Source organism: Sander lucioperca, chromosome 10 (genome assembly GCF_008315115.2).
Source record: "Sander lucioperca isolate FBNREF2018 chromosome 10, SLUC_FBN_1.2, whole genome shotgun sequence".
Lineage (NCBI taxonomy): Eukaryota > Metazoa > Chordata > Actinopteri > Perciformes > Percidae > Sander > Sander lucioperca.
In genome coordinates, this window is record NC_050182.1 from 26,799,232 (window position 1) to 26,867,430 (window position 68,199).

Sequence of the window (68,199 nt, forward strand, 5' to 3'; positions counted from 1 at the left end):
CTTATGTAGTCTGTTGAGGCACTGTGGATTCCACTGCAGGCCTCCAGAGGCTCATCAGTTACAGCTTACAGCCATGTTAGCAGCTCCAATAGTTGTTGAGGTATTATAGTGTGGACCAAAGTGATGGGTCGACCAACAGACAGACATTTCCATCGAGCCATGCCACTAGCATGTCTTAAAATGGACTGTAAACAAAATCCAGACAAGGAAACAGATTTGTGCGAGTCTTAGACAGAAACCAGTGGTGGCATAGCAACTGTTACCCGAGCAACTGCCCTTGCCTGGCTTGGGCATTGTTAGATACTGTTTGTTGTTTCTGAGCTTTCGCATTCAGCATTTTGGTGTTGGACACGTGTCAGGTGAGTGACGAGTGTCACTCGTCCAAGTGTAATATTGATCCAAATCACTCCTCCAACAGTCTCAGAGGCCAAGTGCTGGTGTGTGCAAGAGGTGGAATTTGTCTGTCTATCTGTGTAAAGCTCTTACTAGCCGTTGCTGGCCACATTGCCAATCCCTCTATTAAGCTGTGTGTTCTAGCCAAACAGCCCAAAGACCTGGCGTATGGATTGAATGAACGACTTCCCACTGCTGAAAGAGGAGAAAGAGATACAGTTGTTTTGATGGAGAGACTGAATCACAGATTGGAAGTGTATTCCCTGGGATCCCAGGACCTCTGTGGAAGATCTGAATGTATTGCAGAGACCAAATGGCCAACCAAAGCTTTTATCTGATTCTGGTATTTACCCACACTGAGGTCACAATTCTCATATGCCATTTAACATCAGCCCTAGAATCATTGATGCTTAAGCTGCACGTGTTTCTGCAGGAGATATTTAGATACTGGTCCTCGACTGGCAGTCTGTACTTCACAGGCCTTGAGCAGCCATGCTGTTTTTGTACATTAGGGCTTCAAGATGTAGTCTCCAAGGTTGAAGGCACCAGACCGCATACACGTGACATGTACGTATTAGTGACAAATAGTTCAGTTATCCTCAGCAGCATAGTGGTTTTCATGTCAACATGGTAAGCCGGCTCACTGTCCTTTAAAATACAAGTTCAGGCTCAGTTTGCTGGACTGTTCTCCCTTCAGATGAGATGAGTGATATTAATCACTGTACTTATGATATTCTGCGTCACTCACTTAGTTATTAATTTTCTCTTCTGTGCTGCTTTCTTTATAGAGGTTTAGAGATAGAGGGCATATATGCCAGAAAATGTTATAAGTTAAAGTAGTAAGTGCTTATCCAAAATAAGATGAGACATTTCAAATTGGTTTGAAGTATAATGTTTGAGGTACACATGATCATTTCACGTCTTTGTGTTGACAAAGACCACACACCGTCTAAGATTGTTTCCCCTTTATTTAGTTTCTCTTTATCTCACTACTTCGACATATATTTAATGGTTCCAGCTTCTCAAATGTTGGAACGTGTTTGTTTTTTAATGGTCACAGTACACTAAATATCTTCAGGTTTTGTTCTGTTGGTCGAATAAAAGAACAATTTGGAGACATCACCTTGGGCTCTTCTTTGCATGTTTTATAGACCAAATGAGTAATCAATTATTCTAGATATAATCCTAATGAAATTATTCCTAATCAATTATGAAAGATTAGTTGTTAGTTGCAGCACTAGGTTGAGCAAGGAAAAGCAGTGTACTTTTCACTTTCCTTTTAATATTTTTTGATGTAGATGAGGCAGAGTAAGGCTTGGTGTTGGTATGCTGGTGAGAATTGCATAATTGCACAGAGAAAAGACATGTGGCCTGGTCTGTTTTAGTTGGTCTGTTATCACCAGTTGATAAATTGGTCATCAATATGTGCAATCTATTGCCTGAAATGTGCATCAACTACAGAATGCTGAATAAAGTAAATAAACAATGTTACACATAAAACCAGCAGACACATTTATAAAAAATGTTGTATATCAAAAATACAAATCCGAAACTATAGCACGTATGCATTAAACCAGAAGTAATGTAATAATAATAACAATACCTTAATTTGTAAAACACTTTTCAAAACAAGTTACAATGTGCTTTACAGTTAAGTAAACAGTTATTAAAATATGATGACAAATATGACAAGAAAAGATAAAGTCTTGTAAAGTGAGTTTTTAAAAGTGACTCAAAAGAAGACAATGTGTTAGCATCCCTGATCTCCACCGGCAGTTAATTCCTCAAGTGAGGCCCGGAGGAATGATCTGCCAGATGATCTCAGGTTGCATTCTGGCTCATATGTGGTCAGGAGGTCAGCTATGTATCTTGGAGCTAACCCCCTACGAGCCTTAAAAGTAATAATTTTTCAAAATATACTCTGATGAAATGAATGCAGAATGTAGGTTGTGTATAGTATAGTCTTGTCAATGCTTTGAATGTGTAATTACCTCTTGAGAGGAAAGAAAGAAGAAGTGAAAGAAATCTGAAATGAGGTCACTGCAGCTAAAACCTCCAGGCCAAAACATGCTTCTTCTCAACCTACAACAGCCTTGTCTTCTGTCAGAATTTGCCCCTCAAACTAAAACTCCTCCGGTACACTGACTTCTGGCTGCTCATGAATTGAATGAATGATTGTGAGGCAAAAATATAAACCCTTCTTTTTACAGACTGCAGCATCTTGCTTTGCAGTGCATTTTAATTAACCAGGCCAGATGGATTGTGTCCTGTATAGCTGGACTTTGAGTGCAGTGTATTGACTAAATTCTTTTCTCTGGCCTAATGGCAACGATTTGTGCCATAGAACCGACCCAACATTGTTTCAGCAGTGGGGTCTCTTTTGAAGTGACTTGTTTTCAAACTCACTGGAAGCTCTGCCTATATCTCAACTGTCTGACTGACCTTATGAGACCAAGTATGTTTTATATTAAGTGGAAGAAAGAGGTCACTTCACGCTCAGCTCCCATCTATAGCCGCCCATCGCCATGACCCCGCTAGTCTGCAGTCAGCCTGAGCACAACCCCCCCTCCTTCTGATCCTGCTCCAGCACTTAACAAGGATTTAATGTCGCCCAATCATCTGTCAGGCAAATCAGATCAGCTCTGTAATACACAGCAGCAGGACCCACGGATGAGGCCACAACCCGATACAGAAGTCCTGAAAAACAACAGCCGAAAAAAGCAGCATAATCCCACAATTACTGTAATAACTCTCCCTGCTCTCGGCCGCTCTTTCTCTCACAGACAAAGTGCTTTGGCAGATGAAAATCTGTTTACGAGTTGAGAGAGTATGTGATGTGATGTAGGGTCTCTCTGGACATTTGTGTCAGTTGCTAGATGGATCATTCACAAAATACCAACTGGTGGTTTCCAACCCATTAACAATATGCTGGTGCTGCTGGCAATGGATCTCAGGCTTACATGCTAAGCCTCTTCTCAAAGCTTTTATTCAGGAAATCCTGTTATCAGTTTTGAGCCACATCTTGTAACTTTCACTTTACGTTTGTCTGGCACTCCTTCATTCACTTTAGTGTTGTTGCTAATGAGAGAAAAACATGTCTGCGATTATGTGTTGGAAATGCTCCTGGAAGTTGTGGCTTGAATCACTTTTATTCTTTTAACCTTTCTTTTAAAAAGCGCATGTTAAAAGTGTTGAAATGATTCATCCAAGCGACGGATAGTGTTTAAGCAATTGAGAAAAACTGTAATGTGTTTTAGCTGTATGTCAAGATAGAGTTCAAGATTAAAGCAAATAGGATTTGGGAATAATTTATGCTTTCTTTATTGGCCAAAGTTGTAATCTAGCATGTCCTTAATCATCCGTGAGGTTAGACAGGTAGCAGCAGAGATTTGGATCAGTTACTCACGTTGGCACCTGCACACAACTCCATTTATAAAATTGAATTCTTAAGAGACATTCATTATTGAATAATTAAAATATAAACTAAATCAGCCTCTAATTTGGCCTCTAATTTGAGGAGATGGGAGATGCAGATTCTCGCTATCTTGTATTGACATTGAAATTAGGCTACAACTAAAGACTATTATTAATATCAAATAAACTGCAGGTTATTTTATGAATTCATTGTTTGGTCTATAAAATAATATGTCTCTAAAAATAACAAAAAATGCTCAAAGCCCAAGGCGATAGCATCAAATTGCTTGCAAGTTCGACCAAACCTAAAGATATTTCTGTTTACTGTCATATTAGACGAAGAAACGCAGCAGTGTTTTTTTTAATTAAGAAGCTCTAAGTGGGGAATGCGTGGCATTTTTCATTTTCTGTTGTTTGATGAATCAGTTAATTGTTCCACCTGAAAAACCTTTAAACACGGTATCTGCAGCCTCTTAATGTCCGATGCATCCCATGTGTATCCACTCAAACTGTTGTCTTTTTCTAGTTCAGTGATTCCGCACTTTCAAAAAAAAAACTTTTGACAGCCTCATGTTGTATTCTGTTTGAAATGTAAGGATGGAAAGATCAATGCTGGTGGCAAAACAAGCGTTTACAACATAAATTTTGAGTGCAGAAAAAAAAACCTTGCTGAGTTCACTGAGAGTTTATTTTGTCTGCACAGAAAGAAATGACATTAATATTGAATTTGAACGGAGCCTCTTTAAAAAGACCATAAGTCTAAAGTTAAAATGCCTTTGTATGCATATTTTTATATACAAATGCAGAGAAAATAAAATATTAAGAATCTTATACAAAGATTACTGTAGATGTTTTTTCCCTTTTCATTCCAGAGAACCACAGATACATGATGTCAAGGACTCTACTCTCGCTCCCTCAGCTTTAATACACTGTATTGACGATGGTCATGGAGTTTTTATTATCCATACAACTACACACAGCCTGCATGGACTTACAAGACATATTAATATAAACCACATCCAGAATGCAGTACATACATTTTTCGTTTTTAAATAATAATACATTTCTGGGGGGATTTGGCAACTTGAAGTAGAGGTATAAAATAGCATAAATTGGAAGTACTTATGTCAAGAACAAGTACCCCTTAATTGACTAACATTTGCTAACTGCGGCTAAATGACAAATATGGCATATTGCTAAACTAAACAGTAGTACAAGTGGAGAAGAGTCAGAGAACAATTAAGTTAGTTATACAGCTATATTTTTGCAGACATTAGCTAACATAAGCCACCAAAGTGGTCATACCAGACCAACTAAGGCTGAGGCAACAAAACCCCCGAGTGTATTGATTTGTTGGTTACACTTTACTTGAAGGTATCTACATAAGAGTGACATGACACTGTCATGAACGTGTCATAAACATTATAAACAAGTCATAAACGTTTATGACGTAACGCTTCTTTTACTAATGTCATTCGTTTTTGTCATGACAGGTTATGGTTAGAGTTAAGGTTATGGTTCATGTGTCATGTGTTCATGACAGTGTCATGACACTCTTATGTAGATACATTCAAGTAAAGTGTTACCGATTTGTTTCTTCTGAGGTCAACTTTTCATACCTAAGCAGAAAAAACAAAAAAAAAATATTTCTTTTCTCAAAAGTCCCGCTTTAATAAATGTAGGCTATTTAAAGTTACATTCCACCATTGGTCTCCAGTCCATGTCTCTCTGAATTATAAGTATAAGAGCAAGGCAAATGATCTCCCGAAAACCTCGTCTATATATTCTCTAAAGATATTTTGTTATATTATTTTGTATATCCCTGTTGCACAATGTAATACCCTTTTGCTGTAAATTTAAGCCGAGCCATAGCCCATCTCCTGACAAAACAGTAATAAATACCCATCACATCACAGTAAACGCTCATGTTCCACTTGTCTGCTTCCCCCCCCCCACCACCCGCCCCGCCTGCTCTTTATATAAACTGCAGGGAAACCCCATCGGAGCATTACAGACACACTCAGAGCAGAGGAGATTACTGACACAGACTGCAGCAGACACGAAGAAGACACCAACTGTACATGTCGCTCCGGGATTTACCAAGCAAATGCTTTTGCAATGCTCGAGTTAAACTTTAGTTCTAGTGCGGGATGCACTTCTTTTACAGAAATAGTTGAATCTGTTTATCAGCCTCAATGAGGGTGTAATAATTTACTGTTGAGTATAACTGCAGCAGAGCACATTTATTCTTACTTCACTGTCTTTTTCATAATTTTGGGACAGAGTTTATACTCCCTTTTGTCTAAGTGAATCTCTAAGAAACAAAGGGACATTTATGATGATGTGTATCTGAAGCGGATAAGAAGCTGTTGGAAGAAATCGACCCGTTTTACTTTCTTTTGAGGGGGTCTTTTTCTTTTACCTAAATCAAAGCACCACCTCGCAAAACTGTTTAATCCCACCACCATTGTCGGTTTATCCAGTTCATCCTCATTTTGTCGCCGGCACCATGCTGCCCAGTGTGCGCCGGCACAGCCTCCGCCTGCAGACCGAGCTCCACAGGTGGAGCATCTGCGACCCCGGCAGCCACCTGCTCAGAGACAGCCTCCTGTCCCGGGTCCCCGCCTGCATCTCCCGCTCCAAGTCCTGCACCAGCTCCGCCGGGGAGTTGGACGGGAGCCGCGGGAGCTGGTCGTCCTCAGACTCGGTCATCTCTACCGACTCTGCCTGGGAGCCGGCGGAACCCGGGAGCCCGTACCGGGTGGTGCTGTTGGGGGCCAGCGGGGTCGGCAAAACGGCCTTCGCCAACATCTTCGCCGGGGCAGCGGACAGCATGGACAGCGATGACTGCGAGCTGTGTGGAGGTGAGAAAAAGATGACAACTATATAGGCTATTGAAATGTATTCTAGGCTACTGTTATTACTAACAATCAGATGTCTTCTTTTTAATATATTTTAGACAAAAAAAAGCAAACCAAATCCCTAAATACATTACAAACTTTCTTATTATTATAATAACATAACGACAGAAATAATAAAATATGAAAAGGTCACTGTAATATCAGCATTGCACCATGCACTTGTTAATTTCCTATAATATAATACTGCATTTATTTTATTAGTAGGCCTATGATTATGTCCAACACATTGCTGTCAACAAAAGGACTAAAAGTCTATGATTGTACTAATGTAAAGTTTTCCTTGTGTGTATAATTTTAGATGAAATGTGTGAAAAGGAAATTGAAGTTGACGGAGAGCCTGCAACTCTAACTCTGCTTGACACATGGGATGCAGAGGTGAGATGAAAAACAGCTGCATTGACTTGTGTGAGTCAAAGGGGGGCACATTGTACATACCGAACTGTAAATCTGTTATCTAATTGTGTGCGTTTGTCTTTGCAGACTGACAATGAATGGGCTCAGGAGCACTGCATGCAGACAGGTGATGCATACCTGTTGCTGTACTCCGTAACTGACCGGGCCTCCTTCCTGCGAGCCTCAGAGCTCCGGATAACCCTGCGGCGCTTCCGTCCTGCCCAGCACACACCTATCATCCTGGTGGGGAACAAATGTGACCTGGTGCGACGCAGAGAGGTGTCAGTCAGCGGTGAGAAGACACAATCCCTGTCTGTTTATGAATTTTGAGGACTGTTCACTGACTTTTTCTTTTCTATATGTAAGTACTGATCATTGGCCTTTTTGTTTCAGAGGGTCGTGCCTGTGCTGCTGTGTTCGACTGCAAGTTTATCGAAACCTCAGCCGCCATGCAGCACAACATCTGGGAGGCTTTTCACGGCATGGTGCGACAGCTGCGACTACGCCGAGACTCCAAGGAAGCCAACAAGCGACGCAGGCACATAAACACACGCCGCGAGAGCCTAACTACGAAGGCCAAGCGTTTCCTCGACAAGGTGGTGGCAAAGAACAATCCCAGTGTGGCATTCTGGCTAAAATCTAAGTCCTGCCATGATCTCTCTGTGCTGTAGAAGCTTGTTTTAAACTCTAGACCGAACATTTAAGCAGGTGAACAAGTTACAGGCTGGAGAACAGAATATGTGGCCATGGGCTGAAGGGAAGTCTGCTTCTGAAGGGCTCAAAGTTGGTGTGTTCACACTGAGCCAGCATGGTGTACATGAGAGGTGTTTGCAACATTTCTGCACCACCATCCATATGTTACAGTCTAAACCAGACTGAGTGGACTGAGCTCAGCCTCTGTAATGGGCTGGACAATCAGCAAATGTAGTGACGCAACGACTCGTCGTGTCTGTGTAGCATAAACGTTGGAGATTAGAGATCAACTGATAGAACCTGAGAGAAGGATGTGATGTTTCTGTGTTTTGAACAAATACATTAATATTTTTCTGTCCTGTCTTCTCTCTTTCCTCTTCCTTTTGCTCTCATGCCAAATTGCCCAAATTTGTCATCTGTCAATTTGTCATTTTTTATCCAAATGCTAAGATAACCAGTTGTAAGCTATTGATGATTAAGTATGATGATTTGCATGATGATTGTTTAGTTGTTACTTTGAGTTTATTTATAATGTGTTTTTTTCACTCACTGTAAATAAATAACAGATAGATGCTGTACTGTATTTTGCTACTTGTATGTTTCAGTGTTGCTTATTGAAATAAAGTGACATCATCCAATTTTCTGGGAAAAAACTGTTGCTTTTGTCTGTCGTCTCAATGTTACTCATGAGATATTACAATGGGTGACTCAGCTCTGACACAAAAGAGACACTTAAGCAAACCACGACACAACTGAGCTGATAAAAGATGAGTCAGGTGGCATTAAAGCTGAACTTTCGGAAACTAAATTAGTTGTGTGTGTGTGTGTGTGTGTGTGTGTGTATGTGTATGTGTATGTGTGTGTGTGAGAGAGTGTGAGAGAGAGATGTGTGAGCACAGCGATTAGACTGCTCAGGGACTGATCAGAGATTTGAACACTATGCTCAGATCCCAAACTCAGTTTTGTTGCAAAAGCGGTTAAATATGTTGCCACGGTAACATTCAGAGGATCCCAGGAAGTGTGAGAGAGCATCAGGCAGATGGTGTTGGTGCACGTTGGCAAGACAAGGCAGAGCAGCATACATGGACCCATGCTTTACATAACACAGTCACCTCCATCTGAATTAATGGCTTCATCCGCTGAACCATCAACACGGCAGTCACACGTTCTGGATAAATAACGGTGCTGTGAAACAGTGACTCACTCACAGCCTGTTTTTCTACAGTTGCAGAGTCACACAAATCTCGGCCTTGTTTCCAAGCAGCTTTCTGCAGCTTGTAAAGCTCACTGCTTTCAGGATGGTAGCGTGTGCATCAGGATGTTTGGAACATAATCTATGTGCGGTTAGGTCATGAAGATAAAGGATAACACTCAATGAAAACAAAGGTGTTTTTTAAAGCATTCCTGTTGCATTCATTCATACACTTTTTTTTAGATGTGTTAAAAGGTTTAGAGAGAGCCAAAGCTGGAGTCACACCTACTATTTAACAGTTTTATAGTACGTGCCTTGACCTGCTGAATCACGCCAAAATGACCCCATAGGTTTGCAGTCTTATAATGCAATGGATTGTCAGTGTAATCTGTTAGTCCTATTGTCTACACACACACAGAGCTCCTTATCAGGCACTGCTACTAATGGAAAATCTGACAGGAAACAGTGCAGAGGTGCACAGGTCAAAGTCTGACGGGAACTAAGAAACTAACGCTGAATAAAACATTTCTAAAGACATTTCCCTCATATCTGTTTTCTCAAAACTAACCCTAACCCTAACTTTTTGTTCACAACTCACACACCTGCAGCCCATTGCACCAAAGTACTTGACTAATGTGACATTCCTTCAACCCGTTTGTTTTTTGCAACTAAGACCTACCTACAGGATTCAATCTATTAGCATTTGAGGATTTATGTAAATTCAGTGGCTAATATTATGTGATAATGGATTTGTCTTTTACAGTACTGTGCATATCCATGTTCTGTTCTTCCTGTCTCATTTTCTCTTGTCAGCTACTCCCCCATTGGCTAACTCCACATCAGGGCAGGGTGATTAGACAATCATTAGATCCAATAAAACATAGCTGGTTAACAGTTTGTTAACGTTTGACTAGACATATGGGGCTGCTCAGATCCCTCTGAGGTCTAGGGAGTGACTCGCTCGATCTCTCCGGCAAGGTAAGTCTCCTCACTCTCCTGTCTCCCAGATTTGGAAATGTTGAGTATTTGGAGTAGATTTTGGTGTGTAAATTGGAAACAAACTAGGCTGCCTCTCCTTTGGTTTTCACAGGCTGTTTGGTGTGTTGGATTCTTTCAGTTTGTTGCAGAAGTGCTCTGATCTTCACTTGACTTTGGCAGGGCCTTAGCGTCAGGTGTTGGCATATCTGACAACCGACCTCTCCTTCTTCGCGACTTCCTGGGTTGTTGCCAGTGCCTGCTGGCTTTGGGCAGATATTACATGTATGGGACACTAGATTTGGTGTCATAACAGCTGAAATGTAGACTGTCAAAGGTCATTGAGTCGTTGCGCTTAAAGGAGAAAGAAAGGGCCTGCAACACCCGAATCATTGGGTCATACAACTTTGCCACTTTGTCCATCGATCAATTGTTTGACAAATAGGCCTACAGTTAATAATTCAATTTACAGAATATTTTCGCCACTGGAAGTCAAGTTAAATCAAAATGGATATCTGTAAATTGGTAATGCCAGCAATGGCTTGTTAGTTAAAATGTCAGCAGAGGTAGTGGTCAACTTGGAGACAGAAATATTCATTAAAGTGAATTAATTCAAACGAAAGTAAATTAGTTTTGTGTTAATAAGGAATGTTCCAGGGCGCTGACATTAAAAGTGTGTTATGCTACAAAAAGGTCATGAGCCACGACTCAATGTCACCTTCACCTTTCTGTGCTGGCTGACTTCACCCTTCTCTCTCGCCTGCAATTTACAAGTTCACAAATCGCAAACGTGGCCATGTATCAATATATTACTGATATATCTGTTAAGCATGTTATGTTACTCAAGTTTTTTTTCCTGTCATATCCAAAGCAGTGTCAGTTTAATGTTAACTCATCTGAATATAACACTTTATAACGTCTTTGAGACGCGCTGAAGATACTGTTACTGAGCAGAGTCAAAGTGTATGACACATGGAATTATCTTCCGTAAGTAACTTTTGGATGTCAGACAGAGACAGTAAATGTGTTCGTTAGTTATCGTTCTTTTTAAACAAAAAACCAAACCCACAAATACTAACACACAATGAAGGCTGTTATGTTGTGTTTTAAACTCTGAGGCCGCTGTAAAGTCACTAGTGTTAAACACTCCACATTGACCTTTAGGTACCTGCGTCACATTGACACCCAGTGCCAAAAAAAAATCACTCAAGTCTGGCATTGCATGTAAGCCCTGACTTTCAGTTTCTCCTGTGCACTGAGGTAGTTGGTTCACCTGGTTGTGAAGGGGGAGCCACACATGGAGATAGCATGTGACATGTGTAGATACCCAAGGACAGAGGAAGGATTTTCTTTGTATTTATGAATCAAAAACTCATTGTGCTAAATAGAAAAAATAATGTACTGAGCCACAATGGGGTTAATCGTTTCTAGACGGACTCATTAACTATTGTCGACATCATTTTCCATTATTTCTACAAGCATGAGATGTGAATTTAACAGAATCAGAATCAGAAAGGGATGTATTGCCAAGTAACACTTACAAGGAATTTGCCTTGGTTGTAGTTGCATACATAAACATATTAAACATTATTATGAAATAAGAAAACAATATATACAGAAACAAATATGTACATATAACTGTTAAACATTAAGAAAGAAAAAGATGGCTGTATGGATTCATGCAGGATGTGCAAACATGTTGAGGGACAGCACAGCCAGTGGAGCACAGTGAATATAATGCTTTTTAAAATTGAAATGTGTAATTTAAATCCTCCTCTCATGTCACGCCTCCCCAACCTCCTGCTTTCTCCTTCACCTTTTTTTTTCTATCTCCTATCCTCCATATCTCCTCCTCCTCCTCCTTTCCCAGACTGTGATCATGACACCCATAATGCATCTGTTGTTGCTCCCACTCCTGTTCAGCATAGTGAGTACATAACACTGCCAACTGTTTCTTCTGTCCTTCAATACATATTTATAGTAAATGCACTAATACTTGAACTTGTTACAAGGATGCTTAGATTTATTCATGAACAATTTATGGGACAGTTTTGGTGCGTAGACAATGCATGCATGCAGACTTTTATGGTATTTGAAGCATACTGTGGAAAGAAAATATTAATAACAAAGTGAAAAAAATATGTACAAGAAAGATTTTGGTAACTTATTTAAAACACATAAAAGAAGTGCAAATTGTTTCTAAATTGAGCGTAAGTCCTTTGTCTGTAGACTTTGCTCTCCTGTTCTGCAGTGGGATAAAATAGTTCCCCCACTTTACATGTCATTTTGGTTCAATAAATAACTGGGCTGTAAAAACCCGCCCTCAATGCCTCACTACATTCAGCTACAGTATGGAGCTGAAGCGAAAAGGGCAAATGTAGGCGTGTGTGTCCGAAGTTCAGTTTGACCTTAGCATGTACTATATTCAATGACCTTTGACCTCTGTTGCTGTGCTCTGATAGGCTGGTGCGAAGGATCTGGAGGAAAAGAAGGGCCCGTTTGAGAACACGGTGCTGAATGTGCCAGAGGGGACTCCAGTGCCATATCCAATCTATCAGGTATTGTACACATGCCAGCAGTGGTGAAAAGTAACTAAGTCCATTTGGTCAAGTACTGTACTTAAGTACACTTTTGAGGTACTTGTATTATTTCCATTTATGCAGCTTTATACTTTGCTCCACTACATTTCAGAGGGAAATATTGTACCTTTTATTCCACTACATTCATCTGACAGCTACTTACTCTTCAGATTAAGATTTTACATTAAAACATCTGATAAGCTTTCAAAATGCAAAACCAAACCCCTTAACTAAATCCACTTGAGGTCACAGGTTTCAGATTTTTTTGAGTTGTTAGCAGTGATTTTTCCCTCTAAACCACCCCTCAGATTTATTTTATGATCCTTTAGAAGGGGCAGACCCCTAGGTTGACAAACACTGAACAAGTTTCTTTTTTTCCTTTTGTCTGTGATCAAATGAAGAGTCAAAAGGCTACACATTAATCTGTCTTTTCATTTTTCTCCCTTCCTCCCCATCTTTCACTCCATAGTTTCAGGTGACCCATCCAGCTGTTAGTGATTTCAGGCTGAGTGGAGAAGGTAAGGAAGACATTAGGATTTCAAACGACGGGTGGCTATACCTGGAGAAGCCTCTGGACTGGTCTCAAGATGATCATTACATTATCATGGTAACGTGGTCCTTATAAACACACAGAAAATCATACTTTTGTATTGTGGTAGCAATAAAACATGTATTTACATACTTGTGTTTGTGTGTGTGGCTATATCCAGGTGGAGGCGCTGGCAGGTGATGAAGTTGTGGATGGCCCAGTTTATGTGACCATAAATGTGTTGGACATCAACAACAATGCTCCGTACTTCAACCAGAGCACCTACACAGCTGTGGTCAGAGAAAACAATGCCGCAGGTGTGTATTATAAGTACTCAAATAAGAGGAGAGGGAACTGTTACAACTAACAGTGGCATAGATAAAAATGTATACAGTGGCCATAGAACAGTTAGTATGGATGTACAGGTTGTTCACACTTAAAGCTGTAAGTATTGAGAACATACAACCACACATTTGGGGTGGTAGTAGCTCAGTCTGGAGGGAGTTGGGTTGGGAACTGGAGGGTTGCTAGTTGAAGTCCCAATACAGACCAAAGTATGGTGGTGGACTGGTAGCTGGAGAGGTGCCAGTTCACCTCTGGGGCACTGCCAAGGTGCTCTTGAGCAAGGCACTGAACCCCCAATTGCTTGGGGCGCCTATCCATTGACAGCTGCAGCTCCCTCACTCTGACATCTCTCCATTAGTGCATGTATAGGTACTGAGCATGTGTGTGCATTTCAGGCCTGTGTGTAATGTGTATTCTAACAATGCAACAACAATGGAACCTTTTGTACTTTGAAGTGAATGTGATTGCCTTTCTGTAGATCAGTGGAATTGTGTGACACCACTTGCAGGACTGTGTATCGCGTCCTCTGCATGCACGTGCATCCAAAAAGCATTGAGTTTCAAAGCTACACCGTCAGAAAACAACAAGAAAACATGGACAGAGTGAAAAGAAAACATGGTTCTTGGATTAAGCTCTTCAGCCCTGCTGGTGGATCGATCATTACAAACTAAAACTCTGTAGCCAAACTTTGTTCAAACCCACATTTTTTTATTTCAAATTCTAGCAAAGATAATAGAAAATGTTTCCAAAAAGTATGTCAGGGAAATGTGTATGAGCTTATTCATTAGACATCTAAAATATTTCCATTTGAAGTGATAGAAAACGAGTATTGGGCATACTTTTTTTTTTTTTTACTTTTAACTTATTTTACTTTTAACTCTAATATTAGTACTTGTGTTTTGATATTTGTTTCTTTGCACTATTCTTTGTTCAATATGGTTTCGTTTGTGTACTACTGCTGCGACATGTGAATTTTCCTCTGGGGATAAACAAAATATCTACCTAGATTTAAAGGAGGTATAAGGTTGCTATTTTGAAGTGGGCTCTCGTGTATTGGATGTAGGTGATTTCTAGGATGCATCAACAGACAAAATGTTCCTCATTACAGCTGTATTACTATGCAATGATAAGCTAACTTTGACAAAGAGATAAAGGTGACTTAATGTTCAATGTGATGAACAGCTCAACCAAGTCTGCAGTCTTTGCAGAATGATTTTCATACGGTACTAAAATGAAGGGGAAACAATGGCGGTCTCCTAAAAACCCACAAACTGGTGTGCTTTTGAATGTGTTTGGCGGTAAAATAGTACAACCAATGTGTAGTTCATAGGCTGTAGCAACTCTAAAAGCACCATTTTAGTTCTTTAAAGCTACCCTCTAAAGAATTCCTGCCATGCATATTGGTTAAGCAATATTTCTATATGTTTACTGACATCCAGTCATTATAGTTCTGTTTTGTAATACTCGGACTATCATCTCCCTGTGGTAAGACTTTAACATCACTTTTGTCTGTTATTTCAGGTATCCCATTTACCCGTGTGTTTGCGTTGGATCAAGACGACCCACAGACTCCCAACGCTCATCTGAGCTACAGCCTGGTCAGCCAGATCCCCAACAATCACCACATCCTCCTGTTCCAGATCGATCCTAACACGGGAGAGATCTCCACCACAGAAGCAGGTAATAACACAAATTAACTAGGTGCATCGTCCGTGGGAAAGTTTGTAATCTGTATAGGCCTATCTCTGCCCGTAATCTGGCAGTATAGTGTCACTGTAAATCCAGATTACACAGCTCATCTTGTGTGTTCAAGAGTAACACTGATTGGAGGCAGATTACCTAAATGTGTCGCATGATGTTGATCATTGACTACTTTGAGTGTGTGTGAGCATGAAAATGAGTCTGTTTTTGAAGTTGCCTGTTTACATCTGTGAACTGTTTGGCATCGTACTGAACAATATTTGGTGTGTGTTCTGTAACAGGGGAAAGGATGCTCAAAGCCAGACAAGGCATCCAGTATGGCAGAGGAGAGGATCGGAGCATTGATGCTCTGAGGACAAAGTTTAACGACTACTGTCCAGTGCAGAATATCCCCTATGAAGAAAATCCCTTCTTCACCTGTGTGGAGAGAGCAGGTTTGTATCCAGCAGAATAAGACAAATTTCATCATAATAAAATTAGGAAATCTTATAAAAAAGTTGAGAACCACTAAACTGCATACACATACTTTTGTTTATTTTGACTTATCTTAAAAGTGATGAGTGATCCCGACCGAGGGATTTGTGGTGTGTAAAAGCTAGAGGGTTTGAGAGTGACGGGTGGTGTCAATGTAGATGAACACAGACTGTAATGAAGAAACGCCTCTCAGCGATTAGTGCTGGTGGTGTGATTTATTGGGTGTTGAGTTGATGAGTTCAGCCAGGGAGAGTGGTTAAGCCATCACCGATGTGACTTAGCTTTCCAAAATTAGAGATCTACTGAAATGTTTTTGTGATGTTCAACCCTTCAAAATGTTCTTTTCGTTCCCTATACAATGGCTCTAATTGCAACTTTTGTCTTCCTCTGTGGTGTCAGAAATAAGGAGGAGGAATGTGGACCCCCTGGAGGACCCAGACTACACCCTGTCTGTGCGCGTGCAGGACCTGGGAGGAGCGTTGGAGACCTCGCTGAGTGGAAACGCCATAGTGCACATTGTTGTGCAGCAAAACCTGTGGGTCAATCCTGGACCTATAACTGTTAAAGAGCACTTAAAGGAAACGTACCCATTAGTCATTGCAAAGGTGTGGTGGGATGCCAAATGCAGACCTGTTAAAGTACACTCACTATACCTACTCTGTATCCAGTTACTAACCTTCCCACTCTGGCCTCTTCCCTCCCTTTTTGGATTTAGGTCCAGTCTAATGAGCCTAACGCCATCTACAAGTTAGTGCAGAAAGAGCGAGAGCTGAAATTCCCCTTCCAGATCACAGAAGATGGAGAAATACATCTGACAGATGAGCTGGACAGGGAAGACAAGGACATGGTATACAATACATGCTTAGTTTGCTCAATAAATCTCTTTTATCCTACATAAAAATGACAATGTACTTCTTAGGGATTATTCTTGAACTTGTGTTCTGTTTCAGTACATCCTGGTGGTGTTCGCAGTGGATAGCAATGACAAACAGCTGGATCCACCCATGGAGATTCAAGTCTTGGTGCAGGATCTAAATGACAATGCACCAGTGTGTGAAAATAAGGAGAGTGTGTTTGAGGTGCAGGAGGACGAGCCAGTAGGTAAGATGTGTGTGTGTGTGTGTGTGTGTGTGTGTGTGTGTGTGTGTGTGTGTGTGTGTGTGTGTGTGTGTGTGTGTGTGTGTGTGTGTGTCTGTGTGTCTGTGTGTGTCTGTGTCTCTGTGTGTGTGTGTGTGTGTGTGTGTGTGTCTGTCTGTCTGTCTGTGTGTGTGATTGTAACAATAACACATTCATCCTGTAGAGTGTGGCGTTCATACTGTATGCTTGAAGGTTAGGATGCTGCCTCAATCAGCCAAAGTATTTCTTAAACTACTATTCTCTTTCTTTGAATTTTATCTCACCATTGCTTCTTCTGTTTTCTGTGTTTCTGAGTCCATATTTATTAAACGTCTAAGATTTACACTTAAGATTAAGAAATGAAAAGTTCTTCAAGGAGTGTGAAGGGTAAGACACATTTGCCATAGTGTGGGAGAAGTACTCAGATCCTTTACTCTTTAGACTCATATGTTATACTATTGTTGCATAAATATATAAAATACATCAACGTGTAAGCATCACATAAATGTGGCAGCTGGTAACCTGCTGGTAACTGAGTGGTGATGCCGCAGTGGATATGACACATGCCTTTGGTGTGGGAGATCTGGGTTCAATTCCCACTGTGATACATCAACCAATGTGTCCCTGAGCAAGACACTTTACCCCTAGTTGCTCTCTGCCATATATAGCAATTGTAAGTCGCTTTGGGTAAAAGTGTCAGCTAAAAGACATGTAATGTAATGTAACGCTGGGGCTATTTGTAACTACTTAATATACTGCAGGGTAGCTTAGTCGATAATAATACATTATAATTTATTAGGTGATTATATTTAGTATTTATATATTGTATCTGTAAAGTAAATAGTAACTAAATGTGTCAGATGAATTAAGTGGAGTGAAAAGTACAATATTTCCTCTGAAATGTAGAGGAGTAGAAAATAAATTAGTCAAGTAAAGTAAAAAGTACCTCAAAATAATTTCACTCTAGTACAGTAAATTTACTTTCCACTACTGCAAGTGACTTCTACTTAAAGTGAAGTGTAAGAGAAACCTTCTTTAGGGACAGCTCTCCTGTGGTCACATTATTAAACACTTGTATAGTTAAGTCATAGGAAATTGGCTGAAATTGAAACAAAAAACAAACTCAACTGCTGCAACAAATAAATTCTGCTGCCCTTATACATCAGAGAAAGTATATGATTCAGAGAATTTAGTGCGGACAATGACGGATGCATGGAAAAGTTATTGCAAACAAAATCAAAATCCAGCTTTATTCTTGTTGTTTGATAAATGCAAAAGAAAGTTCCTATCAAATCCAGGCAAATAATAGGCTAAAAATATCTTATTCTGAATTATACATATTGCTATTATTGTTATTTTGCACAATCATTTTGGAATGTGTCTCAAAATGTGTGTAATCACCTCTCATTCTGCCCTGCAGTCATCTACAGTAGGATCACTCTTACTGTAACAGCCACCTTCAATTCAAGAACATTTTTATTCTTACTCTTATAATACTTGTGGTTCCAGGTAGCCTGATTGGACAGCTGTTGGCCCATGATGACGATCAAGCCGGGACACTGAACGCTCAGCTGACTTTCACCATTGTGTCCCAAAATCCACCCACCACACCCAACTCCTTCTCCATTGACGCTGCTTCTGGAAGAATCCAGGCATTACGCTTGCTGCAGCGCAAAGACCAGCAGGTGTTTAATCTCAATGTCAGAGTCAGCGACCCAGGTAACACACACACTGTATGATGCAACACACCTGTAAATAGAGGTGAGTGCGTTTTAACAAGTACTTTTTGTGTCACAGTGTTCAGCACAGAATGTAAGGTCGTTGTCAAGATCATTGACGTCAACAACGAGATGCCTCTGTTTGAGAAGAACGATGTAAGTGTGTGAACCACTTCCTGTCTCTTACATTTCTCTTGCTGTTTGGCTGATTTCCTTCATGTTTCTGTGTGCAGTATGGCAGTCACACTCTGGCAGAGGACACTTCTGTTGGATACACAGTGCTGACCATCAGCGCAACAGACGCTGATGACCCAGATAGCGGCAGCTCCTTTATCGAGTTCCACATCACTGCTGGTGACGATGATCACATTTTTGTTGTGGAAACCGACGGCAAAGGCGTTGGCCATCTGGTCATAGCTAAGGTACGATATCTCCATTCTCTACATCTCCCACACAAACACACACACACACACACACACACACACACACACACACACAGATGATTTCATACAACTCATTGACTTTGATCTGTTTGAATTGTTCACTGAAACATTCAAGGTCCCTTTTACCATAAAAAGTTTACTATTAACCTCTCATGGTGTATGTTTTGTCTTTATGTGATATACTTTTATATAGGGTTTCAACTAATGATTATTTTCATTGTTTATTATTTCATTGATTTCTTTTTATTAATAAATGTATGAATTAGTCTATAACATTTCAGAAAATATTGTAAATTTGCCTTCAGTCCAAGGTGTCGTCTTTAAAAATGTCTTGTTTTGTCTAACAAACAGTCCAAAACCCAAAGATTTAAAATATATAATGACATAAAACAGAGAAAAGCTGCAAATCCTTACGTTGGAGAAGTAAATGTTTGGCATTTTTGCTTTATAAATGACTTAAACAATCGATTATCAAAATAGTTGGCAATATCACACAAACATTGGAAATCAAACATTATACACAGTATTATTTCAAAGATTTCTTATGAAAATCGTCCTGACAGCTGCTGTTCACAAGAGTTTAAGCTAATTCTATAGCTGCTGGATCTGACTTCTTACTACTTGTGTTATGAAATAAGAAGATAATGTGACTTTGAATGTACATTTAAAATGCCTTAGATAAGCAGAGAGCAGAGAAGATATTACAGCTCCAAGAAATGTGACAGAGTCACAACTCTGTTGTGACCTTCAACATACTCTTTTCCTCCTTTGTTCCTGCTTTTCCTAACCAGCCTGCTTGTCCCCTAACAGCCTCTGGACTTTGAGTCCTCTCCCACCTACAAGCTCCAGATTGATGCTCGTAACCCAGAGCCGCTGATGAAGGGTCTGGAGTACGGCAGCGAATCCACAGCCTTTGTTTCTGTGTCTCTCACTGACATAGACGAGGCTCCAGAGTTCAGTCTGGACATACTGGATGTGACTGTGCCTGAAAACACCACCAAAGGATCAGTGCTGCTCACTGTGGAGGCAAAGGATCCAGAGGGCAAAGAGATCAGGTAAATACACACAGAAATAACATGACACAGGCAGTAGTAACTACCAAAACAGCTCCGAGCTATATACCCAAATACAGACTTCAAAATATCCTCTTAGAAACCTAAGGTTAGACAACACTGACACTATGTCCATGTCCTTCTGCAGTTTATTAGCTTAAACAAGATGTGCTGGATGATGAAAGACTGAACACAAACACACGCACATGCACATCTTTCATAGCTTAATACTTTTCAGATTACATCAGCACTGGCTATGTTTTTAAACGGTACTGCTACTGTTAGGACTATCACATGTACCCAAGCCACTCCCCCATTTCAGAGCCTGGTGTATCGTGGATGATTTCTAATATCTGCCCGCTGTGTGTGTGTGTGTGTGTGTGTGCGTGTGTGTGTGTTTGTGTCTGGATGCTATTGTGTGTTGTGCAGTTTTAAACTGGACGGTGACACTCGGGGCTGGCTGGTGATCGATGCTGCCACTGGAGAGATTAAGACCAAAGACAAGCTGGACAGAGAAACCCTAGAGACTTTTGAAGTCACTGTCACTGCATTTGAGAAAGGTGAGATATGAGACTCATATCACAGCTTATTAGTGTTTTTGTGTTGTTTATCAGTCGTTACAAAGGCCACAACATTTTTCAAATTAATTCTAGCTCACAGTACTTTTGTTTTGTCCTGTTTAATTACATTTTAATTAAACAATCCTAACAGATACACTAAGAACGTTTCTGTCTACTAGCTTTAAATTATATAGTTTTTATTTGTTTATGTTGTGGAAACTGTATTCATGACTTTCGACCTTTTGAAACATGCCATTGTCGGCCGTTACACAACAATGAAGTAATGTTGAATCAGGAAATCTTCTTCATACTTTCGGATTTCCCTCTTAAGAGAACCCTGAAAAGTCTTCTGAGCGTGTTTTGTCTGTGAGGCTGCTGGATGTGAACGACAACTTCCCTAAATTGATGGAGACCCAGGCCTTCATCTGTGCGAAGAAACCCGAACCTATCATCATCAAGGCCCAAGACACAGACAGTGCCCCCTTCTCTGAGCCCTTTACCTTCAGCTTCATTTTCGCCCACGGCAAGAAATCTCCCAACTGGGACCTGAAAAGTATTGACGGTACGCTGACATACTGTACTACTGAAGTGATGTATCAGAAGATGGTGTAAAACTGAGTTGTGCTTTCAGATTACTGCATTTTTCTTGTTGCCTTTTGTATGTCATGCAGGTACAACAGCTAAACTGACCCTGAAGAAACAACCAACTGAAGATAAAACCTTCACTCTCCCCATTAACATTAGAGACAATGCAGGCATGGGAATCACACAGTCGTTTGAGGGTGAGTTAATTCTCTAAATTAATCTTAAAGGGTAAATCTGGCGACCAATACCTACATTGTTCCTTCATTACCATGAACACAGGCACTGTCATTTGTTTTCAGTCAATCCCACATTCATCTAGCCTGGCATCACTAGACTAATTCGCAAATGGGTATTAGTCTGGAACTGACTAAAAGGCCTCTGCAACCAACAACCTACAACCAATCAGAGCAACGAAACGACATAGCTCTGAGCGACACATGCAAGGTTGAAGCAGAAAAAAAATGGCGGCCGGGTCACAAACTTTCTCAAATTACAGCTAAACAGCACACTAAAATATATTTCTGAAAATGGTTCCCAACAAATGTATGATTTTCTCCACTACAGTGCCCAGCTGTTTTAGGAAATTACTGAACCTTTTTTAAGCTTTTTTTTAAACATACAATGTTATTTTGTGACCAATTTTTGAAAGAATTATATCTTCAGTAAAAACAAATGTGCTTACAGCTTAGTCAGAAGGGATATCAGTAGGTATTTAAAGACTGCATTTTCATTTTATTTATATTTTTTAGCAGGAAAAGACAGGTTACACAATTTCAAGGGCTGAGATAAGAGATGGATGTTGATGAACTAACACATTGTTGGTTTGTGTCTTTTAATGGGATTTCTATACAGAGATTAACCTCAGTCGCAAACGTTAAAGTCAAACTAATAATTAATACTTTACACTTTTTATTGATGCCCAGTGGGGAAATTACAACTAACTATGGTACTTTACTGCACATCATGTATCTTATAAAAGTTGAATGTGTGTTGCTCTCTAATCTCTATACCAGTGAGAGTATGTAACTGCACAGAGCTGGGCTACTGCTACTTCGCACCAGCTGAACGTGCCTTCAGGTGGGGGACGGGACCCACCATTGGGATCCTGGTTGGCATTGTGGGATTCTGCGGTAAGACAAACTCTCAAATAAAAGTCTTACACATGAACTGGCAGCCATCATACTGTACAGTCGGTTGTTATTATCTAGTTTTGTGTCTGTGGTTTGAGTCCATTTTTGTTCCCAGCTGTAATTGACTTTTTTTTTGGTCTTGTTGCAGTTATTATCTTCATTATAGTGATCAAACGTGCAAATAAAGGGGGCAAGAAGACGACTGAAGAACAAGAGACGAACGCCTTGATGTAGAGACTGCACACACACACACACACACACACACACACACACACACACACACACACACACACACACACACACACACATACATATATTCATAAGATTTATTTTATTTTATTTACAAGAGAGAGTTGATTAATAAGTGCTGTGCATACTTAATTACTGTCAGGTGGCCCCGTGCTAATCATGCATTCATAAAGCTTGTTAACATTTTTATTTGAATTTCACTCCCAGACTCAGTTTAATCATCTCACATAATTCAATTAGTTTTTTGCGCCCAGAGCCTTTGTGTCATAATTCTCTTCTGCTTGAATGTTGTGTTACAGCTAGAAATATCTTTAATGTTAAGAAACATCTTAAACCACAGAATGTCATTGTGTAATGAACAAAAACAACTGTGTTTTGTAATGAGCAGTCACTGCTCTGTGTCCCAATAAACAAAGAAACTGGGAACCAGTCTGGTTTTTATCTCATTGTGTGTGTTTGCGTGCCTGTGTGGGTGCGTGTGCAGTACATGTCAGAGCGGACACGTGTTGCAGCAGGTGATCAGAGACATAAGCATCCACACCTCAGCTTGACACAAACAACTTCCTATACGCTCTCTGACTAACATTTACTCTGTACTTATTAATCAGTACTGTTGCATTTGTCGTTTTCTCCCCCCCCTCTTCCAGTCTGTTGGTGAGTAGTCGAGGCCACGATGCTGCTTCAGAGAGTGATGCTCTGATGCTCTGAGTCATCTGACAGTGGGAGACAGGCCGTAGATTGTTAGTAGTGCTGAAAGGATGAATTGGCATAATTATGGGCTTTTGTGCAGCACAAAGAGGCCACAACACACAAAAACACACTGACACATGTAAGAGTTGAATGTGGGAGCCACATGTGCTGCCATGACTGTGCATCCTTGCTGTGTGTGTGTGTGTGTGTGTGTGTGTGTGTGTGTGTGACAAGTCATCCAACAGCTCCCAAAAGTCAAACAGAGAACATTATCAGAGGAGTGGACTGAGCTGCGGCCTCATAATGACAAACTCAACTTGGAGCCTCTCCAGTGTTTATGTCTGCACTCACTCCTCGCCTGTATCCCGGCAACACTTTCCACAACAACACACACACACACACACAATCTTGGAGAGGTGGGAGAAGTTGAAAGGTTGAGGGACAGAAGAGAAGAGCTGGAGGAAAAACAGGGAGAGTAAACTCTGTGATGGATTACCCGACCATCTCTGGATATCAATCCTCATCATCCCCCCACCCACCCCCCCATGTGCTGGGGAACCCTTTTATCCTAATATAGAAATACTAAGGGAATATCCAGGGATAACTATGACCTGGATGACTGAGAACCTTCAGAGACAACTAAGGGAATATGATTCACAATCAACAATGATCTGTTGATTTGACACCAAGACTAATTTGACACCAGCTTGAATTGCATATTTTAAGTCAAAAAGTAAAATCAAGATTTATTATATATATAACGTATGTGCTTCTGAAAAACAGTCAGTAATCTGTTAGCCTGTGGATTGTAATCTTATTTGAACAGTGTTTGTCTTATGCTTTTTAACATACAAAGACAAGCACCAATAATACAAACAAAACCCAGTGGCCACAAGAACTTAACTTCTGGTGTAGATCCAAAATACATTAGTACAATGTATATAGTACATACTGTAAATAGCACACAATGTACTCAGAGATTATTTGCAGAGTTACATAAATATGTTGCAGAAGTATTAATGTAAAAATATAGCATCTATAAGGAAACACTAAGTCCCGTTACAATTGACAGTGATATAACAAATAAACATCTGGAGGGAAAGAAGGAAATAAATGTATGAATTATTGGGGAAATCCTGGAAATTAAAATCCCCATGCATAATCCAAAAATGTCAGTTTTCCAATTTTTATTATTACAGTGACAGTCTATTATATCTTTATTTAAACAACTTCCATTTTACATTTAATCTTTATGTTAGATATTCCTTAGGTTTTAGCTCAACCGCTCGTTTCCTTGACATTGCAGTTAAATTTAAAATTCAGTGAAGGAGAAGTGAACCGTCATCTTATTTATTAACATTTTTGTAGATCTATGTGTGTTTTCTATTCAAAAATAAAACTAGACAGTTTCTGTACTTTGTAAAATGTTATAATGTTGTCAAACAAGGACTACAATTATCTGTTCTGCTTGAAGAATTAACAAAATGTGTCACTGTTTAAATGACAGTTATCTAATTCTGTGTGGACAAAAACAAATGCGTCAAATAATTTTACACAGTGCAGCCTGAGAAGGTGTGACTGCCTCTAGTGGTGCATCACTTTAACTGAATTAGGTGTTGAGCTCTCCTTTGTAATTGAATATTGAATATCAGTTTATGTGGGATGATTTTATTACCCATCCTGCGTATTAAGCCCACAGAAGAATGTAAACAAATTCCATAAACAAATGTCACTCAGTCTGCTCTTACGAACTAGTCTCGGAAAAAAAACATCAGTGCCGCAGCAGAAATGAGGTCTACATTAACTGACCAAAATGTTATGTTTCTGTCCAGTAAACTGACACCTATAAATCAAATACACCAGTTGTTCTGGCTGCTTAGAGTATGGCAACGCGATGACGATCAAAAAGAGTTGTTGGCTTAAAGTAAAGTTTCTTCTCTCTGTGACCATTTGTGACATTTGTGATCTGTGACAAAAATGTGCTTAATAAATTCAGTTATATTATGTTAAAGAATACAGCTAGTACACACAATATCTAGTTAATGACAGTATTTCTTCCAGATCCTGTATGTGTCAAAGTTAAACCTCCTCTATTAGACACTGTGGCCTGTCTGATACTGCAGCATCATCTAGTGGTGGTTAACTGTTTCATGAAAGCAACCTCATGGATCAAACAACTGTCAGTGTTGCCTGTAGTGTCACTGTTAGTGGTGGAGGAAGTACTCCGATATTTTATTTAAGTAAAAGTAGCAATACCACAGCAGTAAAAATACTCATTACAAATAAAGGTCCTGCATTGAGAATCTTACTGTGGTCAAAATATGCAAGAATTACCAGGAAAATGTACTTAAAGTAGTAAAAGTTCTGGGGCGCCTGGATAGTTCACCTGGTAGAGCGTGCGCCCCATGTACAAAGGCTCAGTCCTTGTCGCAGCAGCCGCAGGTTTGACTCTGACCTGCAGCCCTTTGTTGCATGTTGTTCCCTCCCCTCTCTCCCCTTTCACATCTTCAGCTGTCCTATAAATAAAGGCCTAAAATGCCCCCCCCCCCCAAAAAAAAAGTAGTAAAAATACTCAATGCAGAAAAGTGGCCCGTGTGAGTGTTATACTATATCATACCATTAATACTGATGCATCAATGTGTAAGTAGTGTTATGCAGGTGTAGTTGGTTGAGGTGGAGTTCATTTTTAAATATTTTATTCAGGAATATAACTCATGATTATTTAGTTATGGGTGTTATTTGTGTTCTGGATGAATCCCTGTTTGTTTGGAAAATGTGTGCCTTTTCTGCATCAATTTATGGTGTAAATTTCTTTAATTATGATAAGGAAATTATAATTGGATATTTGGGGGGCATGGCCAGATTGGATCAGTGGTTAGAGCAGGCGCACATATACTAAGAGGTTTATGCCTCAACGCAGAGATCCAGGGTTCGAATCCAACCTGTGATGATTTCCTGCATGTCTTTCCCCTTTCTCACCTAGCTGTCCTATCAATTAAAGGCGGAAAAGCCCAAAAAAATAATCTTAAAAAAGATATTTGGCCAGTTTTGATTATTGCGGGGGTTATAACTCCCCCATCCCCCCGGTAAATTACGCCTATGCCCAAATTGTGTATAAGGTTAAGCAGTTAGAATGTTATTCATGTAAAATCATATTCTGAAAAGTAATTATTAACTAAAGCTGTGGAGTGAAAAGAACAATTTCCCTCTGAGATGTAGTGCAGTTGGAGAATAAAGTAGGAGAAAATAGAAATACTCAAGTAGAATGTTCTTCTTTTAATTTTGTTAGTACAGTACTTGAGTAAATGTACTTTGTTACATTCCACCACTGGTCGCTGTCACATGTAACATTGATTGAACTCACTGATATAAACTGAGTAGTGACGACTCCCCAGGCGAGGCTGCAATGATCGTCACATCCTGACCTTCCAGGTGGTTGTAGGTTAGCAGGACGTCCTGCTGCTTTCAGGGGTGTGGTGGTGTGTTCACTGCCGGCCAGCCTGTGTCAACCTAAACACACAACACCACCACCTAGTGATGTGTATTCAGCGTTTTATTAAACCATTCCACATACAAAACTTAACCCACATAAGTTACAATTCACACATACAACTGTAGATAAAGACGTGTAACATTCTGCAAAAGCTGAAAGAATAATCTTTAATATTCAGCTTCTTTCAAATTTAAATTCTGCTCATTCATTTGGGTCTAAATACACTTTACCAAACACACAGCTACGACCCCGTCATTAGTGTTTAACTGGAGAGTACTTCTGCTTTCACCATTGCTGTCATGAGTAATAATAAAAACCCAAACTGTAACATGTTACCCACACTGCTAATGACCTTTCAGAAAGAAAAAAAAAAAAATTAGGTTAAGATGAACTTTTAACAAGCGTCCCTTTGAACCCCACAAAGCTTGGAAAAAACTATACACTTTCATTTTACTGCTTACATACAGGCTGACTTTGAATCTACCTCTGCCACTCTAACCAAAGTGGCGCTGTATTGTATAAACGGAGAGTAATTCACTTAATTATTACTTCTAAGTCTACCTGTAGTGGTGCACACTGCATGTCTTCCTTTCAGTACATAACCTGTTAGGCTGTGCAGTCTGTAAATATTTGAAAAATTTTGTTTTGCTCTTTGCTCCAGCATATTAGATTCGAAATGAAAACATTCTCAGTGGTGCCCCGCCCACCCTCTTTTTTGGCTTGTGACCCTTATGAATGAAGAAATGTCTATTTCATTATTCAACTTGTTTCCTTTGTAGTTATCATTGGTGTCAGAATGACACAGCCCAGTTAGAGTCCATTTCAGAGAAGCAGGTCCAGTCAGTGCTGCATCAACCACGACATCTTTACCTTCACCCTCTTTGGAATCTCTATCATTTCAACCCTGCAGAGTCTTTCAGCAGACGAGGAGGTTGAATCTTTTGGCACAATAATCAGTTTGTAACAGCGTCTAATCAGCCACGCAGGGAATGTCAAACGGTTGCCAGAGGATATTTGTAGCATAAATAGGATTTTATATAAGAGGCTTCGATCCAACGAAGATCTGAACTTCATGGGGAACAGGATCCTCTCTAGTATAGCATACAAACATACAAATTCTTTACATAAATAATGTTAAAACAACTCTTTCCAACTGCTGGACAGATATTTTCTTAATATGGCCTGTTTGTCCACAGAGTGTGCTTTTGTGTAGACGTTACACAAGTGTGTGTACTCCTCAGTAAAACACCAGTGAATGGCTTTTGTACAGCTCAGGATTGCCCGTCCTGTCTCTGTGCTCCAATCACGTGAGGGTTGAACTGAGCGATGATGATGGTGATGTCATCACGGTACATGCGAGCCAGCTCTTCGGGCAGCGACAGCATTTTTGACAGCCTCTCGTGGTCAACCGTGCCAAACTCGTTGTTTCCCACCGCGTGACGTATCAGGTGGGTCGCAGAGTTCTGATCCTCGAAAGCCGAAGACATGCGAGCCTTTCTCTCATCAAGCAGCTCCTGCATCTGTCCCAGGGTGACCCTGTAGCCTCCGACTTTGAGGGGCTGGCGCTGGTGCACCCCTGTTAAATACTCCCCCACAATACGAACCACTTCCTGTCTGTGCAGCGTCTCCCAGAGGCCGTCAGAGCCAATCACCTACAGGCACACACAGAGGAGAGTTGGAATCAGAAACACACACAATTATAACATCAGATTTTCTCACACACACACACACACACACTCGCTGAAGTTGTCATGGCTAGAGTGAGATCAGTAAATGAGCTTCATGACAAAACACTTCATATCCAGTTAGAGAATTACTGCCACTAAAAACTCATTTCGAAAAATGATTTCTACACAAACACAGCCTTTGTCTGCAGAGGTCGTAGAGTTCTCATTTCAAACCACTCTGTTTTTTGGAATTTTGTTTTAAAAAAGACACAGCCCGCTCTCTTTTATTGTTCAAAAAATATCCAAAAGGGTGCTCTCTTTCTGGAAAACCATCTTTGATGAGCATAACATAACACCAGCATGAAGAGCCCATTTATCAGCCAAGAGTTTTATTTTGTAATTTGGTAAGATATCAGAATTAGTTAGCTGTGTGACTGATAAAATCTTCCGGCGATGGTTGTCATTATGCAGTGCACTAAATGTTTACCATCTAGAAGTGAGAAGCCAAATCACTATCATGTTAGCATTTTGTAGAGGGTAGAAATCTCCCAGCCTGGTTCCAGACGATTAATTCAGTGATTAAAAGAAGTCTGGTGTTGTACCCATTCGTGGCTTTTCATACCCCATGTTTGGGAAAACAGTTTTCCAGAAAACTTGAATGAGATTAACACAGCTGTACAGGTTGTCAAAAGCTGATTTACAGAAAATGCATCACTGTATTTTGGAAACAAATACAGAGAGGATTTGCCTTCTCTCACCATGAAACGATCCTGTGGCCGCAGTTTGTGGTACGTGATCTCAGGCTCGGCGGTCAGGTAGGGGGGTGTGTGGTAGTTTGGAGGGATAAACTTGGTGTGCTCATTTTCATGGAGCTGATCAGGTCCAGACTCTAACACACACTTCTGCAGATCAATACTCCATTTGAACTTAACATCCCCAAATGCACGTAACGGCATGAGGAGGCCGAGCAACCGGTCCTGAATAAAGGAGGACCACAGAAAGAGGGGAAGAGGTTTTAATAAATGCTGCGACAACAACCACTTAGAGCAAATTAGTAGGTGTATTACCTGTCGTATAACTGTCTTCCTCTCTGATGGAGGGTGTTCACTTCGTATCCGAGCCACCTCCTCCTCATTCTGGGCGCTGTGGTCATTAGAGAGCGTGTGAGCGCTGAATGAACCATCCTCCTCCTGCACCCCCAACACTGCCCGAGCGTCTCCTGAATTGGCTATAAATCTTTAGGAACAGAAAGGAGAAGAAGCAAGGCTGAAAAATATTAGTTTATTTAAAATTAGTTATGCAACACTTTGCATGTATTTATTCTCCTTACAGTTCTGATCCATCGATGTGAGCCACGCAGGCTGTTGCTCCAGAAAAGGCCACTCTCAGGACCCAGTAGTGCAGGAAAGCATTCGGGTCTCCAACCTGCATGGCAGAATAACACTGTAAGACTCCAGACAGGATATGGTACATGGTTTAAATTACACGGAGAGGGAATGACACCTGAGCTCCTCTTTAATCCATAAAAGTTTAAACTTGGATGCTCCAAATTTTTTTTGCACTGCTGGCATGGGGCAAAGGTGATATTCAATATGTATTTTAAAAAGGTCCCATGACATGGTGCTCTTTGGATACTTTTATATAGACCTTAGTGGTCCCCTAATACTGTATCTGAAGTCTCTTTCCTGAAATTCAGCCTTGGTGCAGAATTACAGCCACTAGAGCCAGTCCCACAATGAGCTTTCCTTAGGATGTGCCATTTCTGTGTCTGTAGCGATTGAGGAGAAGGGGGGGGCAAGGTGGAGGGTGGGGGTGTGGCCTTGACCAACTGCCACTTTGCTTGTTTTCAAGCCATGATGTCTCTCTCTTTCTCATGGGCGGGCCAAATTCTCTGGGCGAGCAAAGCAGAGAAAGGGGAGGTAACCTTCCTCCTTATGAGGTCATAAGGAGCAGATTCCAGATCGGCCCATCTGAGCTTTCATTTTCTCAAAAGGCAGAGCAGGATGATACCCAGGGCTCGGTTTACACCCATCGCCATTTCTAGCCACTGTGGGACCATAGGCAGGCTGGGGGAACTCATATTAATGTTAAACAATCTCATGAAGTGAAATTTTCATGCCATGGGACCTTTAATGTGTAAGACAAGTCCTGCACTCATAACATATTCAATGATTTGCAATTTGACTCAGACATGAATATTAATGACAGTAGAGTTAGTAGTCTGGCTCAACGGAAATACTTTGCCAGGATAAGCCTGACAAGCTGAACTGGCTTTGCCCCTCCCCTGCTGCTATCTGTTTTGCAAGACGCTTTTAAACGTTAAGAATGCAGACATTTTCTACCTGAGCCTCCAGGGAAATATCATTGTCCAGCCTCTTGAAGGCGTTCAACAAGGCCTCACGGGTGTCTGGAACTTCCCCTGGGCTGAAAACAGAGAGAGAGTGTATAGCAATATGTGTGAAGCAGATAGAGAGGATGCCAGAGGTCGAGAACAGATACCGACATCAGCACTATTGGCAAAACAACAGATAGGCCAGTGTTGGTGTGAGCGTGTTGTTACAAAGTACAGATGGAGATAAAATAAGAAACCAGGAAGTCCAATTTGAAATGTTAGGAAAAACCAAGAAACCTGACTGCAATGTATACCCTTTTGAAACAGCATTGTACAGCTCAAGAATGTTCTTCAGCAGTGTCCTGTTTTTTTTGACAGTGCCTTAAGTGACGGTACCCCCAGTTGTGATAACAGTACATTACAGTAGTTAATGAAGAAGACTGCATTTTTGCCAAAGTGCTGTTGTCTCGACTTTGTCGTGTATCATCTGCTGTGGATCTCACCTGGTGAGGTCTATTAACTCCTGCCAGTAGGTTCGGAGGCTGTTGAAGTAAAGAGTCTGAGCCTCCTTGCTGAAGTAGTCGTTGGGGTGTTTGTGCCACTGCAGGATGGGACTGAGGGCCCTGCCGGCCTCCACAGCTGCCTCGAGCTCACACAGTGTGTTGTGGGGCAGCAGAGACACTGCTATGTAGTAAAACAACCTCTCACTCAGCGCCTGGCAGAGAGGAGGAGAGTTGGAAAAATAATGTCAATGCAACAGGGTATATAGAAATGACTAAGGAAAATACAAATAAAGTTATCTTGTTGTAAAATGATTTGAAATGTGTGAGATCTAACATCTCATCAGTGGACAGGAGATACTATAATGACATTTAAAGTTTTAAACAATTAATGGATCCTCTAAAGAACAATACATCTAACAGTAGATGATCTTGAAAAGTAGCATATGAAAACAGAGTCAGCTTTACCTGTGCACAGGCACAGCCAGCATGGCCATCAAACACACCCAGCAGCATTCCTCGCGTCTGCAGGCATGTGGCTGCACTTCGACGGTCTTCTATGGGAGCGTTGGCCGGTAGCTGATTACTCTCGAAACCCATCACTGATGACACATTCTTTCCATCAAACTCTGGCACCTGGAACCACAACATATAAAAATGGCAAAATGAAAACTTAAATGTTGAGATGGCCAGACGCGTTTACTGTTTGCACGAATGACCCCACAAACCTTGAAGCTGTACTCGTTGGCTTTCAGAATAGAGTTGACCTGCGGGGGTGATAGGATGTAGCTACAGAGCACTGAGGTTGTCTGGTAACTTCTTGAGTGCTGGTGGCTCTGCCACATATGAGAGGACCGTCTTGAGGCAGGTCTGTGAGTAATGGGTACTAACTGGGACTGGTGTTGTTGGCATGGTAACAGACTGGAGGCCAAGACCTTGGCACGAGGCAAACCCCTGAGCAGCTGAGATGTCACAGGCATGGCTGAAGGTGCACTGCAGGCATATACACAAACACCATAGTTACCACTGATGTTCACCAACCCATTGAAGAGGCATACATAGAGAGCTCAGAAAGCAACAGCTGGATGTACTTTTAACAAGAAGCATTCATCCGCAGGGAACAGAGTGGTCTCTGCACAATTAAGCAAACATTGTGAAAACAGATCGAGATTATGTAGTAAGGTTTAGAATGTTCAGACAGGTTGACAGTAGCAAGGTTTAAATACATAACCTAACACCACCAACCCACCACACTTTAAATATTAATATTTTTTACAATCCAATCTTGGTATTATCCCTAAACTCCATCCCTGTTGGTCACCGTTCACATATTATGCCTGGGATTCACATTAATTCAGATCAATGGTTGATTAACAGAACAGAACTTGATGTCATTCCCATGTGGTGAAATACAGACATCTAATTGGAAATTTAAGAGTTGCCAGGTTATTAGGTAAACCTAGCTAAAGAAAGCAGTCTAATAAAAGAGTCCTGCAATAGATCCTACCTCCATGAAGGTTGTAATTTTCAATTTTAGTAGAAACTGTTTTAGAGGTTGAACTTTATGATCATTGTGGTGCTGTTGAATTGTATTGCAATATACTTACTGACACGTGTTTCTATTATTTTGTCCACCCCATTTATATCAATGATGGTAGGCCAAATAGGAAACACTACAGTGTACAATGGAATATAGTTCAACAGCACCACAAATAAAAAATGTAATTAGGCCTAACACCTCTTGTACTACCTAAACTATGATTCATTGGTTTTAAATAGGTGTACATAATTAACTGGGAACTGAGTCTATTTCTAAAAAGAATCTGCAAATGCATTTAGCAAAATTCCATGCTTTTTTGTCCTGAAGTCTCACGAAAATGAGTATTAGAAGACAGCACCACCAAATCATGTACTGGCGTCTGGCTCAAGTTGCAACTCTGCTCTCATCTCCATTTGTAGGTCAGCAGGGCTAAACATAGCTTTGGCAAGAATCTCAGCCCTGACATTTGGATCTTGAGAAATGTTCTGTCTGGTCATCATGACCTACTGAACTGGACCAAGGCTGCGTATCTACATACAATCTGCTCTCATTGCATAATTTAAGTATAACTGCAGCTGTTCAGAACTCCTTCGTGTCAGTCTGGTTCTGGAGAAACACATAGCAGCAAAGGTGGAGGCAGCTCAGGTGACTCAAACATTTGAGTGAAAATGCCCTACAGGTTGACCCCGCTATGTCGGAGTAAGCTGGGCAGCCAAACATCCTCCCAAACTCAAACTGTGTAGACCAAATTGGGCCCGCCCGTCCTAGCTCTGGGCTCTGCAAGAAAGTTGCCATGTTTGTTGACATCACTAGCCTCCCCTAGAGCAGCAAAGCAAGTCTACAAGACCGTAAGCTAACCTCAGAGCAGCTAGATGAACTTGCAACACAGAACATCAGTCTCAGGTTACCAAACTGTGTCGCGAAAATGACATTAACAGATAGATAGATAGATTAGCTCTCCAAGATACGACGTGCATCAGTCAACCAAGGAGAACAGCCAAATCCATGCTAATGGTAGCTAGTGGTGTCAGGGTTACACCCACCAAATATCGTCAAACTGCATAATGTCTGCTCACATAAGACATGACGGCACGAGCTGCAAGCTAGTAGACGTAACTGTCAAACAGTGAGTGCAGAGCAAAATTCAGACTCACCTTAACCGATGGGTCTGAAAAAGTTACTGAAGTTCATGATTTAACGCCGACCGCTCGGTCTGTATCATTCTGGAGCGCGTCACTGCAAACTCAGTGTAAACGCTGATTGGCTGAGGTCTGACAGCCGCGATGACGTCACGTCAATCCTTCACGCACGAAAAGAGCCTTTTAAAATCTGCAGATGCAGTTAAGTCTGAGGCACTCATTTTGTTTCTAGACTTTTATAAGGCCTTTGATACAATTGAGCACAAATTTCTTTTACAGTCCCTCAATGCGTTTTGCTTTGGTAACAAGTTTGTAGACATTGTCAGTATGTTTTATAAAGATTGTAACTGTCTGAGGGACAGTGTTACTGAGTTTTCATGTTTATATTTTCGCTAACATTGTGGGGCCCGTCTACTTAGGAAATGTGCTTAAGAGACTGTAAAATGACTGAAAGAAGTATATTTGACTCATTGTATTTTATGTTTATTTTTCTTGTAGTTTTAGTCTTTAGACGAAAAGGTGGAAATAAATGATCAAAGGACATCTGTATGATGCGTGGCCTTATTTAATTGGACCAGTTATTTACAGTGAAAACGTAAAGAGCAGCGTGTGTCCGTGAAGGAGAGAGAGAGAGAGAGAGAGAGAGAGAGAGAGAGAGAGAGAGAGAGAGAGAGAGCTGGCTTCGGACAAGAAGCTAGAGAAGTGACGTGCTGATCCACGGGAGAAGGAAGGATAGTCGTTTCGACACAGGTTGGAGAGTGCCGCGATTTCGCATAACATATACCCTACTAATCACCGTGTTGCTAGATTTACCGACATTGACTCTTCCTGTACATTTTGTAAACAGAATATTGAAACAATATCTCACCTTTTTTTTGATTGTGAAATTTCCAAAAGATTTTGGACAGATTTGGAGTCTTACTTTTTTGAACCCACCAACTTTATCTACTCCTTTAACCTTAAAGATATCATCTGTTTCTACGATAATTCAGTTAATAGTGCTCTTCAATCTAATTAATTTTGTTATTCTGTATGCAAAATTCTATATTCACAAGCAGAAATGTTCTAACTCATCTCCTAATTTTGTACCTTTTCTCATAGAATTTAAATCTCTACTGAAGTCATTTAGAACGTTGGATAACAAAAAAAGTATAAAAATTATGGAAACTGTAGAACTTTTTTCCCCTGAAACCTCTGACTAACTGTAATTGTATGTCTTCTTGTACTTGTTTGTTTGTAATGTCTGTTATTTCTTATTTTTATATTTGTATGTTATTTCTCGTTTGTATTGCCTCACATTTTTTTATTTTCATAAGTTTGTGCACTTGTTCACGTGCTATCATTGCTTACCTGATTTTTTGTAAACTGCATTTTGTCAATAAAAAAAGAAAAGAAAAAAAAAGCCTTTTAAAATCAGAGAGGTGAGCCTCAGCTTTTATTAAACCACCACGAGCAGATCATTTGAAGAGATAAAGGTTAATGTTAATTTTACAATATTACTGTGAAATCCTCTCTCTGCAATCTGCAACATTGAAATGCATCTCAATTCTCATTCAATTCAATTCAATATTCTTGAGCAGAGGATGCAGGGTACCACACAGTGATGGAGGAGGAGAGGACACTATGGTGGCTCTGTAGAACTGGGTGCGGGAGGGGAGATGTTCATCTTATGGAGCAGTCTGAGATAGAATATGACATGATGAGGATGACATGAGATGAGTGTGTCTCCCATCTATTCTTGCATCATCATGTCATATCTATTTATCTATCTATTCTAGAATCTATTCTGGAATAAGGAAAGCAACTGAGTAATTATTACTGCATAAAAATCAGACAATGTCTGTTGTCTGGCTAATCCATAACAAAAATGCAATAATCAATAAAAACCCAATGCTGCCATAAAACAGTGTTTTGCAAATTGTCCATAATGGCCTAATATACCAAAACATGTTATAGGGATAGGTTTAATGGGATAATGATATCATCATGTGAATGCCATGAGTATCGTAATACATCTGGAGAAGGAATTGTGTTTTATTAAAATGACCTCAAAACAAAACTCAAATCAAGACCGTCTTCATATCAAAACATTTTAATCAATAAAAACATCAAACTCTTACAAAAACAAAAAATGATCATATTTACATCATGAAAAAGCAGTGAAATACTGTATATGTAAAGAAAAGTACAAAAAAAACTGCACAAGCTGTGAAGAGTAAACATCTTTGAGAGGAATGCCACTAAACAACACTGACACTACAAATTACTTAGCAGGGAATTTTATATCAGAAATCTCTCATCCACCAGAGTCTTTCTGACAAGGTTCTTCCTTCCGAGAGTGTTGCGGATCAAGCGAAATATCTGTAACGAATGAGATGGTGATCAATACATGTTCTTTTTAGCACAGTGTAGGCAACATAATGTATAATCACCAAATACTGACCATTTGCTGTACACATGTAAGCACCGCTGCAAGTACAAAGCTCTGAGACCCGAGGTCGACGACGCAAAAGAACAAAGTATCAAAGATCAGCAGTGTGGCCTCATTCCCATAAAACAGCACATCACTAAAGGAGTGGGCCTCGTCTGCAGTTAGAAAAGCAAACAACAATGTTATATTCACCCACATACGTATATAAACAAAGAAGAAATGGAAAGCTTATCTGGGCCAAGAGGTCATTACCATTGTAAAAGATGCTTTTTTCACTGGGTTCAAGGAACTCCATCCCTATGACCCTCTCAAACATCAGCTTGTCCTTCACTATATAGTCCATGTCAGGATACGCCTGAGATAAATAAGACAACATTAGAGACCGAACAAGCTTGTCTGTACAAAATATTTTAGGTCAATGAAAACAACTTACATACTTTACAATCTAACAAATAAATGAATATACAATCAAACTCTGCTTGTGTTGAGTTTATGTATGTGCATTTGTACTAACATGGTCTATAATGGATCCCAGAAAGTGGTTCATGGTCTGGTAGCCTCTGGCCCTCTGTTCAAACTGGTTAGCCGAGCACGCGTCCATCAGCCGCGATGGCCCGTGCCTCTGGAGCACAGAAGACAAGCAACCATTTAAATTGAAATATGGGGAGGCGATTTTATCTTGGCTTGATAGTGTATAGCTCAATTACAAACACAACAGAGAAAGCACACACCCTGTTGATCTGCTCCCGTATCCTGTCATACTGCGACCGCAGGCGGTTGGTGAGAGACACCTGAAAGGTCTGGATCTCTGTGTTGGGAAGTAGTCCTCTCTGACCACACAGGGACTCCTTGAGACAGGAAAGGACAGAGAGTAGGAAAGAAAGAGCATGGATATAATAATAAATATAAACATACTAATATTAAAACTACTAACACAACATGTAGTCTGTTGGTGTACATACAGATTCTCTATTCAGATTGTTGTTCATTTCCTCCATGTTTGTGTCTGCATGCCCATGTACTGAACGTCCATGAATGTAGTAGCCAAAACAACGGTGAGATAACAGCAGCACAGAAATCTATATAAAAACATGGACAAAGTACACTTATGTAAAACCTTCCAGACAGATACATTGTTTAAAATATAATATAAGAATTGCTACTTACATTACTGATGGAGCAGAGATCTACAAACTGACGAATTTTGTCCTCCACAAAGTGCTCATGAAATACAGTGAAGAAAATAACCTGTAGGGATAAGTGATTATCTTTTAAAGGACCTCTGCACATTCATTATGTGTACAGTATTTCCCTCATTTCTCAAGATATACAGGAAGAGGTAAGAGATCAAAGGGAAGTGAGGGAAGGAGAAGATAAGAATGAGTGATGGCAGTTTTACCTGCAGAAGTCCAATGCAGAGCCACAGCGTGGCTGCCAGACCATAGCGCAGCATCAGGCTGTATGAGGGGGTGTATGCCTGTGAGGAGCGCTGTAAAGTTGGCCAGGGGTCCCTGAGGGCCAGGTTAGAGAAACCAAGCACCTAAACAGTACAGGGTGACATGTTAGCAATGAGGAAAAGGGACATAACAGAGAATAGTGTCCATTTGTTAATGTAAGATGTACTTCAAGAAAGAAGAGCACAGCCATGATCTGAAAAGTTGGGCTGATCTTGCGGATGGTCTGGATCTCGTTCCATTCATTAGCCACAAAGTAGGTCCTCCAGATGCTGACCGGAGAGGGGTCACGTTTCGGCTCGCCAGTAGCTGAAACAGCAGCGTATATGGTGAATGGACTAAAAAACCTGGATAATTAGTTCTTATGAAGACTGCAAAATATAATCTCAGAGTAACTATGTTTGTACCTTGCACTGTTCTGTTAGCTTTGCTTCGTGGCCTCTCCCAGTCAATAAAGAAAACATCAATTGACACCTGAAGAATCAGCTTGTGGAGAAACTGGACAGCCTGAATATAAATACACAAAACAATACGTTTTTCAATATAAATAGAAGCACACCATCTAGCTTTCAAAAACAATACTGCTGTTCAGTCGGCGTCTAACCTTGAGAGCAAAGGCACAACCAATGTACGTCACAAACTGCCCCTCCTGAGCAGGTAGTGGTAACAGCACTGATACAAACTGTTGGGCCTAAAAAGACACATACACAAATGAATCACAGGAAGCAGCCAATAACAATCCCACCTAAATCTATAGCTTCAAAAAATGTTCAGGCAAAAAAGGTAAAGAAGGAAAAAGACTTGCCTTTAATGTCTAAAGAGTGCAGAGATGAAAATACAGAAGTCCATGCAAAGACAAAAGAAACACTATTTGTGTTTGGAAAAGAAATCAAGTTTAAAAAAGGGCTCAAAAGAAAAAGCTACAGAAATGAAATACTTACAAACATTAAAGACCACTCAAGCATGAAAATCATCAATCCTATAAAAGAAAGTCTTAGGTAATTAGACTAACCTTGTACAAGATGAGCCAGTAAAGTCCAGTTCCCACAGTAACGGCGAAGAAAACATTGGCCAGATCTCCAGCATAAAACAAGAAAAACTTCAGCATAGTCTGAGGCAGAAAGAGGGAGAGACTAAAATTACTCCCAAACTTTACACCAACGTATGGATTGACGCGGCTTAAATTATGACATGTTAAAGATGCAGTACCTCCACGTCTATGAGCGGAGAGGCAATCCTCCTCTTCCAGCTGACCGTCTTCAGCAGAGAGTAGAGGACGGCCACACCACCCATCACACCTAGAGCAGTCTGTGTGCACACACACAAAAATATCACAGCATACACAAGAACTTCCTTTATCTGTCATATTAGACCATTTAACAAAAAATGTTTCATTCATACTTCTACTCACATCTGTCTTTATGCGAGCCTCATTCTGATCCATCTCATACTCTACAGCAAACGTGGTCTAGAAACAGATACATTAAATCAATGCATTAGCCTACCTAAAGCTTGTTTTTTTAAATAAATGAAGACGGCAACTCATTTAGCCATTTTTCTCTGTAACAGAAAGCCTACTAAGAAAAACGTAATGGAACTTAATTTTAGAGATACAATACCTCAGTTGTACATGTGTGTGTGTGTGTGTGTGTGTGTGTGTGTGTGTGTGTGTGTGTGTGTGTGTGTGTGTGTGTGTGTGTGTGTGCCTACTCACAGTCACAGTTTGTGTATTGATATCCGTGATCAGAACGTCTTTGTAGGTCACAGTCATTAAAGGGGTAAACACCTGTCCTTCCTGGGTTCGTGGAACCAGCTGGAACCTACGAAACACACAATTAATCAAAAACATCACAGCTTTTCAAGGCAGTAACAAATAGAAGCTTTCACTTTCTTTCTTTTTTATCATGGTGATGGGCACATTGGGAGCCCACCTTATTTTGACACTGCTGGCTACACGGATGACTTTGGGTAGGGAATCCGTGCTCTTCTCTCTTCCACTCAGCGTGTCGACAACAAACATACGCCGAGACAGGTACCAGTTCTTCATGCTCTCTGTACAAAAAACTAAATATATTAAAGCAATGCACGCACGCACGCACGCGCGCACACACACACACACACACACACACACACACACACACTTTAAAAAATAAAACCCCACCTTGGTTGATGAACCGTCCATTGTATTGCTGGTTATAGACTAGTGTAGGCAGAGGGAGAAGTTTTCTGTTCTCTCCTCCACCAAGATCCATAAACACATCATAGAACATCGGCTCGGGATGGGTACCCAACAGCTCTGCTACTGAAAGATCACACTACACACACACACACACACACACACACACACACACACACACACACACACACACACACACACACACACGTTATTATACAACTTGGCATTGCAAGAGAGTGTGTGCACCGTCTCTGAGCTAAAGAAAGGAAAAACACTCACACTTTCTTGGTAAGCAGTTCCAAAGCTGAAGGCTGCTGCCTGTCTGGTGGTTGTTTCTGGACAAAGCTAAAAGAGGAGAAGAGAGGTGGAGTATTTACCAGCCTCCTATATTTGTATGAACAACATTAAAAATTACTTAATTTAGTCAATAGTAACAACTGAAAAATTTGTGTGCGACATGCGAAAAAGTGATGAGCAATAATAATTGGGATTTGGCCCTACCACCAACCTATCCAGGAAAACCAAGCAGTTCTGTACACATTTCCTAATAACTTACAATGTTATTGTGTATTCAGACTAAATATCCCATTTTATCATTAGTCCTTTGACATCTTACCTGGAGATTACGTCCTCCTACTTGTTCCCATCTGAGGAACTCTCCTCTAACATTATAGACAGCAGCAAGCAGCTTAATGTCAGTGTTCTATCAGATAAACAGAATATGTCAAGTTTTTGGTAACATTTCAGGTTTATTGCTCAATTTATAGTATCATGAAACATTGATTTCATTGTGATAACTGGAGGATGATTAAAGTGTATAACTTACCTTGTTTCTTCCTCTGAAACTGAACCTAATGGGAACAGGATCGGTCTGAAGCACTCGACTGGCCAGTCCTGGTTCGTCCCCATAGTAAAGCCATGGCAGATTAACTCTCCTGGAGACAGAGTAACCAAAGTGCTTACAACAAAACAAAGCAACAGTATAGTAGTAGTATATGAGAATGAAACATTACTAGTTGTATTCATAATTTGTAAAGATAATAGCACAATGTATACATATATGCCATGATAGCATGCCCTGTTGTGCCACGCTACATACTGTTACGCCCTGCAGTGCCCTGCTATGACATGAACTACTACGACTACCATTTTCTAGTCACTGTTCCATTATCTTTATTGTGACTATTACTGCCACTGTTCATCACATCCCCAACCGGCACCGTCAGACACCGCCTACCAAGAGCCTGGGTCTGGCCGAGGTTTCTGCCTAAAAGGGAGTTTTTCTTCGCCACTGTTGCACTAAATGCTTGCTCTTGGGGGAATTACTAGAATTGTTGGGACTTTATAAATTATAGAGTGTGGTCTAGACCTACTCTGTCTGTAAAGTGTCTCGAGATAACTCTTGTTTTGATACTATAAATAAAATTGAATTGAATTGAATTGATAGCGTTAGTTACCAGTAGGAAATGTCTTGAGTTGAGCTCAAAGCAGCCCTAGATCTGAAGATGGTGTTAAAGAGACCGCAGGCATCGGTGGAGACGCCGCTGAAGGAGTGCATGTTCATCACACACATGTTCCCAAGAGCCTGACACGCCGTCAGGTTGGAGAAGACCTGTAACCACACCACACAATAATACTAAACTGCCTTGTTGTTTCAACAAGAAGACAACACTTTTGTGCATATTCATGAGATGCATTTTGGTATCAATTACAGTTACAATATATTGAATGTCTATGATTTGTCATAAACACAAACAGCTATCACAATTACAACTCCGACAATAAAACAGCTACAACACAACATCCTAAAATCCTAAATATCCTCTTGTGTCATGATGAGCACATCACTTGTAGCAGTATGTGGCTGTGATCAGAACCAGAACTGGCTTCTTATGATTTTGGATCAAGAAAAAGATCATTTTCAAAGACAATTAAATAAGACGTGGAATTACAAGGCAGGCTGCTGAGGAGGAGTACAGGTTTTTGATGAACCACGCAGACTGGACACTGAACTTCTGCAAGGGAAACAGAGCAGAAACACACAAATCACAATACATCAAAATAAACAAAAATGAAACGAGCAAGTGAGTGAGGAAAAGGAAGACTCACCAACTCAGCATAGTTGACACTGGGATTCACATTAGTGGAGAGGCTGCCTGGAGGGAAACATAATCCTTCTGCCTGGAAATCACATAACAACGATTAATGATGCATGTTTTAATTGAGTCTGTTACTGAATGGTGTGCATATGATGTGTGTCTGGAGGAAGGTATGAGGATAGAGGGTCAGCAGAACTCACCAGGACATTAGGAGGATTACACAGACAGGAGGTGTTAATGAAGGAAGCCTGACATCTCTCACACCTGAAAGACAGTTTTGGAGACTGATCTAACCATTACATACTACAGTATGTACACAAAGAAAGTCTGGACTATCTGGTCATCCTTTCTTCACACTCTGACAGCACTACACTAGGGGTGCTTATGCCTAGTTCACACTACACAACTTTAAAACTAAACTTTGTTTATTGTGTAAATATGTATTATTACTATTATTATAACAAATTCTATTTTTTCTATTTATTATACTTTCTGTACATTTTTTCTCCTATGTCTACTTAATGTGTATTTGTGTTATTCTGATGTGTGTACATTTTTTTTCTTTTGAGCTGCTGTAGCACAGGAATTTCCCTAGTATGGTAATAAAGTCTATCTTATCTTTTCTTATTCCAGATTTTCCACTTGCTGACAGTTTTTGGAGCTCTGTGACAAAAGCCCCAGATGAGAGGCAAATCGGCGTTGGCTCAGTGCTTAGTGCTGTTTTATAGCTTGTTTTATGCTGGCATGCATTTTGGAACAAAAAATCCTGCATATACCATAATACGTAATTTCCTGTGTTCTCTAGTCTGTTTTCATCTGTGGGCAAATGCTTGTTACTAACCTAGCTCTGGGGAGCTTGTTCCCCTGAGCACTTATGTTTTCTTGCCCCGCAGTTTTCCCTGGATTAGGGTAGCACCTAAATCATGGTTGCAGCTGTCACCGTGGTCCTGCTAGGCATCCTGCTACTCCTTGCTACGCCCAGCTATGTCCTGCTATACCCTGCTACGCCCTGCATCTTTATTGTGACTATAATTGCCACTGTTCATCATACCCCCAACCAGCACCGGCAGATAACCGCCCACCAAGAGCCTGGGTCTGTCCGAGGTTTCTCTCTAAAAGGAAGTTTTACTCACCACTCAAGGTTTTTGCCTAAAAGGGACTTTTTCCTCGCCACTGTCACACTAAATGCTTGCTCTTATGGGAATTACTGGAATTGTTGGGTCTTTGTAAATTATAGGGTGTGGTCTAGACCTACTCTATCTGTAAAGTGTCTCGAGATAACTCTTGTTATGATTTGATACTATAAATACAACTGAATTGAATTTTCCTGTCAGACATACTCATCTGGAATTCCTCATGGTGAAAGATCTTGTAGTGTGTGAAAACCACAAAGACTTTATTCCGATTCAGTTCACAGTTCAGCGATCTGACGACTTTGAAATTCATGTAGTGTGAACTTAGCTTAAGAGAAGGGGCGCAGACATAAGCCATTCGTGAGAACAAACAAAATCGTAAAATATGTCATGGAAGGAACAAAATCTGTCCTTGCAATAATGAGGGTCATGTGCTAGTGCTTATGAGAGGCAGAGAGGGATGAAGACGGGGAATATGCAACAACTTTTGACCATCAATCCATAACTTATTAGAGAATTCTGCACAGATTTCACTACCTCATTTGACTGTGTGTTTGCCGTGCAGGGGTCCTTATCTATTAGATAACATACAGACTTTGGCTTAAATTACACCCTAAAGGGCTTGTTCAGTCTTCTTAACCCTGTGGAGGGTATTTTCAGAAACTCTCTTTTGTATTCAGCACAAATTAAGCTACAATTATATCTAAGTAGTATGTATTTCATCGGTAAATGAACCAGTTGTAAAAAGTACGTTTTAGAACTGGGCTGGAATGTGTGAAAAAGCATTAGCTTACCCATTGTGACAAACCATTTAATCACTTGAGGCGATTCTGTTAGATCTTAGGTAGTACCAAGCACAGACAATTTCATTTGCTGCATTGATTTGGACAATGAAATGCAAATGCAAATGTAGTCCCTATAACCTATTGTTTTGGGATTAAGAGTTGGCATTGGGAGGGGTAATGGCTTGGTACAATGAATATGCAAAAGGTTCGTTCACAGGTAAGCCCATGTAATTGCCCTGGATGCCAGCAATAACAGTCGGCCCGTTTCATTGTCAACATCTGTTGACGCTCAACATCTATTGTTATGTTGTGGGGCTTTTGCATTTGTGTTGTGGGTTTTGCATTTTTTTTCCCATGAATGTGCTGTGTTTTTCAAATTTGTAAAGCGTTTTGGGTAAGCAGTTTGTTCGACCCATCTCGGCCACCATGATTTCTTCTTATGTTGGAAGTAGGATATAGGCTACTGATATTTAAGTTAGATAGCTGGAACAGTGCAACTGTGTCAGTTTACTGTTTAAGATTATATAATTTCTAAAATGTATAACCTCAGATGCCTTGATCAACTTCTCGAGTGTGAAACTGTCTGAAACAGCTGGATATATCAGTGTTTGTGTTGTATTGATATATACCTGTCTCCACTGTGGTTTGGTACAGACAAATCAGGGGAGTTTCCATTACACATTACACAGCTGGCCTCCTCCAAAAGGTTTCCTTTGACATCTCTCTCCACTAAAAAAACAGCCCATATTCAGCCATTTACACATAAAATATGGACTAATATAGGCTATTGCCTCCTTGTGTTAAATTTGCAGCAAGCACATCCAACATTAAAGACTGTTTGTTAGAATAGTTCATAAATGATATGTCATAGGTGACTCACCCAGAACATTGCCTGGGGGGCACTGGCACTTCCCCTCATCACTGAGACTGCCTGGACAGCGAATACATCCAAACCCACCTGTAGTTACTGACTGTAAAAAGAGACAACTTGTCAAGGCAGCATTATCACAAATGGTATTAGAAATTGTGAGGGAGATGCATCATCTACAGTAATATGTGAGATAACAGCTTATAAAGATATTCAAGGTATATTGCCGTACAGGTTTGTCAGTGGGACATTGCTGACAAGTAATGGAGGCCTTGTCAGTGGTGAGAGTTTGGTATCCAGTTTTGCAAATGCAGCTGAGTCCTGCAAAAAGAGGGAAACCAGTGGTAAAGTTAGTGGGAACAGAGGGTGTTGTACAGTGTTGAGTTCTGAAATATTAGTTAATTAACAAATGTCAGCTGCATGTTTCTTCTTGATACTGTACTAATAAAAATGGCATCTGCCAATTCAACAAGACTGACAGGCTGAGAGAAGTCACTGTCACCACCTGGCAACACTGCAGCACCAACAGTAAGACAGAAGATTACCCATGAAATGGATATAGGATGGTGCCTGCACAAATGGCCTCTTACCCACCACAGGGAGAAATTACTTGCCCTTGCTATACAGTCATGAAAAAAAAAATCACATTCAAATATTGTATATCATTGATTGTATTAATATTACAATATAGATTCCAGCCACATTGCTGCAGTGTTGTCTATGGTTGCAGCAGGTATTTACTTTACTCGCTATTCATCCAAACAGCACACTGTGTGCATCCTGTTTTAGAGAGGATTGTTCCTTTAACGGTTCTCTTTACAGTCATGCTAGCTAGCTAAGTTCTGAACTGATATCTTACGTTAGCTAACGTGTTAGCCATTTGCACCCGTTACCCAGCAGCTCATTGTGGTTTCACAGTTAAAGTTCATTTGTTTTAAAGCAAGACTAATTACACCTTATGTTGGCATTGTGTCGTCAGTGAATCATTTCTTGTGGTGTGGTGTGATGGTAACTTCACCGACCTGTTGTGCTCCGTCGCTGATTTGAACCGCACCTCACACACGAGAGACTCGAGATATCGAAAAATTCTTCCGCACTACAATCTGAAGGAGCCTTAAATGGAATGACAAACTGCTGGCAATTAAGTGGACCAATGTATATTAACAGAAATAATGTTAGATGCACTTTGTATCTATTAACAACAGACGGTAGCGTCCCCGTCGCCATGGTAAACAACGGTCTTCCTTTTACCCACAATCCTAATCATTCAGCGTCATGACTTCTTCTTCTTTATGGTTTATTGGCGGTTGGCAAACCACCTTAAAGGTGCATTATCGCCACCAGAGATAAATGCAGGGGAAAAAAAAGAAAAAATATTATAATTATAATAATAATAATAATAATAATAATAATAATAATAATAATAATAATAAAAACACAACCAAAGGAAACTAATAAATTATCTTTACTAAATCAATTTCTCTTAGAAACGTATACATTTCTCTTAGAAACACACACTCATATAGTGATACCTCTCCTGCTGTTTTTCCCAAAAGCCCTGACAGTGGAAAGCGTCATGACGTTGCGACCAAATTCATGTGTGCATCACCGAATTTTTTCCTTTCCTTTCCTTTCCTTCCCAATTCCTTTCTTTTTAAACTATACATATTCAAATTAATACATCTTTAAACCAAGAAAAATATGAGTTTATAGATATTTGTAAGTTTATGTTTAATCACATTTATTTAGAAAATGTCTTTATCACTGTAGATGCGTCATAAATCGTTAATATGCTGGTCGCACTGACTGCCTATGTGTTTAGGCCTTTTCAAGAAACTATGGAAACTAATGTCTGTGTTATGTTAGGAATGAGAAAAATAAATATAATAGCAGTAAACCAAACCTATGATACACAAAGCCACTTTCTAAGTCCAAATTCTTGTAATATATGGCCTAGTGTGATAGAGTCTTTCATCACTTTTTGTTTAAAAGCTAAGGAAAAAGTTGCAAAAATATAGGCCTATTCACATACGAGATAAGATGGTCTTAGTTTAAACATATATATAATCTTTGTTGAGGTTAAAAACGCCTTTGAAAGAGGACACTTTTTAAACTGGGCGCACTGTCGAAAGATTTGTAATGAAACAGCTGCTTATTCTCTTCTGGGTTAATTTAAGTTTTTTTTGTTTTTCCGCCATTAGTCATAAGGGACTTTTGGCAGGAAACGACAGCCTTGCAGCTTTAGCTTACTTCCTTTTGACAGAGTACGTGCATATTCTTTCAAGCGAGAGAAACACACACACATACCTAGTGATCAAGTAGCCTAACTAAGATTTTAAAATGTAAACATTTAAGTGAAATGATCTTAAATGAATATAGCCTAGTAGAAGAGAATGTGATTATTAGAAGCCTTACAAAGCCAGTTGGACTTTTTCTATCAATGTGTTGGGGGCAAGAAGAAAAAATAACCTCTGCATACAAAAGCAACCCATTGGCCTGACTACGGCCAGTTAAAATTAGCTTTCTAAATTTCTAAATCTACTAAATGTTTTGGATCATTTTACCATAATCCTTTTCTGGCTGATGATTGTGATCATTAGTTTGCAGAAGAAGTGTGGCTTTTTAGGGTGAAAGATTTCTCTACTTTTTTTTTTCTGATGGAAGATTTATTTTTTGCAGAAAACATTTTTGGTCGAAGACCGAATTTTTGTGGAGACAAATGCTTGTTTTATGTATTTATAGGAACTGAAAAGATATGTGGTATATGGTGTGATGGTTTTAATCAAATAGCACAGTGGACAAAAGACAGTAAAATGTATGAAAACAAATTTATAATTTCTGTCACAAACAGATAGTAGGCTAGCCTATACCTATGTGTCCAAGCTATTAATGCATTGCTGATTACTGCAGTAGGCTACCATCGATTCACTTTTCTGATTCCATTAAATTACTGGGGTCAGAAATGTATGGGAAAATGTGTTTATGTGTCTCTGTATGTTGTTTAGGCCTACTTCAAATGTTGTGCCACTTTCTATATCATTTTTAGATTTTTCGGGTTCCGGTCGGGTGCAGCAAAGGGTTAAAAAAGCCTTTGGGACATTATTTCAGCTTGGTACCTGGCAGATTCTGAAAATAGACACTTTAAGGATTTAAAAAAATCAGGTGGCATAAAAAAAGCCGGGGGTGCGCGTGGACACCTGTTTCCATCTAGACTACAGGGATCGATCTTAAATGCGGTGTGTAACCTGGGTGTCACCATGGTGACCTGTAGACGTCTCTCCTTACTTGTCCTGCCTGTAGCCTCACTGTCTATGACTGTAGCCCATAGACTGTAATACAGTCTATGCTGTAGCCTAGCTCGCACTCCAGCCCAGTAGGTGGCGGCAATGCGTCTCAAATACATTCCAGAGCCAATGAACGTAAAGGGAGAAAAAAAAGCGCACTCTGGACTGGAGCTGAGCGGGGAGGAGGCAGAGGCAGAGGGAGGGGGTTTCCACTTTTCAGCACATTATCACGGTTAACTTGAGACAGGACAACAGCCACGACAACGCTCGCAAAAAAAGTTACCAATCATTTATTGTATCCACGTATGGTGAGTGTTTGTGCGCTTTTCACGCATTTTCTTTTAAATTTAATTTTATGTTTTAACATTTTCTCTTTTCCGTTCAGTACCAGTGTACTCCTGTATGTGTATGACGCACGTGTGTATTTCCTTGCTTAATATCTCGTGTTAATACCGCAACATACTACACTTGTTGCATTTTTTTTGTTTTTTTGTTTTTTTACCATTGTTGTCTTAATTTGCAGACATAACCTGACCTGGTGTGAAAATAAAATGACCATAATCCTGCGATTGCAAGGCCTCGATGTGAAGGCAGGTATTGAAGATATACGGACATTCTTTGAACGCCTTCACATTCCTGGTGGGGGAGTGTACATCGTGGGAGGAAGTCTCGGAGAGGCTTTTATTGCATTCACCACTGAAAAAGATGCCCAGCTTGCCATGCGGTACACTGGACATTTCCTTAAAGGGTCTGAGGTGACTCTACACATAAGCAGCATGGAGGAGATGGAGCACAAACTAAAGTCATTGTTAAAGAAGAGAAAGAAACCCTCCCCCAGACAGCCTACTGTGAAGAAACCTCAGTCATCTCCAGATGCAAATGTGCCACACTTGAATGCATGTCCTCCCAATACTGCAAATCTTCAACCACCTACTGCATGGCCTCTTGATTCAAACACTGCAAATCTGCTACAGCCTCTTCATCCCAATACTTCAAACCTACAACCTTCCAATGCAAACTCACTTGATTCCAATAATGCATTTCTTCTTGGGATTTATACTGTCCTGCAAGGTCTACAGTCATCCCTTCAAAGATTAAACAATGAGGCAGTATCAGTAGTTGATGTACCCAAAGCAGACAGCACAGTTGTGTCTGAGGTGAGGACACCAAAGCAAACTCTGGACTCAAGGCCAGGCTACGTCAGGCTTTTTGGTCTGCCAGCCTCCACTACAAAAGATGTCATCTGCCAGTTTTTCAAAGGGTTGACCGTACAGGAAGCCATAGTGAATGTTGAGTTGGGACGTAGCCACGCCTGCCTTGTGAAGTTTGCAAACATGCAGGATGCATGTGATGCCCTTCTCTTCAACCAACAGTTCCTAGGCCCCATCTGTGTGGAGGTACGACCAGCAACTGAGAAGATGTGGACCAGTGCGCTGCAAGATTGTCTTTTGAAAAAAGACAACAGAAAATCTGATGATGTTGGGGAGAGAGTGAAACCAAAGCAAAACCCTCTTGTGGAAAACCACAAAAACACTTCTGCACTGCAGCTCAAGAGGCGATCAGTCAACCATGATCTGCCATCTAAATTACCAAAAAAGACAAGACTTGACAGTGACTCATCAACTATGGAGTACATTGTCATGGTCAAGAATCTACCCAAAACGATGACCAAGACAGAAATTAAAGAATTGTTTGGATGTCCAAACATTGCACACAAAAATGTACTACATCTACTTGACAAGGAAGGCAACAGAACAGACACTGCTTTTCTTATTTTTAAATGCACTGAAGATTACGACTATGCAACAAATCTCACCGGCTGCCATGTGGGTTCTGATGCCATTGTGGTCTCATCAATCACTAAAATGATGATGAGAGACATGATGGCCAAAAACCATTTCAGGAGGCTTAAGCGGTGTCCGAAGACGGACACAAAAAATAAACCAAATCAAAAGAGGAAATCAAATCCAGTTGAGACTCCAGAAGAAGCACCAAGCATGAACCCGGACCCTGCAGCACAGACATGCTTGTTTATCAGAAACATGCCCGCAGATGTACAGAAAAGTCATATCAGATTACTTTTCTGCAAATACAAACTGATGAAGGATAATATCACCTTACTGCACGACAGTGATGGCAACGGTATTGGTGAGGCTGTGGTTCAGTTTAAATCACAAAAGCTTGCTGCGCTGGCTCAAAGGCTCCACGGTCAGGACTTCATGGGTACAAAAGTGCTTCTCACTCGCATAAATGTGAAGCAGATGAAGGACATTTTGACACGAAATGTTTGAGTTCGACAATGATCAAATGTAGACACTGTGGCGTTTGTCTCTAACTGTAATTCTGCTTGATGACATCAACACAAGTTGTTTTGTGGGAGTTGTTTTCCACTTATTAAATGTTTCCTTCATGTTCAGTAAGCATGGTTAAGCTTTTTGTCACATTCCATACATTTTCAAATAAATGTTTTTTTCTTTTTTATGGCTCATTAACTATATTGATCTACTGTCCAGAGATATGCTTCTATATGGCTATATTTCTTCAACGTTGGAACAGGAGGCTTTTACACTGCAGCAATCTATGATGATGCCAAGTGGCGTGTTATCTGTACTCATTTTGAGCTATCCGCGTGTATGTCTACGCTGTATACAGCGGACGTAAACATACACGCCACTTGCCGCGTTATTGCGAGAAGAAAGCTACAGTTGGGTTTAGGAAATGTGACGCGGGTTGGGGTTAGGAAAAGAACGGGGTTGAGTTAGGGAAACGTTAACAGGCAGGACACGATCCCTGGTCTCCTGGGTGAGAGTCCTGTGTTTTACCCATTACCACCCTGACCAACCTCCCTTGGTGGATTTTCGCCCTTTCCTACTACTCGCTACGGCGTAAATTCACACGCAATCGCAAGGTAATGTAAGTCAATGGAGGCCAAACGGCGTTTATAAACACGCTAAAAAGAGAGTATACGTCTTGATAACGTGCCAATAATGGCGTACGAATTGGCGTGTCATACATACGCCACTTCATGAGATCAGTCTGGATGATGAGAAGGACTTCAACTACAGTCAGGAGGAAATATACAGATAATACTGTATTCTTGGGATGCTTCAAGTTATTTTACGTGCATACTGAAACCTGCTCCAGCAGGAGAGAAGTGTCTCAAACATTTCTGTGACTACATTCAGAACCTATTGGAGAATCTCCCATTATTGTGTACGTGGCATAGAAATGAAGAACGTGTTTTTATGGAAATAGTTTGAATGAATGGATTTCAAAAACACACACACACACACACACACACACACACACATCAATTTCTCCATTACTTTTAATAGAACAGGGCCTTGGGAAATTAACAATGGCCATACACATGTTCAGGTAAAGCTGCTGAAAACATGCACAAGTAATTGTGTAAAACCTTCAAAGTTATAAATCTTCCCATATTCTAAAGAAGTTAAACATAAAAAAGAAGACTACTAAGTAACATAAAAAAACTGTCTAAAAGCATATACATTTACACAAAATCAAAGTTTTCAACTCCTGCACAGTGACGACTGATGCACACAGAGGGATGACAAGATTGAGGTATCGCATCTTGCGATTGTCATTTGTAATACCTGGAGGGACCTGCAGAGATACAACATGCCAGAGATACATTAAAAAGGCTGAACAAAGAAAGATGCTTCACTCACATTTTGATTTCCATGTTATTTCAAATAGGAATTTCTTTTGGCCTCATCGAGTCAACAAATACCAATACATGACATACATTTGAGTTACAACGGATGCATCAAATGGAAAGTTTGAGAGGAGATTTGGTGCTTACATACCTGACAGACTACTTGAGTATCGGTCACTGCTGCTTAGCAACCTGGGCATTGTAGAGGAGAAGCCTGTGGAGCTCATTGACAAGCTGTTCAGACTAGAACCCTGAGGAAAAAGGAGACAAAACATTGAGGAGACAATTCACATGTTACCAAATACACTTTCATTCAACTGATGAGAAGTGATGAGAGTACAACAACTGAGGAAAATATGGTTTACAAGGCTAAATCAGATGTAATGATTTATCTTTAACAGTTGGTTTTAAATTCAAGAGTAAAAACAAGGTCCATACCGTCGATACACTCCTCAGTCTGTACTCCATCAGCACATCTGTAAGTTTCTGTGTCACCTTCAGCACCAGCTGTGCGTCACTCTCGCTCTCTATCCGGAAAGTATCCTACGAATACATTTTGAAAATGTACTGAATGTTTGAATACAAACAACACAAAAATAACTGACACGTTTGTTAAGTTGGGGAGGAGCCTTTTGTGAGACACGTACCAGGTAAGTAAGTAGTGTGTTAGGAAGGCTGCTACTTTCTGGAGCTGCTCCCATCAAGCCTGGCCTCTCCAGTGGCTTGTCCATTGGTCTGTCCATTAAGCTCCTCCCCATTTGGCTGCCCCGGTACTCATCAGGATACATTCTGCCTGGGCTGTCCTTCAGTAGTCCACTCCTTCCATAGCTATCTCTTCCACCACCTGATCCAAAACCATCTCCAATCCCAGCTGGGTGATTACCCATACCATCTGGGAAAGGTCTTCGATCCATACCAGAGTCAAGGAAATCTTGCCTGGTCGAGTAATCATAGCCTCCGAAGCCGGACTCTCCATAGTCTCCCATTGGATAGTTAGAGAGAGGACCATCCTGAGGTGGAAACTCCCCTAGAAACCTCTGGTCAGAGAACTTGGGACCTGGGAGACCTGTTATATTTAAATAAAAATACAGTAATCCAATGAAAAAATGGCATACATGCAAGTACTACACAGATTATGCTTGAATAGTAAAAGATTACTCACCAAAGGGTGGTCCCTTTAGTCCCATCCCTGGTCCTGGTGTAGGCAGAACTTTAGGAGCAGCAGAACCTGTGAGAGAGGAAAAGACACGACACACATTCCCAAATCAGGTTACCGACCAACAGGAAATCCTTTAATACTAAACTAATTAATAGAAGAAATGTAACTTACGGAGTCCTTTGAAAGCAAGTACTTCACAGGGCTCCTTCAGAATCACCTAAAAGCCACAACACGAACAGAAAAATGTCAAATCCACAATCATGATGTATAAAATAAGGAAACCCACTTCTCAAATATAAACATGGGACATTTTTAATACTTGAATACAAGAATCCCACCAATAATAGCACTGCTTCAAAGACACCACTGCCTCCTCATTCATGTCATTGAGTAAGTAAATGAGGGCTCAGTCAAAGAGAATGCAGGCTTGTCTGGCAAAAAAAAGTTTGATCTGGCTCAACGTTTTCTGCATTACTGATAGATGGCTTTATAATGTAAATGACAGAAATCTACCGTTTACCTCACAATCTTTGGGATGGAAGATACAATTAATGAATTCATGCTGTGATAACTTTAGAGTTGTTTTGGTGCTTAATAAACCTTCAAGTTCATAGATGTAGCACTTAAACTCGACCTTCTAGATCGCGTTTCATCTTTTCACCAGTACTGGAAGCAACATCCCAAAGCAAACACATTCCCTTAACACATACATTCCAATGATCATTATAAGCAGGAAACTCTAGCCAATATCACAATCCTTTTTGACCTGGGAGGAAAAAAAACAAGACTTTTGTGCCATTGCTGCAGTAATATGGATCTGACACTCACCTTGAGTTGTCCCCTCCCCTCGGTCTTCTCCACCTCAGCTGAAACTTCTTTAATTTTCTTCCTTACAGCAGGGTCTCTGATGGCCTCTTCCTCTTCATTTGTGACCTTGTTAGGGTGGACCTTTTTCTATGTACAAGGCATAGAAATATGCAAATATTTATTACAAATAAGTTTGTGATATACCATGCCTTTGAAGCCGATTAGGAAACCAACAATACTCACCAGGTATTTGAAGCTGTGTTTCCAGCCTTTCACGTGGGCAAGCATATCATGCTGCAAGCGGGAGACGGCACAGAGTTTGCACTGGTAGTGTGGTGGGACAGATTTACTGGGGCTGCGGTACTCCCACACATACTGAAGACCTGTAGACATGTGATGGTCATTGATTATACATATTTGAATTATATTCCAAATAGAAAGTGAGGGATGTAAAGTAGATGCATGTGAGGGAAATAGCCCTTCTGCTTACCAATGACACACTCTGTTACACCTTTCAGGAGTTTGCTAAGAGAGGGAATGGTCTGGATAGATGTCCCTTTGGTAAATACTGGGAAAACACAAAAGCGGTCAACACAAAGCAAAAGCTTCATAATGATCCACAACTGATAAACAAGTGAGACAATAAGCCACTTAGTTATACATTTCTGGGGAGAAAACTGTGGTCGTAAGAATCATAGTTAAGAAGACGCTTAAGAAAAGTGTTGTGTTCTTACACTACCTGAAGTGTCTGATGACCAATTAATTTTAATCTGTCTATATGAACTGAACCACCAATAGAAACCCAAACTCCTCATGTGTGCTTTTTGAAGCCTGGGGGAAGAACGGGAACAGCAGTTCTCAGCTAACCCCCATGTAGGCCCGAACTGGGTTGCAGGACACCAGCACCCATGATGCATTACCTCTCACTGTGCCCAACCACAAAACAATCACTTCTGCGTCACACTAATGAAGCAGTCCAAGTGCGAACACACAACAAAATCCTGCATAGCTTAAAATGCTCTGGCAAACAGGTATGGTTTACTCAGATTAAGAAATAATGTAATACAACACATTATCACTCAAGCCAGTGTAGCACAGGCAACTGAATAATAATGAATACTGCATTCAGCAGTGTTAAAAAATATTTCATGGTCGAAAAAAAAACATCACAGCACAAAAAGAGCATTAAAACTAAATGCAACCATCGCAGATGCATGGTTGTATCACTGTATGTGCCGCTGCTTTAAGACCATGTGTAGGTGTCACCAGGGACTAGTGGAGCCTACGGTGCTGGTGTTTAATGTTGCAACATATTAGGAGAATGGGTTAACATTTCTAAAAGTGTTCAGTATATTTCTTAAAACCAATATTGAAGATTTTCTATAATAGGGAAATTGTGGCAAGATACTGGAAAATGTTTTGCAAGATTATTGTGGCAAACACTGATTTCCACAAACCAAAACCATGGATGGCACCACAGCAGCCCCCATCTCTGAGAGTATGAGTCTCAAAGAGTGGTGAACAGGCCACCACCCATGACATGAAGCAGGGAAATCAAGATCTCAAGCTTCAACTCTCAGCACTGGCAGTGGCACCGTGTATAAACGACTTACCTATATCAGCAGAATGCTGCAGCTGCTTTCTCTGTCAATGGAGGGAATAAACCCACATGAAGGAGAGAGACACATACAGGCATTAGTGACAGGATGACACTTAGCAGGAGGACTGAACTCCTCGTCCATGTCCGCCACACTATATGTGCCATAGAGCCATTATTTTTGTGGCCTTACACCCCATGTGGTGTGTTTGGGAGCCCTTTAATCATGAGCTGTATAAAAATATTTTTTAGCCTGGATTTGGGTTTATCTCTTGTTACCATCATGGCAGTTACTAAACCAGAGACCAGATGAATTTCACAAGGGAAATTCAAGATCATGCATGTGGCTCATACAAGTAAAATATATGTGATAAAAATAAATAAATAAAAGAACTTGCGTGTGTTTTATGAATTAACTTGAACAGCAAAAAAAAAAAAAAGTTTTAACAGTGGGATTCCGTGCACTGAATTTAATTAGTGTGTAGTAATCACTGCAGTGAGAGTCTGTTCTGCAGCTGATTTACATATTATGTAAAATGGGAGTAACTACTTTCAACACATTTTTTGAGAGAATCCATCCAGGAGCCCTGCTAAACATTATATATATTTTTGGTTTTGAATGTGACAGCACTCAGAAGTAAAAACTGAGTAGCCTGCCATTAGACACTGGTTCAGAGAACCCAGGTCACATCCCACATAAAGCTCAATGTCAAATTTGAGAAGAATTGAAAACTTTAAAGCAGTTTCAGAACATTGAGGAAATGTTTGCATTGTGAAGCCCACAAACTTTGCAAAACTGGTACTCAGAAATTCCTTTGTACCACAACAGTGATAACAGGCCACACATGTGAGGCCCAGACCACTGAGTGGAGTCCTCATAAACCAGAGTGCAAATACAGCGGAGCCTGAGAGCACAGAGGCTGGCACCAAGTCCACCTGCCAAGGACTGCTGACGCCTGGTTCTGCATCAGGCATCACAGCCAGTGTACAATATCATAATAAGAAAAAAACATTAAAAGGAAATCATATTTCCTTCACGAGCGACCTGCATCATGACGTAATACTAATTAATTGTGTTGTTTTAGTCGTATACATTTTATCCAATGTGGAGCTGTGTGATACTTACCCTGACATTTCTCCTTTGATTAGACTGCGGCCCATTTTTAGGTGAAGGCTGGTTGGCTGAAGCATGAGCCTCCATTTCCTGTTTCTCCACTGTGGGACAATGAAGTAGGTCGCATTAAAAAACATTCCTATTCCAAGTAATTCCCTTTAAGATATAGAGAGACATGGTCTTGCTAGTGGTATTAAGTTAGGATCTATATGTTATCTTATCTTAGCAGATATTGGTTTTACTTGCGTTGTTTCGTTTCATCTCAGGCCCAGCCGAGCCCTAACTCACCGGGCTTTTTCACAACAAAAGTCCAAACGTCAAATATCATATGTATGTCTCCACTGGTTAAGCGGTAAGATAATATTACCTAACCTACCCGAGATGTTTTAATGCAAACTGCGGGTTCCTCAAAGCGCAATGTCGGCAGAACACATTCGCTATGATGAGAAAAAACAAAGCCGCTTCGGAGGGATATGGGAGAGAATAGAAAGCAGTTATTTTGCCAGTTTTAAACAGACGAAATTTAACAAGTTTACCTCCAAAACCGAATAGACTCTCATAATAAATCTGAATCCAATTCATCTGCGCATTATGGGGTACAATACATTTCTAATTATCATTGTATTCATTAATTCTCATAATATTTCTAAGGCACTTATGAGGACAACTATGAGGTGCGTTCGTTTTGAAAGCCAGGGTTTACCGTTATACCTGGCTAGAGCATTATTGAACAAGGTATTGAACATCTTCCTATAGTTCTTAGGCCACTTAGGGACAACTTTTGTATTTCATTAATTTTAATTACCAGTAAGTGCATCAAATATTGCTTGAGCATCTTAAAAAGGCCTATGGGGTCCCGGTCATAGAGGTTTTATATTGTAAGCCCCGCAAAGCCCCGAAGCCGTTGTGCTCTGAACATGTACAGTGTACACAGTCAGAGGACCCAAGGAATCAACACGAGATGGAAGAAGACAGAACATTTTCTTTTTTTATATAACGTTATTGATAATTGTTGTTTATCTCTTAAACTCCATATACCGAATGAGTGTTTGAGGCAGTTTAAACCTATCACGGTAGTATCGAAGAGTTTTTTTCTGTGGTAAGTAAGATAAAGAACTGTCCTGCATGATGCTGAATTATGATACGAGATAGTTAGCTGCAAGCTCGCTAACGTAACGTTAGCTGACGTTAATACAGGTGCAACTGTTGTACCTCTTATGATTTAAAAGGCAACCCTAGTCTGACTATTCGGGATAGTTTGTGCTGCAACATGTATGTTACTGTGTGTAGTGTGTAATAACAACAGAGTGTAAATTGTAATTGCCCCACTGGGGATTAATAAAAAGTATAAATTATTATTATTAATTTTAATACTTAAGCCGTCCAATCCAAACATATGCCAGTGGTCAGTATGGTTCTCATTGAAATCAATCCACTCACTCTGTTCCATCATCTCACCTGCATGCCTGGTTACTTAGACAGCTGCAGTATAGACTGCAGAGATGAAGTCCAAGAAGAAGAAGAGACAGGATGACTTCCAGAAGGTGAAGTTAAAGGTGGGAAAGACGAAGCCCAAAGCTGATAATGCCACCAACACCAACTTCCGCTCAAAGGGAATCCATCTAACCGAACAGCTGAAGAGAGACACAAGTGGCCCCACCACACACAGACACCTTGGTATCAATGTAAGCTCTTCACCTGTATTTCACATGTCAGTGAACGCATGCTTTCACTACAAATACATTTTTGGAATATTTCAATTCCAACATTCCAGTCTGCTGTATCTCCCTTTTTCTCCTACTTCACTAGGACCTCCTGTCTCAGCTCCACCATTACAGTCCCAATGTGAAACATAGTGCCTTGCTGGGTTTGAGAGAGTTGCTGTCCGTTAATCCCTCTCTGTTAGAGCAGCATCTCTCTCGCCTGCTTTCTGAAGTGGCAGCTGTTTTCACAGACAAGGAAGGCAATGTTCGTGTGGCAGCTACACGTGTGCTCAGGTTAGTGAAGCAACAGTGATGCAGGAATACAACAATATAGTAAAAAACAGTTGACTTTTGTTTCTTTCATAAAATAATATGGGCTGAACTGTCTTCAATTGTTCACTGCTTCCAGGTTCATTGCACAGTCTGTGCCTGCAGAACGAGTGGCTCCATTTTTCCCCCTCCTCAGTGCCCACCTTACTTGTGCCATGACCCACATTGAGACAGGCATCCAGGAGGACGCCATGAAGGTCCTTGATGTGTTGCTGGAGCACTACCCTGCTCTGCTAGCAGCGCGGCCTGCAGTACTCCTTACTAACTTCCTAGAGTTGATCTCTCATAGACAAAGCAGTGGAGGAGCCAAAAAGGCCCAGGATGCTAAGGGACGGACCTGGGCACTGTCAGTCAACCCTAGCAGGGCTGTGACTAGTCAGCAGTGGCGGCTCTCTGTGCTCCTCAGGTATGGAGGCCATGTGCACACACAGATTCTGAAGAATTTAGTTAAGTTCAATTCAAATTCAAACTGCTAACCTTTATTTTGTGTCACTTTTATTTCAGGCTTGGACGCTTTCTGCAGGCAGTAGTTGAGGAAAGACCAGTGGAAAGTGATATTTTTATTCCAACGGAAGGAGTGTTTGGCTCCAGTGGAGATGGCAGGCTCACACCTCTGTATCTCAACTGGGAAGAGCTCACGTACAGCAAGGTCAGGGTAAAAGTGTATGAGCATTCTGGGGCCAAACCAACTCCACGGTCCACCTTTAGACTCAGGTAAGATACCACAAACTCCTGTAACCATCAAGGAATAGGTATCAGAGACGGGATTTAAATGAACATATGACATAACAACAAATGACTAACTTTGTTTCAGTTGAATTAATTCAAAATATTATATTTCAGGTTAAACATATTCTTTATTCTATTCTCTCACTGTGTAGACCGTATGTGGACCCTGGACTCGCAGTGGGTGAGGGTCTGGACTCAGCTGAGGCTGTTCAGAGCTTTGCAGCCACACTGGTGCCTCTTTTGCTAGAAGTGTGGGTAGAAGCCACTACCAGTGACTGTCCCTGGAACACCACTGAGGGCGCTCACCTGCTCACCCCAGATGCCATGTCAGTAATGTTCCAGGTGTTGTCTATTCTGCAGCTGCTGAGAAAACTGGCACCACAGCAGGAGCACCAGGATGCACTGGTGAGGCCAGGAGAAGGACATTTTACACAGACTTTTTTTTTTTGTACAAGAAAAGCTTGACCAAAAATGCCTTGTCTTTGTGTAGGATGCATGGTTCTATAAAGAATATCTGGGAGATTTTAAGCAGCACTTCATAAAAAACTTTCCCTATGGTACTCGGGACACACCCAAACATAAAAAGAAGGTTGATCTAAAAAGGTAAGGAATATCACTTAATATGTCGAGCAAACATCCCCCTTCTTTAATTTGTTGAATCATCACAGTATAAACTACCCAGGATCTGTAATCATACGTACTTTTATGAAGACCTTTACTAGCTCTAACTACTGTAATCCCACTGCCCTTCCTTTAGGAGTAAGCAGACTGCTGCTGTCCCAGGATTGACAGTGGAGCCTCTGGCCCTAAACATCACACTTTGCCAGGTCATGGTGTCCCTCAGCCAGAGGCAAGGACTTGGTCGAGAGACAGATGGAGACTGGCTAACACCTCTGAGGACGTTTGTCCGAGACACTCTGGGCAGCGGAGTGAAACTGAGCTATAGGCAGCTTCACATGCTGCTGGGTACTGTGTGGAAGATGGTTCTCACACAGAGAAGCAAAAGTAAGCATGTTGCGGTGTATTTGTGAAAGTGTGCCCGATTTTTAATAAACGCAAAAGCATGATTTCAGCAGTGTTTATTTCGGTGCTTTATAAGAAGATTATGGGTTGGTATCCAGATACTAGTTTGTGAACTAGAAGACATTTTTTTATTGTAATTTTAATATTTGTGATTTTGTATTGTTACAGCAGTGACAGAGGAGCTGATGGCAGCGGTGTATATCTACTATAAGCAAATGAACCTGAATCTACAGACACGATCCCTGCTGCTGTCTTTCTACAGCAAGCTCTACCTGCAGGAGCAAGGACATGCTCACATAGCGAGGTAACTTCCGTCATTGTTTTTTTTTTTCTTTTCTAAATGTGTGATCTTCAAACTGGAGGTTTACAGCGCTTGCACACGGCAGTAGCTCCATATTGTAGAGTACCTGTTTTGAATATTAAATTAGATTTAACTTTTAGGAACTTAACATCCTTGCACGATAGCATTATAGTCTTGCACAGCCAGATTACATCTCACAAGCTCCGCTAGTGTGCGTAGTAAGCACAGACCAGAGACTGTTTTGGGAACAGTTAATTCATCCAGTCCAATGCAGGAAGGGTTAATGAGGATCATGTGTTGTATAGTCTACATGAAATGACGTCTTACTCAAGCTAATTCATCCAGGATTGTGCCCTTGCTGAAAACTAATAATTTTGTATTTGTGCTTGTAAACAAAGTGGACAGCAAAGACATTTTTCCACTCTGGTGTTGTAGCACGGAGTTCTAATATTATTTTTTAGGCCTTTTTAAATCTAACAAAAACTTATTTACATTACATTTGTCTGTGTAACAATTGGTCTATGGAGGCCCAAATGAAAATTCTTGAGATTCAAAACCTCTCACTGTGTCTTTATATCTACACACATAATTCCTTACTGTCACTCTGGCTGCAGTTGGCTCACGTGCACCTCTGTATGTTATCCCTCCCTCTGTCTCTCTGAAGGAGTAAAGTGCTGTGTCGATGGTTGGCATCTCTTCCTCTGCAGTTGTCCCAGCTGGGCCACCGTAACCCTGCTCTCTCTGAACAACTTATCCTGTCCATCCAGGCTGCCGCTTCTCGAAGACATGAAGACCTGCTCAACAGTCTGCACACACACGCCTGCAGGCTTTACGGTACAAACACTCAATTAGAGGGACAAACAAGGAGACAATTCCATACATAATATTTTTCATATGCATTAACAGTTCAATACAATACAAAATGCAGCAACAATGGTCAGATTACCAAAGACAAAAAATGTTACTAAGCCAACAGAATTATGAACCACAAGTTACACCATAGTTTCCCTAGGAGGCGGTGTAACTCCATGTTTCCCACCCCAGACCACTTTGTAAAACTGAACTACAACCAGAGGCAGAAAGCAGTAATAAGCCTGTACATATCACTGCTCTGAGGATGTTCAGATAGTTAGGCTGGTGTGTGACAGAGGGGGCCAGGAGAGGAGGGGGGGTGGATAGAAACTGCCATAGAGCCAGCAATTCACCACAAGACTCCTTTTGTCTGAGGGCTTCTGACATCAGCATGTGCGTCAAAGAGACACACACACACACACACACACACACACACACACACACACACACACATACATATACACACATTATCTGAGACCTTACTGTAGTGGCTATGCCTGTCTGTCTCTTTTTCATTTTATACCCTCAGAGATTGCATTGCTGTCTCTATACATGTGAAGTGTGTTTGTGTGTGTAAAGATCCACAGGAAGGCGTTGTGGTGCTGTTACCAGCAGAGTCCCAGCAACGAATGGTGCAGCTGCTCTACTTTCTACCCGAGATGTCCCAGTCTCTTCTGGCCAATCTGAGCTGCTGCTGCACCACTGGACGATTCTCTGCCGGCCTCGCTGCCTCTCTAATTCGTATCGTACACCTTAGGTGAGCTTGAAAACCCCCACAGACCTGAGGAGGCCACACGAACACAATTTATTGGCATGTGTGTGTAAGGAGACACTCTATACATTTTTTACAGTGCAGGAATGCCCTCACATTTGGACTCAAACTGTTAAAACTTGTCGGGAAATAATGTTGGGCACTCTAGCCTGCCACCATCAGATGGCAGTGTTGCGCTTACACAGATGAATTCCTGACATTTTTTCTGATTTCTCACTTGCCTGTTAAAAGGTGCTGATGTGGATGCCCTGTATATTTGATATTCAACTCACGGGTGACAATAAAGGCAGTTTTTATATTTTTATGTTCTGTTACACACCTAGAGCCTACCTTTCCCTGTGATGGTTTGTGTATCTGCATGCATTTGTGCGTCTGGCCTTCTGCTTGTGTCGGTGGGGCAGTGTTATACACATTTTAAGGGGAGGCAGTGCTGAGTTCAGATGGGATGTGTGTGTAATGGGAATGATACAAAGAGCTCTTTGGGAGACTGGAATTTAGAGTCGTCATGGAGCATTGAGAAGACAGTTCTGTCTGCATTTTCCTCCCGGGCTTCACAAAACACACGTTATTCACTCACATTTCCTACTGTTAGAGATCTATCCTCCCCTTGGGACAAGGAAGAATTTTTCACAATTTCTGCGTACCATTATTCTCAATATGATGCTCTCACAAAACAAGGCACCATGAATAATCCTATGAAAAAAGATGTGGCTTTCCAGCTTTGTGTTAATTTTGAGTCGATAATTGTTTAACGTGTTCACTGATTGTGTTCTCTAGGTCATCCCTGAGTGGCTGGTCTGTCGGGAGCCAGGAAGCGGCTCTGCAGGACGTGGACTACATCAGCTTCTTGTTCTCCACCCTGACAGGATTCTCGTCCGACAAGCTCACCTCCATGCAGGAGGCCGACGACGAGAGCGTCCTGCCTCCCTCCCCTCTCTCACCTCTCAGCATCTACCCCACCCCGCTGGAGCACTTCACACACCACTGGGATGTTGTTGAGGTGCGTTTACTGCACAGTCTTTCCTTTAATTACCCCAAAGCTCACATACATTCTAACTCTTACCAAAGCCGCTGCCAATCAGAAAAACTTGGATCGAAAATGAATCTAGAAGAGACTAGGAGGTAAAGGAAGAGGAAGACATTGTTTTGAAAATTGAAAAAAAAAGTTGATATTCTGGACACCGCTGTGGTCTTTAAATCCCCCCTGGTCCCTCTCTGTCTCTCATATAGAGCTCAGAGGGTGGAAGCTTTATCGTGGCACTACGCTTGAGAGGGGAACCTTTATCGCATTGCGCAGGTTGGAGATGATGTGGTTATCGGGCATAGCGGATATGCACAAATGCTAATGAGAGCCCATGGCATGATGGGAGTGTGACATTTCTGCACAGAAATTACAGTTAACGTAACTATGCCCTGGGGCAAGTGTGTGTGTGTGTGAGCAAGTGGGGGGGTGGGGGGGCCTTATAATCACTAATTCAGCTCCTCAATTAAGCCCTCAGATCCTGCCTCACTCATCTCCCTGTCTGAGTCAATCACAGGCAAGTGGCGGGAAGGAGGAGGGATGGGACACTTGGTGGTGAGGGGGGGGGGGGGGGCATTAAGGGATGGACTGTGTCAACTCTGGTTCGACTAATGAGACGGGATTGTTTTTAATGACGGCGAGAATGCCAACAGGTGCACCGTTTTGATACACACAGGCTCGCAACTCACTCCTGCACTTCAGCACGCACACACACCTCAATTTGATAACAGTTAATGAGAAAATTGAATTTGGATTTGAAGTTAATGAGGAAAAGCTAAACTTTATTTTTCACTTTAAAAAAAGTTTGTGGCAGCTTCTTAGGCCTGAAATCCATCTTGTCTCCATCCCAGCAAGAAGGAAATGTAGATTCTGTTTAGTGACTCTTTTCTTTGGTAACGATGAAGCGAAAGCCTTACTTTATCCAGACAGGGTTGAGGAAATGCTCTGGTGTGCTTTAATGTTTTGTCTATTTACAGCAGTAATGTGGGTTGTCTGATAAATGCAGGTTAAAGCTGTTTGAGACAGATTCTTCCTTAATTTTCTCGTGAAACGTTTAGCGTAATATCTTTTACTGCTGTTTCATTTAATTATCCTGCCTTACTTTTTCTACAGAAAACATTGTTAAAGAAGATTGTTAAATTTTCCAATGTATCAGCTCTCATTACCTGACATTACACATCTGGGAATGAAAAACTTTGGGAAATGGAGACCCACAGGGTTTTAAGCATAGACTGTTAATATTAATGGACAGAGCATGTGTGACGTCACCCATCTGCTATGAGTCGACGAGTTTGCCGTTACGGGCGCAGTCATCCTGGTTGCGGATGTGACGATTTTAGACGAGAGGGAAGATTGAGGGAGGAGCCACGTTACGTTACACACTTTCACTGGCAATCACATCATAGCCACGCCCTAAAACCCCCCCTGCTTCATTGCCGATTTTAAAATCAACGAGACCATAATTCAAAAAATGAACATTATTCTGTGTTGCAGAAGACTTAAAACTAGCGATTGAGACCATAAACTCATTATGAAAATGTTTACTGAGGTAATAAATCAAGTGAGAAGTGGGTCACTTTCTCATAGACTTCTACAGAAACCGAACTCCTTTTGCAACCGCACGTGTCGCCATCTGCTGGAATTCAGATAGAATGCCGGTTTAAGGCACTTCCGCATTTGCAGCACTTTGCCGAACCGGATGCATTGTCCATTAATATTTACAGTCAGTGGTTTTAAGTCAGTGTATTGGCTACTCCATGACAGTATATGAAATTATCCCCAGAATTGTGACAGAAACATAATCTGTTTGTTTTTGGCATACATTGTGCATTGTTTGATTCAGAAATTCTAAATTAAAAGTCTGTACATCACAGCTTCAGTAGCCCTAAGAAAATAAGGCTTAGTGTAGTTCTCCCTCCCTTTTACCACTGCAGAGAGTTAAAAGATTTGAACCAAGTCTGATTATAAAACATTTTAAATCTTCAAACTGAACGCACACTGTGGTTACATTGCACTGCTAAAATTAGAATCCTCTATCACACTTGAATTCTATGTAAAAAAGCTTGTTTGATATGAATTTATTTTTTGTTTCATTCATAGGAAGTCTGCCACTGTCTGGAAACTCTGGGTTCAAAGTCTCAGTGCTTTGACATCTTACAAAATGGCATTTGCAAACACCTGGTAAGAAACAGTTTTCATTAAGCAGGAAATTCTGTGTAGGATTTCTCAATAGTTGCTTTAGTGCTTGTTTTATTCCTTGAACTGCTTTTCTTTATGCTTTCATGCTGTTGAAAAAATGTACTGAGAAAATAGCCTGTATATATTATGTGTGTGTCAGACCAAGCTGGGGGTGGTGCCTGACAGTATGGCGGCCGGGCTGCTCAGAGCTGTATCCAGATTACTGGACCTGTCCGTCCTGCCCATTGAGCCCGTGCTGCGCTTCTTGTCTCTGTGCTGCCTCAGCCTGCTGGCTCTGCTCATCACCCTGGAGCAGGAGTTACCTGCCGAAACCAACCACAAAAGGTGCGTGTTGAATGACCACAACCCTTTGCTGATCTGTCTTTGGAAAGGATCTCCTGCTGATATGAAATATTGACCTTATTAGTAGCAGTCTGCCATAATCAGGTGATCAAGAATTACCACATTTGGGTTTAAAACACCTTTGTGTCACATTTGCAGGGAGGCAATATGGGGTGCTTGTGTGTCAGCGTTGAGCACCGTTCCTCGCCTGCTGCGAATGGTTTTGCAGTTAATGCGTGTTGGCGATCTGAGCGAGGAGGAGCTGCCACAGCTCGGACAGATCCTGTCAATGCTGCTGCAGCACACGCCGCTCCACAGCCAGCTGCTGGCCAACACTGCTCTGCTGCAAGAGATCATACAAAACCTCACGGTAAACACAGCTCACACTTGAAATTCACAACGGATGGATTTTAAGACTTTTGTACAATTTGGATGGAGAGATAAAATACTTCTCATGGAGGCCATTCAAGTGATTTCTCTCTGTATGTTTTTCAGAGGTATTCCCGGGGTGCAACCAGGGAGCAGTGGTTGACAGACTTGCTCTACTGTTATAGCGTCACCGTGGCTCATGGGTCTTCCGCTCGCCGTGGAAACCTGAGCCTTCGAGACATGTACTGACTGACGCACCCACCGGACCGACACATGGTGTGTTGCTCAGTTCCCCTCTCAAACATCTTACAGTGACTTTGAAACAAAAGCGATTGAGTACATACAACTACACTTTCAGACAGGAATACAGTGGAGTGACATGTTTTTTTTATTGTGAGTGACTATGAATACTCTACATTCTTGTTTTAAGAGCTCTAGTTTTTTCTGTCTTAAGCTGCCTCTTTAGCCTGGTAATTGTCTGTCCTTCTTTTGCCTCTTTGGAGTATTGTTGCCAAACGTTGTCCAGTACTTACAGGGGCACCTAGCGACTTTTGATTTAAAAAAACTGAACTGAAAAGAGGAAAAAAAGCTAAATAAAGTTAAATACAAGTGCTCTGCCTTTTGTGTCAATTTTTATTTTATTTCTTATAATACAATAAAAAACGACAAACATTCAGGTACATTTAAACATACACATATTGATTATTTTTGGGCAAATGCATATTAAAGTAAATAATAACGGCATAGTTAAGAAATACATCTTTATCTTGAGAGGGAAAGCACTTAGAGGTGTGTGTGTGTGTGTGTGTGTGTGTGTGTGTGTGTGTGTGTGTGTGTGTGTGCGTGTGTGCGTGCATGGCTGCAGGTGGGCTATCTGTATGACCGGCTGTTGATAGACTGCCTCTTTCTCCACAACAGGAGGAAAGGTTATCTCAGTGTGTGTGCAAGAACGAGGGAGATGGGGTGTGTATTCGTTCCTTCCACAAAGGATGAAAGGTTATCTGTTACACACACCATTTCTGTAGACTTAACCCCACCCTGTGAGGTCATGGCTCTGATGTCATATGGCTTAATTTTAGAAAGCTTGGCCCATTGAGTGAACAATGTGTAAAGTAATTCTATAGAGGTAATGCTGCCAGCCAGCTGAGAAAACATCAAAGAACATTAGGTGTGTGTGTGTGTGTGTGTGTGTGTGTGTGTGTGTGTGTGTGTGTGTGTGTGTGTGTGGCTTCAATGTTTTGCCCGGCCTCTGGTCCCCTGTCCAGCACTATGTGGTCTCAGGTGGTACGAGTACTGCTTGGCTTGATTCATGGCCTCAGTCAGGTGCACACAGTCAATAGTGCTCACTGTAGAATAAGCACATAAAATTACCTTGTAGAGACTTCTTTATTAAAACTGCATGCTAGTGTATGTGTGTTCACTTACATTGGCTCTGGGTGCGTAAAGGTATGTCCAGGAGCAGTTGGGACTGAGAGCCCCGAAGGGAACGCCCTCGTCTGGCCATAGAGTTGCCTAATGGACAGTAAAGAAAAATGATTGGATGATATCTTCATTTAGATTTGCAGTCATGTGAACAGTTTCTGCATTCAATCAGCTAATGCCACATACCATAGCTCAGGACACATCTGTAAAATGTTGAGCTAGTCAGGTCCCACACCCATAGTTGTTTGTTGTCATTTTACTAGACAATGGCTCTATGGTTAGAGCACTGGTCTTACAAACCAGGAGCCGTGAGATCAAACCTCACTAGGGCCTTAACATGTTTTTAAATAGTTAATGGTCACAAACTAACACCTAAACTGTTAAAAAAACTCCCAGTGTATCAACTAATTATCACAGGCTAAACACACACACACAGGTTCCAGAAGAGGTACCTTATTGTCGGATGTGTTGAAGGAGCACAATTGAATAACTAATTCAACTTTATTGTGTTTTTAACGTGCAACGTTTGCACTCCAGTGCAGAGGATCAACAAATCAATCAAGCTTGCACACAGCAATTATTTATTTGACATGTATAGTTTTTTTTTTATCTGGGATGCAAAAATTCATTTTCTCTCAATGCATTTTTAATTCAACGCTATTCACAGATAGATGAACAGATATGAATAAATTTGAGATAAAAAAATAAAAAGCAATTTTAAAAATGGTTTATGGTGATTAACAGAGCA

At 40.9% G+C, this 68,199-nt stretch overlaps 8 protein-coding genes across 19 annotated transcripts in view; 4 read left to right on the forward strand and 4 right to left on the reverse strand.

The window, feature by feature from the left end:
• Positions 1–5,767: 5,767 nt before the first annotated feature.
• On the forward strand, positions 5,768–8,452 carry gem (GTP binding protein overexpressed in skeletal muscle). 2 transcript variants are annotated; one of them, XM_036006657.1, is made up of 5 exons: positions 5,768–6,023; positions 6,093–6,671; positions 7,027–7,103; positions 7,209–7,413; positions 7,515–8,452. In XM_036006657.1, the coding sequence occupies exons 2-5, from the start codon at positions 6,317–6,319 to the stop codon at positions 7,790–7,792; spliced, it is 915 nt and encodes a 304-aa protein (XP_035862550.1). In that variant the 5' UTR covers positions 5,768–6,023; positions 6,093–6,316; the 3' UTR covers positions 7,793–8,452. The 2 variants fall into 2 exon arrangements, with proteins under 2 accessions (XP_035862550.1, XP_031155037.1); XM_031299177.2 differs by having other exon boundaries at positions 5,768–6,671.
• Positions 8,453–9,770: 1,318 nt separating this feature from the next.
• cdh17 (cadherin 17, LI cadherin (liver-intestine)) lies at positions 9,771–22,891 on the forward strand. Its single transcript, XM_031299176.2, has 19 exons — positions 9,771–9,984; positions 11,852–11,908; positions 12,444–12,539; positions 13,030–13,167; positions 13,271–13,406; positions 14,956–15,114; positions 15,417–15,569; positions 16,009–16,214; positions 16,325–16,456; positions 16,560–16,710; positions 18,235–18,444; positions 18,523–18,599; positions 18,677–18,865; positions 19,697–19,941; positions 20,368–20,498; positions 20,830–21,060; positions 21,170–21,280; positions 22,097–22,213; positions 22,362–22,891. Exons 2-19 carry the CDS (start codon positions 11,861–11,863, stop codon positions 22,445–22,447), a joined length of 2,616 nt encoding a protein of 871 aa, XP_031155036.1. The 5' UTR covers positions 9,771–9,984; positions 11,852–11,860; the 3' UTR covers positions 22,448–22,891.
• Positions 22,892–26,687: 3,796 nt separating this feature from the next.
• On the reverse strand, positions 26,688–33,971 carry pdp1 (pyruvate dehyrogenase phosphatase catalytic subunit 1). Its single transcript, XM_031299175.2, has 9 exons — positions 33,839–33,971; positions 31,873–32,137; positions 31,613–31,780; positions 31,148–31,359; positions 30,655–30,736; positions 29,643–29,737; positions 29,380–29,548; positions 29,071–29,289; positions 26,688–28,297 (listed from the first exon to the last, which is right to left on the reverse strand). The coding sequence occupies exons 2-9, from the start codon at positions 32,122–32,124 to the stop codon at positions 27,917–27,919; spliced, it is 1,578 nt and encodes a 525-aa protein (XP_031155035.1). The 5' UTR covers positions 32,125–32,137; positions 33,839–33,971; the 3' UTR covers positions 26,688–27,916.
• A 1,928-nt stretch (positions 33,972–35,899) lies between these two features.
• tmem67 (transmembrane protein 67) lies at positions 35,900–46,050 on the reverse strand. 4 transcript variants are annotated; one of them, XM_031299172.2, is made up of 29 exons: positions 45,792–46,050; positions 45,002–45,090; positions 44,782–44,872; positions 44,531–44,630; positions 42,184–42,247; positions 41,994–42,065; positions 41,837–41,899; positions 41,342–41,496; positions 40,711–40,819; positions 40,501–40,587; positions 40,164–40,229; positions 39,870–40,023; positions 39,640–39,760; positions 39,423–39,528; positions 39,120–39,176; positions 38,918–39,016; positions 38,721–38,819; positions 38,514–38,522; positions 38,313–38,399; positions 38,116–38,215; positions 37,878–38,017; positions 37,654–37,794; positions 37,422–37,502; positions 37,217–37,333; positions 36,986–37,102; positions 36,769–36,876; positions 36,507–36,609; positions 36,267–36,409; positions 35,900–36,184 (listed from the first exon to the last, which is right to left on the reverse strand). In XM_031299172.2, the coding sequence occupies exons 1-29, from the start codon at positions 45,994–45,996 to the stop codon at positions 36,104–36,106; spliced, it is 2,964 nt and encodes a 987-aa protein (XP_031155032.1). In that variant the 5' UTR covers positions 45,997–46,050; the 3' UTR covers positions 35,900–36,103. The 4 variants fall into 4 exon arrangements, with proteins under 4 accessions (XP_031155032.1, XP_031155030.1, XP_031155034.1 ...); XM_031299170.2 differs by having other exon boundaries at positions 37,878–38,023; XM_031299174.2 differs by lacking the exon at positions 38,514–38,522.
• Positions 46,051–48,121: 2,071 nt separating this feature from the next.
• On the forward strand, positions 48,122–50,532 carry rbm12ba (RNA binding motif protein 12Ba). The gene is made up of 2 exons (XM_031299169.2): positions 48,122–48,361; positions 48,577–50,532. The coding sequence occupies exon 2, from the start codon at positions 48,605–48,607 to the stop codon at positions 50,342–50,344; it is 1,740 nt and encodes a 579-aa protein (XP_031155029.1). The 5' UTR covers positions 48,122–48,361; positions 48,577–48,604; the 3' UTR covers positions 50,345–50,532.
• An 831-nt stretch (positions 50,533–51,363) lies between these two features.
• si:ch211-197h24.6 lies at positions 51,364–56,958 on the reverse strand. 4 transcript variants are annotated; one of them, XM_036006294.1, is made up of 12 exons: positions 56,698–56,958; positions 56,422–56,510; positions 55,312–55,342; positions 54,189–54,266; positions 53,942–54,081; positions 53,720–53,845; positions 53,063–53,108; positions 52,895–52,960; positions 52,380–52,789; positions 52,171–52,275; positions 51,884–51,983; positions 51,364–51,680 (listed from the first exon to the last, which is right to left on the reverse strand). In XM_036006294.1, the coding sequence occupies exons 1-12, from the start codon at positions 56,735–56,737 to the stop codon at positions 51,658–51,660; spliced, it is 1,254 nt and encodes a 417-aa protein (XP_035862187.1). In that variant the 5' UTR covers positions 56,738–56,958; the 3' UTR covers positions 51,364–51,657. The 4 variants fall into 4 exon arrangements, with proteins under 4 accessions (XP_035862187.1, XP_031155020.1, XP_031155023.1 ...); XM_031299160.2 differs by having other exon boundaries at positions 52,380–52,798; positions 56,698–56,950; XM_031299163.2 differs by having other exon boundaries at positions 52,380–52,798; positions 56,786–56,943.
• tex10 (testis expressed 10) lies at positions 56,430–66,594 on the forward strand. Of its 4 annotated transcripts, none has more exons than XM_031299156.2 (16): positions 56,430–56,525; positions 57,888–58,094; positions 58,219–58,406; positions 58,522–58,848; positions 58,947–59,156; positions 59,324–59,576; positions 59,662–59,774; positions 59,929–60,176; positions 60,363–60,498; positions 61,160–61,329; positions 61,927–62,104; positions 62,897–63,119; positions 65,241–65,321; positions 65,479–65,663; positions 65,820–66,030; positions 66,156–66,417. In XM_031299156.2, the coding sequence occupies exons 2-16, from the start codon at positions 57,912–57,914 to the stop codon at positions 66,276–66,278; spliced, it is 2,829 nt and encodes a 942-aa protein (XP_031155016.1). In that variant the 5' UTR covers positions 56,430–56,525; positions 57,888–57,911; the 3' UTR covers positions 66,279–66,417. The 4 variants fall into 4 exon arrangements, with proteins under 4 accessions (XP_031155016.1, XP_031155015.1, XP_035862186.1 ...); XM_031299155.2 differs by lacking the exon at positions 56,430–56,525 and adding an exon at positions 56,656–56,761; XM_036006293.1 differs by lacking the exon at positions 56,430–56,525 and adding an exon at positions 57,097–57,508 and having other exon boundaries at positions 57,892–58,094.
• A 267-nt stretch (positions 66,595–66,861) lies between these two features.
• Positions 66,862–68,199, reverse strand: part of invs (inversin) — a 21,313-nt gene continuing 19,975 nt past the window's right edge. For both annotated transcript variants that reach the window (XM_031299152.2, XM_031299150.2), the window contains exons 18-19: positions 67,455–67,541; positions 66,862–67,375 (exon numbers count right to left, since the gene is read on the reverse strand). In XM_031299152.2, the coding sequence (XP_031155012.1) occupies positions 67,260–67,375; positions 67,455–67,541 (203 nt within the window). In that variant the 3' untranslated portion in view covers positions 66,862–67,259. The remainder of the gene's footprint in view (positions 67,376–67,454; positions 67,542–68,199) is intronic.

What these genes read in the sequence shown, in the direction of transcription:
- gem (XM_031299177.2), top strand. Translation starts at nt 6,317, where the DNA reads ATGCTGCCCAGTGTGCGCCGGCACAGCCTCCGCCTGCAGACCGAGCTC. An exon ending in TGACTGCGAGCTGTGTGGAG is followed by an intron (nt 6,672 to 7,026) that starts GTGAGAAAAAGA and finishes GTATAATTTTAG; the next exon opens with ATGAAATGTGTGAAAAGGAA. An exon ending in CAGAGAGGTGTCAGTCAGCG is followed by an intron (nt 7,414 to 7,514) that starts GTGAGAAGACAC and finishes TTTTTGTTTCAG; the next exon opens with AGGGTCGTGCCTGTGCTGCT.
- cdh17 (XM_031299176.2), top strand. Translation starts at nt 11,861, where the DNA reads ATGACACCCATAATGCATCTGTTGTTGCTCCCACTCCTGTTCAGCATA. An exon ending in TGTCACTGCATTTGAGAAAG is followed by an intron (nt 20,499 to 20,829) that starts GTGAGATATGAG and finishes TTCCCTCTTAAG; the next exon opens with AGAACCCTGAAAAGTCTTCT. An exon ending in TGGCATTGTGGGATTCTGCG is followed by an intron (nt 22,214 to 22,361) that starts GTAAGACAAACT and finishes GTCTTGTTGCAG; the next exon opens with TTATTATCTTCATTATAGTG.
- pdp1 (XM_031299175.2), bottom strand. Translation starts at nt 32,124, where the DNA reads ATGCCTGTGACATCTCAGCTGCTCAGGGGTTTGCCTCGTGCCAAGGTC. An exon ending in CTGGCTGTGCCTGTGCACAG is followed by an intron (nt 31,360 to 31,612) that starts GTAAAGCTGACT and finishes CCTCTCTGCCAG; the next exon opens with GCGCTGAGTGAGAGGTTGTT. An exon ending in ATATTTCCCTGGAGGCTCAG is followed by an intron (nt 29,738 to 30,654) that starts GTAGAAAATGTC and finishes TCTGCCATGCAG; the next exon opens with GTTGGAGACCCGAATGCTTT.
- tmem67 (XM_031299170.2), bottom strand. Translation starts at nt 45,996, where the DNA reads ATGGCGACGGGGACGCTACCGTCTGTTGTTAATAGATACAAAGTGCAT. An exon ending in GTTTCAGAGGAAGAAACAAG is followed by an intron (nt 40,588 to 40,710) that starts GTAAGTTATACA and finishes TTTATCTGATAG; the next exon opens with AACACTGACATTAAGCTGCT. An exon ending in TACGGGAGCAGATCAACAGG is followed by an intron (nt 36,877 to 36,985) that starts GTGTGTGCTTTC and finishes TCTGTGCTCCAG; the next exon opens with AGGCACGGGCCATCGCGGCT.
- rbm12ba (XM_031299169.2), top strand. Translation starts at nt 48,605, where the DNA reads ATGACCATAATCCTGCGATTGCAAGGCCTCGATGTGAAGGCAGGTATT.
- si:ch211-197h24.6 (XM_031299160.2), bottom strand. Translation starts at nt 56,737, where the DNA reads ATGATATTTGACGTTTGGACTTTTGTTGTGAAAAAGCCCG. An exon ending in GCAGCATTCTGCTGATATAG is followed by an intron (nt 54,267 to 55,311) that starts GTAAGTCGTTTA and finishes GTGTTTTCCCAG; the next exon opens with TATTTACCAAAGGGACATCT. An exon ending in TGTAACAGAGTGTGTCATTG is followed by an intron (nt 54,082 to 54,188) that starts GTAAGCAGAAGG and finishes ACATGTCTACAG; the next exon opens with GTCTTCAGTATGTGTGGGAG.
- tex10 (XM_031299156.2), top strand. Translation starts at nt 57,912, where the DNA reads ATGAAGTCCAAGAAGAAGAAGAGACAGGATGACTTCCAGAAGGTGAAG. An exon ending in ACAGACACCTTGGTATCAAT is followed by an intron (nt 58,095 to 58,218) that starts GTAAGCTCTTCA and finishes CTACTTCACTAG; the next exon opens with GACCTCCTGTCTCAGCTCCA. An exon ending in ACCACTGGGATGTTGTTGAG is followed by an intron (nt 63,120 to 65,240) that starts GTGCGTTTACTG and finishes TTTCATTCATAG; the next exon opens with GAAGTCTGCCACTGTCTGGA.